This window comes from Nicotiana tabacum, chromosome 13, assembly GCF_000715075.1.
Source record: "Nicotiana tabacum cultivar K326 chromosome 13, ASM71507v2, whole genome shotgun sequence".
NCBI classification, from domain to species: domain Eukaryota; kingdom Viridiplantae; phylum Streptophyta; class Magnoliopsida; order Solanales; family Solanaceae; genus Nicotiana; species Nicotiana tabacum.
Genome location: NC_134092.1, coordinates 133349263 through 133421351, shown reverse-complemented (window position 1 = coordinate 133421351; position 72089 = coordinate 133349263). Strand labels below are relative to the sequence as shown.

Here is a 72089-nt window from a genome sequence, read left to right as displayed (position 1 = left end):
AACTTCTATATTAAACTAAACAAGAACATAAAACAACTGAAGAAATAATCAAAAATGATAAACAACGAACAAGGAAAGAATCAAACATATACACTGATTTCGGATCCGAGAATATCAAGCAAAATAAGGACAGAAATGAAACTTAAGCCAACTAACCGGAAATGAACAACGACGAACTCGAACGGCAATGGAAAAACTTGAACCAAGACTGTCAAACCTAACGGATCTCGACTCAACAGGAACGTTACACCAAATGGAACGATAAACTTGAAAGTCAGTCGACAAACTCAAACGAACTCTCCTCGAGCTTTAAACAAACTCCATTGATGAAACAAACTTCCGTCGCCATTTTTCGGTGGTGATGGAGTTCAGTCGACGAAGAAAAAGAAAGGGACAGTAGCAACGCTACTTGTCAATGAACTGGTGGAGCTGGCCGGAGCTCGACGAAGACGAAGGAAGGTGAAGCTGGCTGGACATAGCAGAAGAAGAAGCAACAGCAGCCATGAGAGCTTGAGGTGGAAGGGTCGTTTAGGAGATGGTTCGTTTGGGACCTATGGGGATGGGGTGTTATTGGCTGGACGTAGCAGACGAAGCAGTAGAAGGTGCAGCAGTCATGGAAGCTCGTCGAGGGCAGCAACAATGGTTGACGCAGCAGCGATGGTTGCTCGTCAATAGCGTACGGGGAGGGTCGTTGGTGGTTGAAGCTGGGGTGGTGACGACGAGAGGGCAGCCATGGTCAAAGTTGGACGAAGCAGCAGCAGCAACAACCATGGCGACTGTGTGTGTGTGTGTGTGTGTTCGTCGCTGCTGTTATAGCAGCTGGTGGAGACGGGCAGCAACACTGGTTTTTCCGGCGTGGCTGGGGGTCGTTTGGACGTGAGGTTGAGGAAGAAGAAAAAACAGCAGCGATGGTGGTTGTTGAGGTCGTTTATGGCTGCTAGACGAAGAAGAAGAAGCAGCGAGGGTGGTCGACGTCGTTCATGGTGGTTCGTTTCACGACGGAGAAGAAGACGAAGCAGCGGCAGTAGCTGGTCGTGAGGAGGAGGCTGGTGGACTGGAGGGTGGTCGACGGGCAGCCATGGGAGGGGAGCTTGGGGTGCTAGGGCTTGGAGAGGATGAAGAAGAGAGGGGGGGGGGGGGGTAGTTTTTTTAGGTTTAGGGTTTTGTTTTGTGAAATGAAAGATAGGGAGATAGGGGTGTTGGGTCTTTGGGGTTATGGACTGGGTCGACCCGGGTTGAAATGGACCGGGTCGTAGGGGAAGGTTGGGTATCTTTGGGCCTGTGGTTTAAAATTGAAGAAAATGCCCAATCCGGTCTTCTTCTATTTTTGTTCTTTTCTATTTATTCAATTTCCTAATTAATAAAGCTAAAAATGCTAAGATTAAATTATAAAACTCAAAATTATCTAAAAAAAACTAATTAACTCCTAACAACAATCATCGCACATTTAAATAGCAATTAACGATAAAATCACACAATTTGGACGATAAATGCTAAAAATGCAACGTACATTATTTTTTATGATTTTTTATTTTGTAAAACAAACTTAATTAAATATTAAATGCAAACACGACATATTTTTATATTTTTATTAATTTAAACAAATAAACATGCACATACAAAAATACAAATAATTATCCAAAATGCCACGAAAAATTTAAAAATTGCACACAAAGGAAAATTATTTTATTTGAATTTTTTGGGAGTAATTCTCATATAAGGCAAAAATCACGTGCTTACAGCAATGCGCTGAAGTTTTTTGGCCTGGATAAAATGCTGAATTTAGTTTATTTGTAAAAACTCCAGCACTAAAATAGCTGAAATTTTTTTGTCCTGGATTCATTAGTTTTGTCATAAAGCTTTTTCAAAAACTTCAGCAGAAGATGCTGAAGTTATTTAGTTCATTTGTAAAAACTTCAACACTAAATAAGCTGAAGTTTTTTTGTCCTGGATAAGCTTTTTCAAAAACTTCAACAGAAGATGCTGAAGTTATTTAGTTCATTTGTAAAAACTTCAGCACTATATAAGCTGAAGTTTTTAAAAAAGCTTTCTAACATACTAGATAAATAATCACCTTATTCTTTCATAGTGTATTACTACTATAAAATAATCAGATTGCCAACAGTATCTAAATCATAAATTTTGGAAACAATAAACGTGAAATGAACAGAATTACGTGGAAATATTTACAAATTATTGTCTACTAACTTATGTAATTATTTATAATTTATTTTTAAATAATCTGATAAATATACTTATGGCAATCATCCCATGAACTGATGTTTCATAGCAGCACCAACAACAACAGAAGAAAGAAGAAGAAGAAGAAGAAGAAGAAGAAGAAGAAGAAGAAGAAGAAGAAGAAGAAGAAGAAGAAGAAGAAGAAGAAGAAGAAGAAGAAGAAGAAGAAGAAAGGGGGCTGAAATTTTTTAAAAAGTGGGTACAAGTTAAAACTTATAAAAAACTGGGCATAAGTAGTGTAATTTTTACGAAAAATTTATTATAATATATGATACAATGTATTAAATAAGTGACTAGTGGGCTAATTGCACATTATAAATTAAGAATTTGAAATACGTAATTTTGATTAGTTAATTATAAATAATAAAGTGGGCCATGCCCACAATTTACTAGTTTATCAGGTGAGATTTGTCTAGGGTATATAGTTGAAACTTAAGTTTCCATTTATTAAAAGACAAAAAAAATATAAGAAGAAACCAAATAGTGCAGGTTGACGGCACATACGAGTATTCACTATTAGCATTGATTTTGAATGAGTTTTTGTGGAGAATATTTTGTGTAGGAATAAGGCTAAAATACTCACCAAGTAATTGCACAATTTCTCCCAAAGTGATAATTGTAACATAGAATTGGTATAGTAAATTTTTAATTTGTATCATTAATGACTTGCTAATGATGGGAAGAAAAAGATTTTAGTCTTTCTTTTCTAAACCAACTAAAAACGTGAAGTAATAATCAATTTCGTTGGTTTTTTTTAGAATTTATTTTAATGACAGAGTTAGCGGGAAAAAATTAATGTATTTAATTATCAACTTATATCAGGATCTGAAGGAAAAAGAAAAAGTAAAACTTTAGTGGTGCAGTTTCGGTGCTTCTGCTACTACATATTAAAGTGAAAGATTACATGATTCTAGTAATATAAAAAGATACTTTGGAGTTTGAATATTAAGATTCAGCTCTAAGATTCAAAGTTAGGGATATTAAGAGTTGATCACGACTAGCGTAAGTGACATCATTAATTAATATTTAGTATAGATTGAGGTTATTGTAGGTTGTTTCGTTGGCGTTCTAAACGTTGCAAGGTTTGAAAACTATCCGTTAGCGAGGTAAGTGAGACTTTAAGCTTTGGGTGCTTACTTTTCTAAAATCCATTTTGAAAGTATATTTTTTCTGCCTGGTCCATGTGTTGGAATAAGCGTACGCTTGGCAGAACCGGTGGTCTTTGGCCAACCGCAAATATATATTATTTTGTAAAAAAAAAATTTAAATTATTTAATAAGTGATTTGTAGTGTAGTGTGATGTGGCGTAGCCTTGTGCTATGACGTTGGGGCGTTTGAAATTATTTTTTTCAATGCCGTAATATATTTGGAGCATTGTGTATGCTGCCGTGATAGATGTGGGGCATTGTGTATGCCGTCGTGATAGATTTGGGGCATTGTGTATGCCGCCACTATACATTTGGGGCATTGTGTATGCCGCCGTGATAGATTTGGGGCATTGTGTATGCTGCCGCTATATATTTGGGGCATTGTGTATGCCGCCGTAATAGATTTGGGACATTGTGTATGTCGCCACGGTAGATTTGGGGCATTGTCTATGCTGTCGTGGACTCGTTGGGGTGTTTGGTTAATTTCCTACACTGCCGTTAATGACAAGTGCTTAGTGTAGATTGTGTTGAGATATATTTAGTATGATGTTGAATAATTGTTTGGACCTTATAAAGTAATTATATGGTGCAAGATTTACGTGCATATTATTTCTGTGCTCTTTGTGTGTTTGTATTTTCTAACACTTGTTCTAGAGGTATTCAGAGTGGCGGGTCGAGGATCTTACTGGGTTATATTTACGTATAACTCACTCCTTACCTGCATTGAAGACGGAGCTAGTAGCTGACAGGTTCGCTATAGTTGATTCAGTTATTGAGGTGAGCCGCCGCATTGTTCGTGGAGACTGCCAAAAATGTCTTTATTATTTATTCATATGATGTCTTTTGTAATTCTCTTAGATGCTCCATGGTCTAGTGTAGGATATGAGCTAGAGTTTCAGTATAATATTTCAAGATATTAATTGTTCGTAATTAATTATCAAATTATTTGGATACTCATTTGATTAATCAAATACTGCAAATTAATGAATAAGGTAAGAAAATATGGTTCGCCTGGCAGGTGGTGTTAGCTGAGTGTCAGTCACATCTAGGGGGCAGTTTGAGACGTGACATTTGATTATTTACAGCTTCAAAGTGTCACTACATTCATTACAAAAAACTGGAATTAGCTACCAACGTCGCTAATCTGCCGCTAAATCTCTTGTAACTAACAGAATAATTTCTTGATAATCTATCGCTAATCTGCCGCTAAATAGGCTTAGCGACAGATTTATTTGTTTAGCTACATAATTTATCCGTCGCTAGTTTCCGTTTTTTTAGTAGTAAAGGGCGACACAGTGCACAAAGCATCCCACGTTCAGGCAGGATTCGGGAAGGGCCACATCTCCTGGGGGTGTGATGTAGGCAGCCTACCTTTATGCAAGCATTCTACGGCTCGAATTCGTGACCTATAAGATACACGGAGAAAACTTAACTGTTGCTTCTAGAGCCGTCAATATGGGCTTGGCCCGTTGGGCCAGCCCCAGGGGCGTACGCAGAATTTTTTGTAAGCGGTATCGATATGTATAAAAAAGAATCAAAGAGTAAACACATTAGCGACATCATATTATATAAAAAAAAAAATTACAACTATGCTACAACTCCCCTCGACATGCTTATGGACGTTATTACGAATCATTGGCCCTTTCCCATGTTAGATGAATTTAAGATAACTTGGTTTACAAAATTCAGTGCTCTAGAGGAAATCTGTTCATTATGAAATTAATTTAAAATACAAATTAACATCAATCAGATAACCTCTAAATAATTCCATCAAATTCAACCCATAAAAATAATAATGCATGTTTTAAAAAAAATCCAACTCGAAAGACCAGAACAACTTACAAATGAAACTAAGCAATAAGCTATAGGCCAAGTCTTTCAGTAAATTATGCAATGCATAACATTGTCAAAATTATGGTTTGTAATAATTGAATCCCAATTTTATACTGTTTATTGTCTTTTTTCTATAAAAAAAAAAAAGTGAGTGTGGTTTAATTTATTATCAAGAAAAATGGTGGCATATCAACTACTACTTCATCAGTAAGGATTTAGTACTCAAAAAAGTTATTCCTATGGAAAACGATGCAAAGGTTCAAACCGCCGAACTCTGTTAAAGATATCAGGAGGCAGGAGTCTAACCAGCGAGCCAAGATGGAATTTGCAAAGAACTGTGTCATTTTATTTAGTTTATTCATTGTTTTATTTTGCATATATATATTTAACAACAAATTGTGTGTTATAGTCCATGCCATCGACAAGCATCCTCCACAGATGCGCTCCCGCTCATGCACTCATCGCACTGCACCTGCGGTCTACACACTCACCGGGATACGTCCGCTTATGCGACTCCGCACCTGCGCCAAATTTTCCGTAGGTGCGATGACGTCGTCCCATGCCAAAACCAACCTCAACCAATATAACTCAAAATGGTCTAAAACGCATCTGAAACTCACCCAAACCCCTCGGGACTTCGTCCGAAAGGCAAATGCTCAAAACAACCGGTCGGATCACTACACGGACGACCAGTCCCGAATCTCCTAAAATTTTGCGGGCCCATAAAAAGCGACCTAACTAATAATAGTCATTGCTCAGGCACGACCATTCCTCTTTTTTGGCATTTTAGAGCCGAAAAACAGGAATTCAAGATGATTCCCATATTTTGGTGTATATAGTCCATACCATCGGCATGTATCCGGGTGACCGGCTCCAAATTGCCTAAAATTTTGCAGGCCTATCAAAAACGACCTAACTACATAGTCATCTCTCTGGGCCAACTGTTCTTTATTTTTTGGCATATCAGTGCCAAAAGAAGGAATTCAAGACGATTTTCAGATTTTCATGTACTATAGTCCATACCACCGGTATGCATCCAGGCGACCGACCCCTAATGGCCTAAAGTTTTGTGGGCCTATAAAAAATTACCTAACAAACAATAATCATCGCTCCGGTAGTTCTTGATTTTTGGCATATTAGGACCAAAAAATGGAATTCAGGACGATTCCCAAATTTTTGTGTACTATAGTCCACGCTATCGGCATGCATCCGGGCGCCTGGCATCGAATCTCTTAAAATTTTGTTGGCCTTTCAAAAATGACCTAACAAACAGTAGTCATCGTTGCGGCACGATCATTCCTCGTTTTTTGGTGTTTTAGGACCAAAAAAAAAATCTAAATTCATGATGATTTCAGTTATTGGTGTGCTATAGCGCACAACATCAGCATGCATCCGGGCGACGACCCCGAATTGTTTAAAATTTTTTGGGCTCATCAAAAATGACCTAAAAACAATAGTCATCGTTGCGGCACGATCGTTCCTCGTTTTTTGGTGTTTTAGGGCCAAAAAAAATCTAAATTCATGATGATTCCAGCTATTTGTGTGCTATTGCCCACACCATCAGCATGCGTCCAGGCGACGGCCCCGAATCATCTAAAAATTTTGGGCCCATCAAAAATGTCCTAACAAACAATAGTCGTCGCTCCGGCGCGACTATTCCTCATTTTTTGGCATTTTAGGGACAAAGAATAAGAATTCAGGATGATTCCCAGATTCTCGTGTGTTATAGTCCATGCCATCGGCATGCATCCGGGTGACTGGCCCTGAATCGCATAAAATTTCGTAGGCGCATCAAAAATGACCTAACGAACATTAGTCATCGCTCCTGCACGACCGTGCCTCGTATTATAGCTAAAAAACAGGAATTCAGGACGATTCCCAAATTTTCATAAGATATAGTCCACACCATCGACATGCATCCGAGCGACATGCTCCGAATCGCCTAAAATTTTATGGGCCCATAAAAAACGACCTAACGAATAATCATTGCTCCGGTACGGCCGTTTCTCGTTTTTTGGCATTTTAGGACCAAAAAATTGAAATTTGCCTTAGTGGATGGTGAACTGAGCCGGCACTGTTATGAACAGCTTTTTACTAAACGGATATTACGATGGAAAGCAATTTTTGTGATGCTATAAGTACTCTTTTAGAGGGTTTGAAACCAATAACAAATTACACAAAAAGAGAAAATGAACTGTAAGACAATAACCAAAAAAAAAAAAAAAAAGGAAGAGAGATATTCTCTTGTAAATTAAGTTGGTTAAATTCATCTTCATGTTCTAAATAGTCATTCAATCTATATCAATAACATGGTTATACTTCTATTTTACCTTATACCTCCTATTCTAAAAATTATTTAGGATGTGATTTTATCATATGGTTATAATTCGTTTGGCATGTGATTTTCCTTTGGCCAAATACATAAACATCCTAATTTTTTTTGGGCAATAATCTGTGAATATTACCATAACAATCAAAAGTTTGTACATACTAAAAGCCACATACCATTGCTCTCAAATCCCTTAAATTTAACATAAGTTTTTATTTTAATACCTCAATTACGTCATTTACTTATTAGACACCTAACATAATTAAGCCTAAAATGGAACGTACTAGCTAGTAGAAAAAATTGAACGTGCGAATTTCGCATTCAATGATAAAAAAATTAACAAATAAAGTAAAGCCACCTGTCAATTTAGTCAAAACTAACCTAGATTTCATAATCCTTCTTCCTGTCAGCTTCATTTATTATTTACCATTGATCAGTTATTACCATTGTTCAATAAATTTTACCTTTAGTTGAGATGTCAAAATAATAATTGTGCAAATTTTAAAGAACTCATGTCTACGTATTTGGCCATTGTTTAAAGAACTAGCACGATTGAACATGCTGCTAATAAAGTTCGTAATCTAATGATTAACATGTTCTGATAGATGTGTTACGATAAAAAAACTCTTAGATATATAATTGAAATTAAAAATTATGTTCAACAATAATATTTGTGTTTTTTCGACTTGTGTATGCCATTTTTAATACCTAATTTGTTAGTTTCTCATGTGAAAAGTTTAAGTGCTCTTTACTGTTTGACCTAAAAATTAAAAGTGTCTCGTTTTCAATCCATTATTCAATTTTAGTGGTAAAATTATTTTAAAATATCTTTATTTTCTTGGGTTTTCTATTTTTCCATACATTGTTTTATAGATATTAGATATTGAATGATTTCAAGAAACACACTATGATAGATTTCAATAGAAGGCAAGATAACATCAAAAAATGATGTTGTAAATCTTGAAAATGAGCACTACAATGCCACTAGAATTTGAAGAAATCAATTATTAGAGTAAAATTACCCCTCCATAAAGAGCTACAAAATACTTTATTTTAAAATTGCTTGACTATTTTCCCCTTGCTATGATACAATATAGATGATAACACACAATCTCACAATGTGTTTTTAGGGCCAACTCCACTTAATTTTCACCATGTGTTTTCTTCAAATTACTGACAAGAGTTGACAGCTTTTCTAACTGCAAAAAAAAAAAAAAAAAAAAAAAGACATAAAGTCAATAGTATACAGTTAATCCTTTCTATAATATCCTTCCTCAATAACGATATTTTACTATAACGGTCAATTCTTTTTAATTAGAACTGATTCATATTATGGTCTATTATACGTTCTTTATAATATCACTTTGCTATAGCAACTAAAAAATATCCGAACAAACGACACTATATAAAAAGGTTTGACTGTATAAAAAATATCAAATGGGATAAAAGTTGACCTTAATTTTCAATTCAGCATTTTCCTTGCGCAATTTCTCACTACAAGTGGAGCAACTTGGATTCTTCAGTATGTCATTTAGCAATTTGTTCTCCCATTGAAGCATTTCATTTTCAAGCCTAAGCTTAATTTTGTCATTCTCCATCTCGCTAAGAATTGAAAGCATCATAAATACTTCGTGAAGACTGTAAATTAAATAACAAGAAAAAAGGAAATGTAAAAAAAAAAAAAAAAAAAAAAAAAAAACTCACTCATTAATTACTTCATTTGAACTCGAGCTTGAACCTTCAGAAGCCATTGGTGAGAAATTAGATTAAATTAAGAACGAATAAATTTGATTTATTTTAGCTTGCTATATCATTTGCTTCTTACAAGAGGGGAAAAGCCCTTTAAATAGATTATTTCCATTTTAAGTTCTTACCTAACATAATATGAAAATGCAAATTATTGTAATAGGCATTTGACACTTCTTAGATATATTAGTAATTGTTGAAAAATGGTAAGAAATTAATTTTGTTGCTCAATCTTATGAGAAAATTTTAACTTTACCAAAGGAGGGAAAGGATGAGATACTTGATCTAGAAATATAGCTAATCAAATTTTTTCAAATGCTTTATAGCAAAATTGTAATTTGATAACTAATTTTTAAAATGAGGATAACCAAATATTTTGACTGTCATGCTGAGTTGTTTGGAAATTCAAGTAAGATTTGGAATAAATTCCTATGAGTGTTATTATTAAAAGAATATTTTACGTTACCTTATTATTTTTAATGTTGTTGTCGTTGTCATCAAGAGTGAAGCTATGTGTAGTCAAAGGTGGTCAACTGAACATCCTTCGCCAAAAAATTATATTGTGTATAGAGTAAAATATTACTTTTTATCGATAAAATATAGACTTTGAATTTCATCTTCATCAATTACTGGAATTACCAGTTTTTATTAATATGAGATGAATTTCATAGTTGTTGACGTTGTTGTTATTATTGTTAATAGTTAATATATGTTATACTCTAAAAGTCCATTTTCTTTAACAAAAAATAATTTTATAATTTTTTTATTATAATGGATAAAATTCAGTAACATACATGAAATTAATACGTTCATTAATATGTGAAGTAGTAGTTTTTCAACTAAAGCAAGTCACAAAAACCTCCGATACAAAACTTAGGATTGATATAAGATGCTTTCCAAATATCAACCGTTGAACAAAAGTCAGAAACATTACAACACACTTTTCGGGATGGTAAAACTTATCTGCACTATGTTTATACAAACGTCTTAATGAATACATGACACATGTCTTTCATATACAATACTATCACTCAATTATAGTTTATTAATATACGCTCTTACTTTATCTTACTTATTACTTATCCGTAGTAAATTAGTATGATTTGATGTAAATATTAATTGCTAGTAACTTTTCACTGGTGAGGATAGAATTAAGAAAAACAACTTTGACAGTGTTGATGGAAGACACTCAGATTAAGCGGAGGTGACAGACGTACTTTCATAAGTTATTGAATGACGAAGGAGACAGAGACATTGTGCTAGGTGAATTGGAACACTCCGAGAGTCACCGTGATTTTAGCTACTGTAGGCGCATCAAGGTCGAGGGGATCGTGGGGGCTATGCGTAAGATGAGTAGAGGCAGAGCGACCGAACCACACGAAATTCTGGTAGGATTTTATAGGTATTGGGTATAGTAGGATTGGAATGGTTAACTGGGCTGTTTAATGTTATTTTCAGGATGAATGGAGGTGGAGTACAATGATTCCGCTATACAAGAATAAAGGCGATATCCAGAATTGTAAAAACTACAGGGGCATCAGGTTATTGAGTCATACCATGAAAGTGTGGGAGACGGTAGTGGAAGTGAGGGTGAGGAGGCTAGTGTTGATATCCAAAAACCAATTTGGGTTCATGCCTGGTTGTTCTACCACGAAAGTTATCCATCTTATTCGGAGGTTGGTTGAACTGTACAGAGATAGGAAGAAGAATTTGCATATGGTGTTTATTGACCTGGAAAAAGCATACGACAAGGTCTCTAGGGAAGTTCTTTAGAGATGCCTGGAGGTGAAAAGAGTTTCGGTGGCTTATATTAGGGTGATTAAGGACATGTATGATGGAGCTAAGACTCGGGTTAAGATAGTGAGTAATGGCTTGGAGCATTTTCCAGTTGTTATGAGGTTACACCAAGGATCTGCACTCAGCCCTTTCTCATTTGCCTGGAGATGGACGCGCTAACAAACCATATTCAAGGGGAGGTGCCATGGTGCATGTTATTCGCCGATGATATCGTTCTGATCGATGAGATGCAAGACGGTGTTAACGAGAGGTTGGAGGTTTGGAAACGGACCCTTGGGTCTAAAGGTTTCTAGCTGAGCAGGACTAAGACAGAATACGTGGAGTGCAAGTTCAACGGCATGTCGGGAGAAGCAGACATGGACGTGAGGCTTGCCTCTAAAGTCATCTCCAAGAAACGAAGTTTCAAGTACCTGGGGTCGATTATCCAGGGGGATGGGGAGATTAACGAGGATGTGTCACGCACCGTGGGTGGGATGGATGAAATTGAGGCTAGTGTCTGACATCTTGTGTGACAGGAAGGTGCCTCCAGAACTTAAAGGTAAGTTCTATACATCGGTGGTTAGGCTGGCCAAGTTGTATGGTGTAGAGTGTTGGCCAGTTAAGAACTCCCATATCCAGAAGATGAAAGTTACAGAAATGAGGATGCTGAGATGGATGTGCGGACACACTTGGTTGGATAAGATTACAAATGAAGATATCCAGATAAAGGTGGTTGTGGCTCTCATGGAAGAAAAGATGCGGGAAGCTAGGTTTAGATGGTTCGGGCATGCGCATAGGAGAAGCCTGGATGGCCCAGTTAAGAGGTGTGAATGGTTGACCTTGACGGGTATGAGGAGAGGTAGAAGACGACCTAAGAAATATTGGAGAGAGGTGATCAGGCAGGACATGGTGCAGCTGCAGATTTCCAAGGACATGATCGGGCACTCATGCCCCGACATTGTCATTCTATACTCCCGCGGATCGGAAGGCAACGGGGGAAGGAGGGGGACACTGGACGAAGGCCCTTGATAGGAAGTTGTGGAGGTCGAACATTAAGATTGTAGGTTAAGAGATAGGATACTAGTCTGATATTATTTTGTTTTAAGCTGCTAGTGGCTCCAGTTGTGTCCTTAGTACTTCATTAGAGTTGTAGGTTAGGTTGTAGGGGGCTAGTCTAGAAGTGTTTTGTTTTCGAATGTTAGGGGCTCTTGTTGTGTCCATATATTCCATTTCGTCTGTAGTACTGTGTCATTGTTACTGCTTAGTGTTATTACTTTAATTTTCTTTCCCTTTTTTGGTTATTATATTGCTGGTGTTATTTATTTTGATTCCTTTGCTGTTACTGCCACATCGTCACGTTTTCATTTTAGTGTGCCGAGGGTCTATCTAAAACAGCCTCTCTACTCCTCCGGAGTAGAGGTAAAGTCTGCATACACACTACTCTCCCCAGACCTCACTTGTGGGATTTCACTGGGATATTATTGTTGGTGTTGTGAGTATGGAAGAGAATAGTTTTCACTGATGAAGTAACAGAAGGCAAATTTTGAGGTTTCTTTGCTTGTGAGTAGTTTGTATTTCAATGGAATTGAGATAACATTATATTATTAGGAATTAGATATGATTCAGATTTGATATTTGTTAAATAATTCGTAGATTTTCACATAAAATCTATACCTCACATCAAAAAAATGTTGTGTTCCAAACTTCGAATGAACTCAATGCTGAAGAATTTTTCTCATTTCTATTTTTTCTACTAGTGTGTACTAGATATTACCGAATTTGTAAGTACTCTTACTGTTTGCCTAAAAATGAAAAGAAAAAAAAAAACTCAGACAATACTCTGCACGATAATAATTAGGTTTCGCCGAAGGTGCATGAGAATCAAATATGGAAAATTAATGTACTATTGGACGTGATAATTGACTATTTTGTTGAAACTAAGAGCTCAGAAAGTTGGTGCCCCAATTTTAAATCATCATTCATTTTATTTAGTAGTAAAATTATTGGCAAGGATTAATATCCTTGTTGAAGATCTAGTGGTGCTACCTGAAGACTTAAATGAATAGCTATCGTCGTTAAGAACAACCGAGATCCAATGAGAATTTGCGCGTAGCTTCTGGTCTTTGACATCAAAAAAGAAGGTTGTAATAACGAAAGGGACATGTGAGAATTTGGTCTTGTATCTGTTGATTTATTAAGCCTTAAGTTTCAAACGCAAGACATATATATTTTTTTTCTTCATAAAAGGACCATATTCGTTCCTTTACTATCGCAAATAAGTTATATCTATGCTCCGTTTCAGAAAATCATTGATGCACCAATTGATGTTTTTCTTTTTCTTTTTTTGGTTTCTCACCCGGTGTTTGGTATCCGCATTGGAGTCCGACTATATCCGAATTCCCGCCGTGTAGGGACCCATTCGGAGGGAAGCGTTCCCGACCAAGGATTTTTCCATACCTAGGGCTCGAACTCGAGACCTCTGGTTAAGGAAGGAACCGTCTCATCCACTGCACCATATCCTTTGGTGGTGCACCAACTCATGTTGTAATTATTACCAAAGCCACTCATTTGAGATTTTCAATCATGCTAACCTCCCGGAAGAGGGCAAGAGCAAATAAATTAGGGAAAAAGACACTACACTAGGCTTGCCAATTTACAGTTTAGCCGTGTGTTTACCCTAAAAAGGATAACAATTAAATTTGTAAGTGGTTTTAAGAATATGTGGATTAATTCAATACAAATAGCAAATATCGCTAGATTAAACAAATAAAAGATGTAATAAATTGTCAAATCACTCGAAAATAGGGGGAGGGGTTATTCTGGACGCGGCAACAACCTCAATGAGATATCCGTCCTCGATCCCAAACTTATGATAATGAAACACTGATCAACAAATGTTAGAACTTTGAATAACAGAAAAATACTAGTATATTGCTTTGATATGTGTGCTATAATGTTGTTAATAAATAATCAGATCCCCTTTATATAGTAGGAGAGTCCTACTCTAGGTACAATTGTATAAAAGATAAAAATCTCCCGTTTAACTAATCACCAGATTTTAGCCGGTACGTGCCAAGATCCACGCCGTGATACCCGACTAGTCACGGATATCACGACTTTCTGTTAATCGTGTTCGGCTGCCCGATAATGCTCTTTGAAGTCTGTTGGGATTTGGACCGATCTCGAGGTCTTGACCCCAATATTCTGGAGGGCGGGCGTCATGCCCCCGGAACCTATCTCGATGAGACCCTAGCCTCGTTTCCGGCTCCTTGTCATCACGTCTCTTGCTCGATTTACCTTATCAAAAACCGAGGCATCTCATAGGTCCGATTTCACCCATATACACCGTGATTTTATGATAACTGAAGCTCTAGGGAAAGAGCATTGATGCCATCTAACGTTGATAGCTTTCATTACCAAACGTTGTCCCCAACTTTCTCTAATCGCCAAAATGCCAAGGTTTTGCAATTCATGAGAAATCAGACATGCAACATTTTGAGTCTATGAGACTGGGGGATTTAATTTTTTATTTGATGTGGGCAGGTTATTTTAAGTGAATGAGGGCGTGCCACATGTTTTTTTTTCAAGTTAGAATGAAGGAATTAATGGATAAGCGACAAATTTGATCCAACAGCATATCGGTAGTGATATATATCTATACTTAGAAACATAAATGGAGGGTAGATATAGCTTATTTTCGATAGTAAATCGTTTTTTTTTTCTTTTGTATAATTTAATTTTCGGAAGGTACAAAAAACATAATAGCAAAAAAAATCTGAAAACGAGCATTGCAGTACCACTTTTTATTTTACCAAAAAAGATTACAATAGAGGGGGGACATTATTAACCTTATTGCAATAACACTAGAATTTTAAGATAATTAACTAACTTATAAGAGTAAAGTTGCTACTCTAGAGAGAGCTACAACTATTTTATTTCTGAATAAAAAAACAACAATTTTATTTTAGGAATATCCAACTTTCCCTCCCTTGCTTCTGACGCAATCTCGCTGAAAAATTTCAGTGCCAACTCTACTTTTTATCAAGTAATTTCTCCACAGCACTGATCAAACTTGACAGCTTTTCATACTGCATAAGAAAAAAAACATATAAAAATAATAATTTATATATATATATATATATATATATATATATATATTTGATTCAAATGAAAATTAAAGTTGAAAACTAACCTCATCTTCCAATTGGGCAATCTCCATTGTTTCAAGATGTTTCTTGTGTTCTTTACTACAAGTACATGGTGGAATGTTCTTCAAACTTTCATTCAACAATTTTTGTTCCAGAAGGAGCATTTCATGTTGGAGCTTAAGTACCTTATTTTCCAACTTTGCCCTAAGATTTGAAAGCACCATGAAAACTTTATGAAGATTGTAAATTAAATAACAACCAAAAAAAAAAATTGGAAATTGAAAAGAAACTCACCTGATAAGTTCTAGTTTTGAACTAGAACCCTGATTTCCAGAAGCCATTAGTTAGAAAATAAAGCAAATTAAGATAAACCTTTTTTTCTTGAATTTGCTATATGATAAGTTGCTTCTCATAAATAGAGGAGAAAGCCCTATAAATAGATAGTTTTCATAATGTTCTTACCAAATATAATTTGGAAAGTTCATATTATCATAATATGGATTAATGAATTCTGAATATTTAGAATATCTTGAGTAAATGGTAAGAAATTAATTTTGTTATTAGAATTGAATGTAACCTAAGAAGGCTTAGATTAGGACTCTAGATCTTGAAATATAGTTTTTTAGAAACAAATTTAAAATTCGAAAACTACTTTCCAAATGTGGGTACGTAACCAAATATTGTGAGTGTCAAATTTGAGTTCACGTCAGGATACCCCTTATATATATGAAAAACTCTAGGTACGCAACTAAAATTGGACATGTCCAACTCAAAACAAACTGCAAATATATGTAATATTGATCGATGAATTTACTGTCTACATATTGATTGAGAGGACTCTCCTGTTTAACATCTGATAAATACCCAAAATAAAATAAAACACAAAAATAACATCTGTGCAATTGTATACATATGTTATAACAAAAGTATTTTTAATTTATCTGATCATTCTATAATTTGGAACTCCGATGCTTTTCCATAAGCATTTTAACAGGAAATTTTCTAGAAACTTAGCCTATCATGTCAGGAGTAATATTAAAATTACAAACAAATATATCAAGTGGATAGAAACTGAATACACAAAGTAAATTAAATATTTTTTATGGTTATATTTAGCATAAATAGACTTTGAGCAGCTAGTGTGATCTCATGTGGTCATTAAAGTAGAAGAGAATCATAAACTTAAGTTCAAATCTCAGCAAAGGCAACAAAACATAGTATGATTTCTTTCGATGTGTCTAAGCTTTGATAGGTGTCATGACCCAAAATCCATAATAGGTCGCGATGGCACCTAATGCCGCCGTTAGGCAAGCCCACAAGTGAAACTACTACTAATTTACCCTTTTTTAACATTTAAAACAAAAGTATTCCTTTTAAAAGAACAAAATAAATAAGATCTCATGCAACCGTACATACTCTTTTCTTAACAAAATACCAGCATAATAACTACATCCACTGTAATGATAGAAATGATAAGTACAACAGTACATAATTGCTAAAAGTCCCAAAAACCCATCGCCACAAGTACATGAGCAATCTAGAGAATATACAAAACTAATACAACTATTGTCTGAAAGTAATAGAAAGAAATAATAAACAAGGTAGAGGGAGACTTCGGTGATGCAGATCGTAGCAAGGCAAACAACTCACCATTAAGTCTCTGCAGATGATCGGCTACGCGCCCGCGAGACAACTGATAGTATCTGTCTCAGTACCTGCACATTCAATGCAGAAGTATAGCGTGAGTATGGAAAACAACGCGTACCCAGTAAGTATCTAGTCTAACCTCGAAGAGGTAGTGACAAGGGATCGACTTGACACTTATACTAGAAGTTAAATAACAATATAAATACATAAAGCAGACATGGTGAGTGTATAAAAAGTATCAGCGAAGCAAATAAAAGTAACTACGGTAAATTCACTCGTGAGTCTATACCAGATCACTAAACATATCATAACCCGCCGTGAAGGTGCTAACTCAATTATTACCAAACCAAATCCAGTTTCGATTATTTAGTACTTAGTAGTGTTGAGGCGAACGGACCGATCCTATAAGAATAGTATTACCAACCTGCGAGGCGAATGACCCGATCCCCATAAGAGTAGTGTTACCATACTTCCGAGGCGAACAATCTGATCCCAAAAGAGTAATTTATTTCACTACCGAGGCAAACGGCCCAATCCCAAAAGAGTAATTTATTTCACTACCGAGGCGAATGGTCCGATCCCACAAGAATAAAGAAATTTACCAAGTGATGGGTGTGCTGGCGTGCACCATGAGAACTGTGACCTGGTCGATTCCATGGCATTGTATAGTGGTCCTATCTTGTTGATATACGTATTTTCACCATGTGATAAAGTAATTGAGCTGTTAATCATGCTAGAGATCATATTTAGGCTATATGCTGGTACTGTTGGGACCCACAGTGGTTGTTTCTTGCTGTTGACTTACTAATTTCATTGATATTTCGTACTCACTTATATTCATTCATTTCAAATCATATCTTAGTCTCTGTTGTTATTTAATGATACATCATATAATCATGTTCGGGCTATTTTCATGACATTTTGAGCCCTTGAGAGAGACTGGAGAGATTGATGACTGAGTGAGGCCGAGAGCCTGATTATGAGTGACATTTATGGGATCGAGCTGCACGCTGCAGCGGTTATACTAATTTATGATAGTGCTTGGGCTGAAGGAGCCCCTCTAGAGTCTGCACACACCCCTAGTGAGCGCGGTTGATTATATTGAGGGATGGATCTTCCCTGGATATGGATCTTGTCCGATGCATTATATACCTGGAGTTGGATCTTCTCTACGGGCTGGATTGGCCTTATTCAGTACTGGGTGACTGATGGTCAGTGATGTATATATTCCAGGATGGATCTTTTCTGGGATGTATGAGCCATATACAGTACTGAGTGATTGAGCATTTGAGAGTGTGAGCACATGAGGCTGTCAGCATGGTGTATCATATATAGCATGTGCATTGGCATGCAGAAGTAGAGGAGTTATATTCTTCATATCTTTCAGATTTGATATATTTATATTGTTTTGAGTTATCTATTGAACTTGAAAGAATGCCTACATTTCTGCACTGTTATTTCTATATTGAATTGTGTCGGCTGAGTTCGTCACTACTTTCAGTCCAAAGGTTGGATTTGTTGCTTATTGAGTTGGTTGTACTTAACTCACGATACACCTTGCACCTCATGTGCAGATCCAGGTGCTTCCAGTCATGGCGGCTGCTGAGTGAGGAGTCAGGATCTCGGGAGACTATCGAGGTAGCTGCATGGCGTTCGCAGACCTTGACTCTCCTTCATTATTTTTATTTGTATTTCAATTCTTATTCCTTAGACATTGCAGTAGATTGTATCCCGGTATAGATGCTCATGTACTCGTTAACACCTCGATTTTGGGAGAGAATTGTATGGAGTTGTGAACTCATTTCTGCTTTCAAAAGGTTTTCTTTAAATATTAATTGCTTCCGTATATATACTGTATTGAAATAGTTGAGTAGTGGTTTGCCTAGTTCCATGATATGTGCCAGCACGACGGTTGATTTTGGATCGTGACAGTTTGATAGCGTACCAATTGTCTGCAGAAATAGTTCATCGGGATATATGCAAGTTGGCCCAGATTTCACTGGAAAAAAACTTCTAGCACTTGATGGACTAAGTCTGATATATTTGATAATATGTCATCTTTGAACCAAAAGAAAAAAGAAACTATTACAATCGCTAAATTATAGTGAACTGTAACCTGAAAATTTCATTTCTTGTATTGATCGACTATATTCACTTATTTTTCATATTATTAGTATATTTTAACCTGTGAAGTTTCAGTCAAAAAGGTTGCGAATATGATCACCAAAATTTGATAAAAGATAAAGAAAACAAAGTGACATGCTTGCGAACATTAGAACAACCTAGTTTCTTACAGAGTCGCACACACATTAACACAAATTAAATAATTACTTCAAATTATAATTTTTTATAAACAATCATCATTCACAAATGCTCTACAGATTGCTCCAAAGTATAATGCCTTTACCTAAGTTATAATATTATTCCTACTTTAAACAGGAAAAAAGGACATAAATTTTAAAAAAAAAGTTAATTTTTAGAACGTAATATTAGGTGAAATAGATTGATAACCATTTTATTGATTTGGAAAATTAGAAAAAGATTTGACAACTAGAAAAATCTTCCTCTTATTTATCTTATTAATTATTTATTTACTTATCTACTAATTTGTTAATTTATTTATTTTCGTTGGTTCTTTTTCTTTTTCTTTTTTGGGTTTGCTTTTACTCTCTTAAAATCACTTATAAAAACTCTAAATTGGATTAATTCTTCACTTCTTTTTTTTTTTCACATTCATGGATTCTCCCATTGGGTCTAGTTCTGATGAACAAATTCAAAAGCTAGAAGAGTGAGTTTTATTGAATAATTTTAAGTCTCTCTCTTTTTTTGTTGGTCCAATTTTAATTTTCGGTGTTTTTATATTTACGATGTTGTTCAACTCTCCTTCTCTAACGTTCTCTCTCTCTAACGTACCACTCTAACGTTCACCTGCCAACGGTCCCTCATCTCCACCGCCGCCCAGTTGCCGGCGAGTCACAGTGGTAGCGGCGATTAGCTCCTTCTGGTTTTTGGATCGTGGTATTTTCTGTGTTTTCAGAAATTCTTGGAGTGTTGGAGACAAGTTGGGCGCACGAGCACTGGCTAAGGAGAGCAACCTGGGCGAGTGTCAGCAAGGGTGGTAGGAAGTGGGCGGGAGCATACAACTACATCGAGCACAGCAAATCAGCCACAGGTTTTGTTATCGGGAGTTGGTACCTCCCGTTTTACTGTTTCCCTTTTGGTGTTAGCTAAATTACTGTTACTTTACTTCGCAATAGTTAAACCTTTAAATTAGGATACTAGTTACCACGTGTTTCCTTCTAGTTTGATTTGTGTACGTTGTATACTAGCGAGTCCTCTCTAGATTGTTGTAGGTGTAGTGGCTACAGTCTGGGATGATAGAATAAGGGCATGTCCTCGGGTGGGGCGGAGTGTGGGGTGGGGTTCAGGGGGTGGGTCGGGTAGCAGGGGAGGTAGAGGGGGCAAGGGAGCCTATAGGTTGAGAATCGGGTCATGGAACATAGGTTCACTAACGAGTAAATCCATAGAGTTGGCGAAAATCCTGCAGAAGAGAAAGATTAATATAGCGTGTGTCCAGGAGACTAGGTGGGTCGGATCGAGGGCGAAAAATGTGGATGGGTATAAGTTGTGGTACTCTGGTGTCCTGAGGGGTAAGAATGGAGTGGATATCCTGGTAGATAGCCATCTTAGGGAGTGCGTGGTGGAGGTCAGACGGGTGAATGATAGGCTAATGACTATTAAGTTGGTGGTGGGTGAGGGTACTTTAAATGTCGTTAGCGCGTACACACCACAAGCAGGCTTGGATGAGGATATTAAAAGGCAATTTTGGGAGGGGTTGGATGAGATTGTTCGTAGTATACCGCCTTCTGAGAGGTTATTCATAGGAGGAGATTTCAATGGCCATATTGGGTTATCTGCAGGTGGGTACACTGAGGTGCATGGCGGATTTGGTTTCGGAGAGCGGAACGGAGGGGGCATTGCGCTGTTGGACTTTGCCAAGGCTTTCGATCTAGTCATTGCAAACTCGAGTTTTACGAAGCGGGATGAACATTTGGTTACTTGCCAAAGTTCGGTGGCGAAGACTCAGATTGACTATCTCCTCCTCAGGAGATGCGACAGAAGGTTGTGCGAGGACTGCAAGGTTATCCCAACTGAGACCCTCTCAACGCAGCATAGGCTTTTGGTGATGGACATTTGTATTAAGGTAAGGAGGAAGAAGAGGTCAGTACGAGGACGCCCCAGGATTAGGTGGGGCGCCTTAACTAAGGATAAGGCTAAAGAGTTGGAAGGAAGGTTATCGACAATGGAAGCTTGGAGAAGTAGTGGGGACGCAAACACAATGTGGTCGACGACGGCGGACTGTATAAGAAAGGCGGCGAGAGAGGTGTTAGGGATATCTACGGGCCACCATGGTGGACACAAAGGAGATTGGTGGTGGAATGCAGTGGTCCAAGGTAAAGTGGAAGCAAAGAAGGCGGCTTACCTAAGGTTAGTAGGGAGCACTGACGAGGAGGAGAAGAGAGAGAACAGTCATAGGTATAAGGTAGCTAGGAAGGAGGCGAAGATGGCAGTGACGGAGGCTAAGACGACAGCTTTTGTTCGTCTGTATGAGGAACTAAGGAACAAAGGTGGGGAGAAGAAGTTATTCCGACTCGCTAAGGCGAGAGAGAGGACAACGCGGTATCTGGACCAAGTGAGGTGCATAAAAGATGATGACGGCAAAGTTTTGATGGGAGATGACCAGATTAAAAGAAGGTGGCAAACCTATTTTCATAAACTTCTAAGTGATGAAGGGGATCAGGATACTATACTTGGGGAATCGAGGAATGCCGACAGTCACCATGAAGTAAGTAATTGTAGGGACATTGAGATCGATGAAGTCATGGAGGCAATGCGTAAGATGAGAAGGGGCAGAGCTACCGGGCCAGACGAAATTCCGGTTGAACTATGGAGGTGTGTGGGTAGAGCAGGCTTGGAATGGCTTACTGCATTGTTTAGTGTTATATTCAAGACTAATAGAATGCCTGAAGAGTGGAGGTGGAGTACAATGGTCCCGCTGTATAAGAACAAAGGTGATGTCCAGAGCTGTAACAACTATAGGGGCATCAAATTATTAAGTCATACCATGAAAGTTTGGGAGAGAGTGGTAGAAATGAGAGTACGAAGGACGGTGTCTATTTCAGACAACCAGTTCGGGTTCATGCCGGGACGATCTACCACAGAAGCTATCCCCCTTGTTAGGAGGATGGTGGAACAGTACAGAGATAAGAAGAAGGATCTCCACATGGTGTTTATTGATCTGGAGAAAGCATACGATAAGGTGCCTAGGAAGGTCTTGTGGAGCTGCTTAGAGGATAAAAGGGTCCCGAGTAACTATATTAGGGGGGATTAAAGACATGTATGAGGGAGCTAAGACTCGGGTTAGGACAATAGGAGGCGACTCTGGACACTTTCCAGTTGTTACGGGGTTGCATCAAGGGTCTGCGCTCAGCCCATTCCTATTTGCCCTGGTGATGGATGCACTGACTCATCATATTCAAGGGGAGGTTCCATGGTGCATGCTATTTGCTGATGACATTATCCTAATTGACGAGACAAGAGACGGCGTCAATGAGAGGCTAGAGATTTGGAGACATGCTCTTGAGTCTAAAGGTTTCAAGTTGAGTAGGACGAAGACGGAATACCTCGAGTGCAAATTTGGAGTTGAGCCGACAGAAGCGGGAGTTGAAGTGAGGCTTGACTCTCAAGTCATTCCCAAGAGAGGTAGTTTCAAGTACCTTGGATCGGTTATTCAGGGGATCGGGGAGATTGACGAGGATGTAACACACCGTATAGGGATGGGGTGGATGAAGTGGAGGTTAGCGTCGGGAGTCTTGTGTGACAAGAAAGTGCCACCGTCATTAAAAGGTAAGTTTTATAGAGCAGTGGTTAGTATGGAACTGAATGTTGGCCGGTAAAGAACTCACATATCCAGAAGATGAAAGTAGCAGAGATGAGGATGTTGAGGTGGATGTGCGGGCATACAAGGATGGATAAGATTAGGAATGAAGATATTCGAGAGAAGGTGGGTGTGGCCCCCATGGAGGACAAGATGCGGGAAGTAAGACTCAGATGGTTCGGGCATATTCAGAGGAGGAGCACTGATGCACCGGTGAGGAGGGGTGAGCGACTGGCTGTAGTGGGCACGCGGAGAGGTAGAGGAAGACCTAAGAAGTATTGGGGAGAGGTGATCAGACAGGACATGACGCGGCTTAGGATTACTGAGGACATGGCCCTTGATAGGGAATTATGGAGGTCGAGCATTAAGGTTGTAGGTTAGGGGAGGGTGTGAATATTTCTACAGCACAATAGAGGGAGACTATCCAGTTAGGGGTTAGACTAGGAATGTCATTGGTCGTCTATTGATGCAGGGCTTTCCCTCTAGTTGTACTTATACCAGCCACCTATTTCGTATTTCGTATTTTGTATCCTGTATTTCATATTCCATATCTCTTATATATTGTTGTTGTTATTGTTGTTATTTTTATTACGCATTTTTTATGGTACTAATATATCGTCTCCTATTGTTTTTTTGAGCCGAGGGTCTCCTGAAAACAGCCTCTCTATCCTTCGGGGTAGGGGTAAGGTCTGCGTACATATTACCCTCCCCAGACCCCACTTGTGGGATTATACTGGGTCGTTGTTGTTGTTGATGTTGTTCATTGAATAATGTTGTCTATTTTGGTCTATTTTTGTGGCTATAATAGCTTTCTCTCTACATCAATCTAAGGGTTTTAAGATACTATATGGTTTAACTCATGTTCTTTTAATATATTTTTTTTATGATTTTATTTTAGATTTGTTTTCTAATTTATGATGGATGTGACAATTCCCTTTTTCTTAAATGTATCTGATCTATTTGGTTTTTAGTTTTTTACATCTTCATCTTATTTTCTCCGTCCATTAATAGATTCACGTGTTTCACTTCATTAATTTTAAGAAAATAAAACAGAACTGTTGATGCAATTAAGTAAATCAAGAAGAAGAAGAATTTCTTACCTAGTTACGAATTTTAATCCATTCTCAACAAAAAATCAATTAACTTTTTTTCTTTTTTTTGGAAAAGAAGTTCGTTGATTACAAACCTGTGAAACTTCTCCTTTTGTTGATCTTAATATTTTCCTTTTAGTTGCATATTTTGGTTTTTCTTCATTGTAACGGATTTTGTTATTTTCTGACTAGGGTTTTTAGTCAGATGCCAAATCCAGAAAACGATGTGATAAAGAAACTGAGTGAGGACCTAGGGCTTGATACCAATCAAGTCAATATTTGGTTTGATAACAAAAGATGCTACATCCAGGTTCTTACAAAATATTAATAGTTTATTAAATAGCAAATAAATGTCATTAGTCGAGCTTCGTAAATTCTCTTTGTTCGAGAACAAAGCTAGTTCTAAAAATGTTATAGGTCTCGGATTTGACACCTATTTTTGTTGTATACTTATACATTTTAAATTTTGTTTTGGCATTTTCTTTAAAAAACTCCTGGATTGTCACTGATCATCGTATAATATAAATTCCTAAACTACTACTCTCATTGTTAACACAACAATCATCATTTCATCATAGGTATTTTTTTCAGGGACATGTTTTTGTTTTCTTTCTTTTTGTTTAGAAATGTAACGACTCTTACTTTAAATAGATAAATTATGATCCAAATTAACCCTAATTTCAGGCACAAAGGGATAAGGAAGAACGTGAAAATCTTCGTTTGGAAAACTCAAAATTACTTTCAGAGAAATTGGCAATGGATCTCGAGTTGAAGAATCGCCTTTGTGCTACTTGCAATCCTGAGAAACAAAGAAAAATACTACAAGACTTGCAAAATGAAAATGCTATATTACAAGCCGAGGTGAACTTTCCATTTAATTCCCATTATTGCTTCTGCATATATTATTATTCATATAAGTTTTGGTTTTTTTCCTGCAACTTACAATAATGTCCAATATGCATGACCATTTGAAGGAAAACCCTGAAAGATACTTGTTATTAAAACATCATCTGCGTCACTACGATAATCCAAGTGGACTAGACTTGAATCTTAAAGTGGAATGTGATCACAATTTTCCAAGATTGAATTGGAACTGACAGAAGGCTATTTGATGGTTGAGAAGTTCAATGATGGAAGTTTTTAGTGGCATTCCAAGTGTTTTTTTTTTTTTTTTGTATTTTCTCAAGTTTCATCTAGCAAATATTCGGAACAAACACTTGTTGCTAGGTTTCAATATTAGCGGTTGATGCAAATATTCTATTTAGTGACAGAATTTAACTATCCGTCGCTAATTCATGCTTTTTAGAGTTAAGTGGTTCTATAATTACTTTACCAAAAAAAAAAAAAAATTTACAGTTTAAGTGATTATAATCAATTTTGAGTTTAGAAACCTTCCCTTACTAAAGGTATTTATTATCCATGCTTACTTAAACATTTGTAGAGTTGATTTTCTCTTCTTGTCATCGTTCTAATTAGGGGTGTACATGGACTAGATTGGTTCGGTTTTTATCAAAATCAAATCAAACCAATTATATCGATTTGGATTGGTTCGGTTTTGTCAGATTTTCGGGTTTTTCGTGTTTTTTATTACTTAATTATTATTTCAATCTTACTTTGTTAAATTTTTTATAAGTAAATATATGTTTAGTAAAAATATAAAAAAATTGACAAATATTGTAACACCCCGTAAATTCGGCTCAGGTATGAATGACTTAAAGGAGTAGTAAGGTTATATTTTGGGCATGTAAAGTCCCATCGGGATGATTATGGGTGAAATAGTTATTTCAAAATCAAGATGGAAAGTGAGGTGCATAAGATTTGACAAAATCGACTAAGTTTGCAGAAGGTTCGTATTCCAGCAGGTTTTAGTGAAAATTAATAAGGAATTTGGGAAAACTCAGAGCATGAAAGTTGTAGGCCTTTGAAATATCTTTCCAACGATATATTATGGAGCCTGAACGGATCTCTGTGCAAAAACTTTTGCGCATTTTACAGAACAGTATGCGATATGCGCACCGGTAGCGCGCCCTTAGCGCGACAGCGCTAATTTTGAGGCAGTGTTACTGCCGTTTAGCACGGTCAGTAGCGCGGGCAGGCCTCCAGATGCGCGGGCGCGCTAGTGGAGGGTCGTTTAAAGCTATATTTCATCCCTCACTGCCCCAAAACATTAACACTTGCTCTAGAAAGGAGAACTCTCAAAAACCTAACTCCCTAAGGTCCTTCCACCACCCAAGGTAAGTTCTAATGGTGATTCTAAGTTAATTTCAATATCCCAATATCTTATTAACATGGGTAAACCCTCCATATTATTAGATATTTGTTTGGGGCATCACTGTTGAGAGAAGAAACCCTAGAACTCGAATTCAAGAAGATTGAACGTCAAAAAGGTAATATCTTCACCCTCTAATTGATTCTAGCATTGGATTAATAATTATTGACTCAAGTTCATGAGATATGAGTTGATGGGTTTGATAGAAAAGCATGAACAATTATAGGTTTGGCTTGTTGATTGTTGATTATTGGTTAAGGATGTTGTTTACCTTATGGATGATAAAGAATAATGTTAATTATAACTATTTGAGACTTTAGAATTTATCTAGGAGCAAGAGAATGGGTTATTAGGTGTAGAGACACCATTAATAATGACTATAAAGCTTTATGTCACCAAGTGTTTGAGAAAATACCTAAGTGACCAAAACATGAGTATTATTGCTAATACGGAATCCCTTTGACTTGTATTGATATAGATTGAAGTTGAAGGGGTTGGCGAATGTTGTATTATGCTCAAGAGAAGGAAGTTAAGGTATGTGAGGCTAACTTTCTATGTTTGGGAATATTAATGATTCTCCCTACACTATGTCTCTTTTACGACGTATCAATTGCCTCAAAAATATAGTTAAGCCTAGTTCCTTGAATAGTTGTAGAGCTTCTATTCTCTAGCTTCATAACTCGTTCATGACTTTCATTCTGAACGTCGTGAGCTCAGTGCGTATTCAATATAGACTTGGGTTTGATGCCCCCGAGTCTTAGTATAGATTACTCAGTATGCCATAAATAGTTGAAGTTTCAGTGTTCATAATCAGTTCAAGAATACATGTCTCAATCTAGTCCTATTCAGTATTCCAGTATTATGTAACTCAGTGTGATCCAGTATTCCAGTATGATGTAACTCAATGTGATTCAGTATTTCACTATCATATATTGCAGTATGATTCTCAGTTCCTGATTTTAAATCCCTGAATGTTGAACACTTGTATTTGGGCCTGAGGCCGCAGTTTATGCTTTATGCATTTTTGGGCCTGAGGTCGCAGTTTATGCTTTATGCATTTTGGACCTGAGGTCGCAATTATGTATACGTATACTTGGGCCCGAGGCCGCAGTTTGTGCACATATATATATTGGGCTTGAGGTCGCAGTTTAATATTCAGATAAACAGGTTGTTCATCATTCAGAAGAGGGAGTATTCATATCCTTACTTCCTTTCAGTTCAGTTATCAGTTATCATATCAGTTACCAGTTATCAGTTATCACTTCAGTTACCAGTTATCAGTCCAGTTATCATTTATTAGTTATCATTTAATTTATCAGTTATCATTTCAGTTTCAGTTTCAATAGTTATCATTTCAGTTATCAATTATCAATTCTCAGTTATCAGCTTAGTTTCAGTTTCAACATTTATAATTCTTTCTTTCAGTTGCCTTACATACCAGTACAATTCAAATGTACTGACGTCCCTTTTTGCCCGGGGCCTGCATCTCACAATGCAGGTAATGATTTACAGGTCGACGACGTAGAGCGCTAGGATTCTTGTACCAGTTATTTGGTGATCCCCAGTTCTTTCGAAGCATTATCATTACTTTACAGTCTTTCAGTATATACAGATAGTCAATGTTTTCAGTGCTTCATAGACTAGAGTAAGAGTTATACAAAGTCACGGGCTTTTCATATTAAGCTATGTTGGCTACAAATATGTTTCAAAATTGTATTAGTTTTTTTGCACTTTGATTTATATTATCCAGACTTTCAGTATATCAGCATGTGTTAGTTTATCTTCCGCATTTAGTATATTATGATATCACATGTTGATTCAGCCAGCCAGTTGGTTCGCTCGGTCACATGTAGTCAGGCACCGAGTGCCGTGTTACGTCCAGGCCGAGTTTCGGGGCGTGACAAATATATTATCTATTAAAATACTCTTATGAGAGAATTTTCTTAGTAACACATAATTGTTATTTTTTTAGTCGTCTCACAATAATGTTTCATTGATGTACACTTTCAAGGTTAACCGAATTTAGTAATTAAACATAAAAATTAATATGATACCTAAATAGTAATAATCACTTCACATTCGAAAAAAGATATGACAGTTTGGTAGATCTTAACATATGATATGAATATGGAAGAACAAAGAAATTGACGCATTTCAATAACACTTGATGAGAAAGTGATCGTATTACCATTTTTTAAGGTTAATAAATATGGAGCACTTCATATTCTATTAGATATTACATCCCATAAGAGAATCCCAAATATTTCTAGATATTTTTTTAAAGAAAATTCTATATAAAATCTTAAAAGTATATATAAAAATTATATATTTATATGTCGGTTTGGTTCGAGTTTTTTTACTCAATACCAAACCAAATCAAACCAAATCTAGTCGGATTTTTTAATCAGTTTGATTTGACTTTTCGGTTTGGTGCGATTTTTCGGTTAGGCTGTACACCCCTAGTTCTAGTCAATCTTATTTTATGCGGCTGATATGGAACACGAAGAACATGTTGAGGACAGTAGGGTTTCTACCTACTTATTTGGAAATGCACAAAAACATAGAAGGATCTCAAATTTATTTTTCATGGGATAAAGTCACGTAAAAATAGATAAATCATCCACAAAATAACATAATATTAATATCCAAAAAATTGATAATTAAATATAGGAGATTGACAAACATCATAATGATTAATGAATAATGACCCAACTAGAGCTACTATGATCAACTAAATTAAATAATAAACGATGTTCTTTCCTATGGATGAGAGCTACAATGATCAACTAATTTAAATTTGTCCAAAATTACTCGACCTCAACGAGGATACCTAACGTCACCAGAACGACGGACAACAACAAAACCTTGAGGAATAGATGACAAAGCTTGAGGAGTAGATGAAAATAAACCGCGAGGGAAAAGGGTAGACCTCGCCCCTACTAATGGTATCAGAGCATGCAGAGAGATCGTTCGAGCGTTTGATTGTATAGGAGAAAGTTCGAGAGAAGTAGCAGAAATATGAAACGGCAAAGGTTCTGTTGCCATTAGAATAACTGCAATAGAAACAAAAAGAGATAGTCTCCTTTATCTATATGTCAAAAGTAGTAGAAAGCAGAAGCAATTTAATGGAGTAGAAGTTTGCTCAATGTATTATAGAGCATGCGTTTTAGTTTTATTTATAATGAGAGTTACAAATTATGAGATAACTATATCATTTATTCTAAGATAAGAATGAGATTGCAGATATACATGAAATGCGTACAAGATAGATAGCGATGAGATAATGAGATAAATACTATGCTAAGAGTCCTAATACTTGCATGTATATTCAAATCATCAATACAATTATATTTGTTACGATATTTTTTGGCTGCGATAGTGAAGTGTTATTATAAAATATACATATTACTATATAACATAACATAAAAATCGATTCCGAAAAAAGTTTAATTTTTATAGTGAATGATTGTTATATAAGGATATTGTTCTAGAAAAGTCTAACCGTATAAGAAATAATTTACTTCATACATAAAAAGCCAATAAATGCCAACTTCACCTATATAAGCATGTATGAGAATGAAAATCCTCTGGTAATCCGTCGACTTTTTTTGCCAATTAAACTTGACATTGTGTAATATGGTTCGAGCTTTGTGGCGGTGAAGCATAAAAGAAGAAAGAAAATAAAAGAAAATGAAAATAATGAATTAATTGGGTTGGATTATGAGTTTAATGGGTTAGGCCGAGCTAATAATTTTGAGGCCCGGAAAAAAATTAAAAATAGACAGATTTACAACTGTTGCTTGAAAAATAACCATAATTTCAAAAGTAATCAAAATTTAGTCACCTTTTCATGTAAAGATAAAATCTGAACAACAACACCCTAAGAAACCCGAAAATATTCCAACATAATATGCTTGAGTTCGAATATTTTACATCTGAGCTTCCAACATGATGTGATGGAATTTCATAATGTGTTGGAGTTCAAACATAATATGCGGAAAGTTTATACGCAGACATAAAGTTAAACTTGCCAAAGTGTAACTTTGGATCTACAGCTTGGTGCAGGGATTGTGTACTGCGTAAATCTCCATGTTGGGCTTGATATTTGAAACATATGTTGCCATTTTCAAACTAAGGACACAGATTAATACTAATGTGCCTATAATACTAGAATAGGACTCACTGTTAGTGATACATATGTTACAGAGGAAGTCTAAATTACCTTAGAAGCCTCAGAAATCTGTAGATATTGTTCAGAAGAAATTCAACAGAAAGGAATTGAAATCAGCTATTGGTACTAACAAGTGAATTAAGGCTACAAATTTAGTCTCTAGGTTCGCGTCGCTTCTTCAAGTCCGGCCCATTCTTTAAAAAACAGCGCTAACAAGCAAGAAAATGGATGCACTAAGGCGAAACGACTTTGGTGTCCAAATTTTTTTTGGCAAGAGGTAGGACTCCCTATAGAAGCAGGAGGTCCATTGAGAATGGAAAGGACACAACCAGTAGTTGGGGCGGGATTTTTATCAAGGATATTCAACATCTACTGCATATACATAAAAACAAATTGATCTTGTATATAATATGATTTTCCGGCAACGGGAGTTTGGATGAATCCCTTTTCAATCCTCTAGCTCCGCCCCTGGATGCAACTGCCAACATTTAGAATTAGAGCAACTAAACATTCAGGACGGTAATTTGAGCAACCATGAGTTTGTAACTTGACAACCTCAATCAGGGGCGGATCTAGCCTTAAGCTTGTAGCTTTACCCAAACCTTGAATTTACATTAAAAATCCACTTAATATCTATAAATATTTGACTGTGAACTCACTAAATATTTTATATATCACTCGACGTACGTCGTTGTAACAACCCATAAACTTCAAATTCTGAGTCTAACTCTGACTTCAATTATATTCCAGAGGAAATTAAACTTCCACTCTTAATAAAAAAGATTGGAATGAACTAAATTTTCAAGAAAATGCACCAAAAATAACCAAAAAAAAAAAAGAGAGAAGATAAGTCTCAAAATTAGTCTATCAATATAAAAAAACAACAATAACATCTCAGTCTTGAGATTTCACAAGTCACATTGAAGGGAAAACACCATCCTTCAAATTTATTTTTATCTAAGTTTTAAAATCTCTTAGAAAATTCAAAAAAAAAAAACAAAAAAACAACATGAAATTAAACCAACATCATTATTTTTAATCAGTGCAATCCAATGCAACTTTGATCTTTTGAACTGTAGAGCTCAAAAGGGTATGAACAGTAGCCACTGCCTCCATATTTTGCTGCTTGGAAATTGAATTATTATTATTATTGGCAGAAACCAATATCTGAAAAGCCACTGTCAACAGCGAACCGGTTTGTGAAATTCCATTACTGTCCCTATCCGCGGCAAGGCGACCATCAGGACTTATGATGAAACCAGAGGGCAATATGGGAATTTGTGTGGTGTCTGCTCCATTGATAATTGAAGTAACTGCTGGTAAATCTATGGGTGCATAGATTATAAAAGCTCCCATTGGATCGATATTTGTCTCTTGAAGCAGTAACATGTTGTTCTCCTTTGACACATAAGGCTGCAGATATAACAAAGACAAGTTTAACTTTTACACAGTAACTAATGGTACATCAACAACAACGACGACGACGACGATCCAGTAAAATTCTACTAGTGGGGTCTGAGGAGGGTAGTATATGAAATTAACTAATAGTGTATGAAATTTTTTTTACACTAACGAATCACCAAAAAGATAACTATAAATAACGAGTAAATTTCATAAATGATCATATAATTATGATTTTTTTTCATCAAAGTCATATAACTTTATTTTCTCACACAAGAATCATTAAACAATCACTAACTCACATGAAAATCATAATGACCGAAAAATATAATTTTTCAATAGTATTTCTTTATTCCACATTTTTTTCGTTTTTTATTTTCCGGCTTAATAAATAATAATCCAAATAAAATAGGAGAAACATATATTTTTAGCCGTTTCAAAAATAATAGCCGATAAAATATATATTTTTATATATATATGTATTATATACATATAATATACATATTCTATATATTTTCTGGACTAGCGAATATAATTATTTTCGGCCAACCAGTCATGTTTGTATTTTTTTTTCTTAAAATAGGAATGACCTAACCCAACCCGAATTAAAGTATTACTTGGAAAAGCCAGATAACAAGCTGTAAAACTTAAATTATACTGATAGTATAAAATAATTGACTAAAGTGAAATTGGCTACAGAAAATGCCTTTTTATGTAATAATAAAATAATAACTAAATATTAAAAAGCCTAAAGGAAAAAGATACGAGTTAAATATTAATAATTTTAAGAAAAAACTTTGTAGTTAAGGTGCATACCTGAATTATTGAAATACAGTTTCCAGGAAAATATCCTGTTGGTATTCGGGCTAACTCGCCCACAGCATTCCCATTGGTTAAAACATCCCACTGCATCAACCAAATCAAACTTTAATTATTAAAATTTTGCATTAATTTGTATAGATAAACTGAAGTCATGTATAACAAGATATTAAGCAAAAAAAAAAAAAAAAATAGCCCGATGCACTAAGCTTCCGCTATATGCGGGGTCTGGGGAAGGACCAGACCGCAAGAGTCTATTATATGCAGTTATTTTTGCAAGAGGCTGTTTCCACGGCTTAAACACGTGACTTTCTAGTCACATAGCAGCAACTTTATCAGTCACGCCAAGGCTCCCCTTTAAGAAATCAAACAAACAAATCCACAATTAACTGATATGAAAATGTACTTTGGACCTAATTCAATCTTGAAAAATTGGCTTATGAGTTAAGGACTGTCCAATATTACGATAATAAGAAAATGAGATTTTGCACCATATATATTGTTAAATACCACTCTTTAAACTCTATTCCCGTTAGTTTGGTGGACTAAATTTCGCTTTTAAAAGTTGTTTGGACTTTTTTAAAGACAAATTTATTTATTTTACTGGACTAACAACAACAATAACAGTTCAGTGTAATTCTACTACTGGGGTTTGGGGAGGTTAGCATATACCTTAATCCTACTCGAAAAAGGTAGATGTTATTTTCGGAAGACCCTCAGCTCAGAAAAGATAGAGAGTAAAGAGTAACGGCAAGTAACAATTCCAGCAAACCAAACAGAAAACCGAAACAACAACTTTAACAATATATGCCTTTGATGTAACTCAATCTTTAAACCTAGCTTAAGATTAAGTTAGCTCATTTTCTTAACCAATGCTAGCTACATACCAAACTCAAACTGCAGTGGACTAATATCATTAAATCCACAACTGTCATTAAATCAAAAATTTTAAATATTAAAAAGAATATTAAAGGAAAGATAGAAACCTGAGTTCTTGTCTTGTCATCTTTGAAGAAATTAAAAACAGTATCAAATGAAAGAGGAAGCCATAGGGAAGTAGCAGCAGTAACAATCAAGCCTTTTGGTTGACTCATATCTTCATTTTTTCTAAATGAAACTCGAACTCCACTGTTTGTCATCTCTGATGAAGTAGGGAAATCTAATCTGTCTCCCATACTTAGAATTTCACAAAAACTCTTCACCATCCTTTGAGATATTTGCATAACATTTTGCTTTCCTTCTGGTGCACCTAGCACTAAAAGAAAAAGATAAAGTGATATAATAAAAAGTTTCATTTAAACACTTAAACGGTAACAGCTCAGCCACTAGTGATACTGTCCGCTTTGGACCTAAGCCCACACGACTTTAAAACGTGTCACTAGGGTCTGATGCATGTTTACTTATATACCCAACATCTCTCCCGTGGTTTGTTGATGTGGGATTTGTCTAGGGTATCGATCACATAATTTAACCAATATCTGACCTATTGAATGTTATGTGGGCAGTAGCGTACGCAGGATTTTTGGAGCGGTATCAATATTTGAAGAAATGAACGAATGAATAAATCACTATAATAACAAGCAATGTCATTTTTTTTTATATTTATAACTAGTTTTTTCATTTTGTATACGATCTATATATACATATTTAATAAAAAATTTGACAAAGCAGTGTCATATGGCACCACTTCTTCAAATATTCCATAAATCTAAATAAAGCAGGGACTTCAAAGCTTGACTAACGAGCGAAGAAGTTTACTTTGAGAAAGAAAAAGGTCCCCCTAGCTGCAATAAAAAAAACAGTGCTAATGAGCAAGAAAGCTTCCCTTACTTTAGATAGCGCTTTATTAATAACATATATAGGGCTGAACTTACGTAAAGCGCTTTACTAATAACATATATAGAGCTGGACTTATGTAAGGTGTATCTGCCTTGTATGTCAAGTGGTAGAGGAGGAATTAGAATTTGAAGCTTATCGGTCCCGCCACTATCAGGTAGCAGACATGCAACAACATATGGTATTCAATACACCTGTGTCAGACCCTTAGTTTAGGTGTCTTGAATAAAATTTGTGACAAATTAAAGGCAGCCCAATGTACATGGCATCGCGCATTCATGCAGGGTTCGGGGAAGAACCACACTCCCAAAGGTGTGATGGAGACAACCTACCCTAATGCAAGCATTAATGACGACTCGAACTCGTGACCGACAGGAAAAAGGAAAAGGAAAAGGAATAGGAATGGATTTAAACCTCCTCCAAAATCATGATTGTTTGCATTCATTGCAAAATTGTGCCTCTCAGACATCCTTTGAAGTGTAATTATCCATCTCTTAGCTCCAAATGTTTGACGACCACACACTAAATCTCTATAGAGACGATTAGTATGAGTTTTGTCATCCACATGAACATGCTCAAGCCAAGTAACCTACAAGAGAAAAATTGAAATTTAAGAATCTTAATCATAACCAAAAGGAGGGGATTAAAAGGGAAAAAGACAAAATAATAAGCGTAATTATAGAAGAATTAATCCAAATAGTTGTCCGCTTAATCTCTTAAACTAGAAATAGCCGGCGGATATATAATATAATTTATGTATAATATGTGTACTTGTGTATAATTAATATATAATTTATGTATACTAACTAGAAAAAGTAAACATTAAATACTAGTTGTGTAAGACGTAAACGGTAATTGGTAAGGTTAAAGACAGAAATTCTAATAAAGAGATTCAAAAAAAGAACAAGAATATTATGGATATGATTAAATTTAAAGTAATATGGCGATTTAACAATTTATATATATACTGAAAATATTTATTTTTACCCCTATTGCGCAATATAATTTTCTTACAAAAAGAATTCAATTGAACTCCTTTCGGATCCTATAGCTCCCTTTTTGCTAATTACATGATATTCAACCTATAGAAAAGCATATCGAAATACTACTACAGTTAAACTTATGTATTATAGTCTCGTTTATTCTGATATTTTTTAGATGTTATAGTGAAATATTGTTATAGAGGACGTATATTATAATATTAATAAAGAAATTAGTTCCGAGAAAAACTTGACTTTTATAGTAAATAATTGTTATGTAGGGATGTTGTTACATAGAGGTTTATACCTCAAAGGCTTATAGTTTGGTGGTATCGTGAAAAATTCTTACACAAAATAACATATGATAAATATCTTTGTAACATATCACATAACTTGTGTAATCATAGACAATATTCTTACCATACTTTTCCCATTGCCCAAATCTTGAATAACACAGCCAGAAGGAAACTTCCATGACTGAGAAGGTCCACCACTTTGAATTTCTCTTAAATTATCAAATGAAACATCAACCATTGTCCATGTTGTTGGATCAAGTTGTCGACAACAACGAATGAAGAAAAAATCTCTAGCTCCCACAAGAGGAGATAGAATATGTAACTTTTCATACATCTGTTCCAAAGAAGCAAATTAAAAAGTTAGGTATATCATTTTAATCTATGTTGCCCGGATTCTCTGAAAATATCATCAGGTACGTGTCGGATCCTTCAAAAGTAGTGAATTTTTAGGGTCTGACACGGATGCAATATCATTTGGAGAGTTCGTGCAACATAGTTTTTAATGCACCACGGTAGGTATATCATTTTAATCTATATTGCTCGGACTCTCTGAAAATATCATCGAGTCCATGTTGGATCCTCGGCACGGATGCGCCCGGCATTATTTTGGATAGTTCGCGCAACATAATTTTTAATGCAGCACAATTTTGATGTTTATTTTCCTAAAAGATAATAAAAGATGGGATTAAATTTTTTATACCAATTGTACAGAGCCTCCGAAATTCTCAGTATCAACAACTTCAATTGTCCTAGCTTTTGTGACAATAGTAGGAAACATGTTCATGTATCTGACCTGCATATACAAATTAAATTCAACATACTGAATATCCCAAGATTAAATAATAATAATAATAATAATAATAATAATAATAATAATAATAATAATAATAATAATAATAATAACAATAACTATTCATATCCCAAACAAGTTGGGGTCGATTATATGAATTTTCACTATCCATATCGCTCCACTTATACTCACGTTAGCCTAATATTATGCGGAATAAAATTAAAAAAATAAATAAACAAGTACTAGATATTATCTATATTTTTCTACTAGCATACAACTCTGACATGACTAATTAAATGGTACTCCTAGAAAGCAATGGAACTTAGTGGGCGTTTGGACATAAAAATTATAATTTTTGAAAGAAAAAAATAGTATTTGGAGTTAAGTTAAAAATTATATTTGGATGTACATTTCACTTGAAAAAATATTGTTCTTTTGTGAGTGAGGAAAAAAGTTTTTCTGAAAATTTTCAAAAAGTGATTTTTGAAAAATTTATTTTCGAAAATTTTTCAAAAAATTGCAAAATTTCATTGACAAACACATTTTTGAATTTTTTTTTTAAAAGGAAAAAAATTATATGGACAAATGGGGTCTTAATTTTTTTCTTCAATTGTACCCGATTTTTCAGTAAGTTTCAAAAATTCCAAAAAAATTATAAGTATCTGATTAAATTTCAAATATTTTTAAAATTTATTAAAATATTTTTGATTCTCAACTTTAACAAATATTTATCCAAAATGCATACTTACTGGATCAAGAAATATTTGAATCAGCTCAATTGCAGTCATTGTCACAACTCCAGATTCCTTTGATGATTCAATACGAGCAGCAGATTTATAAGCTTGATTTGGCTTTGGATAAATCTTTTCATAACTTTCACGATTAATAAAATATCTCCCATCAATTTGTGACTTAATCCAAATTGGTTCATTCATTTGGAAAAGCTCCACAATTTCATCTGTTGCAGTAATCACAGTCCCAAATATTATTGATTTTTCCCGGTCAACACGAATTTCTTCGTTTTCTTCAGTGGCGGCGGTGGTGGTGGTGGTGGTAGTAGTGGCGGTGGAATATTAGCTGTTGAATTTCCTCGAACATTATTTGGTTGATTTTCAATGGGAGAGTTAATTATATTTTGGCTAACCAAACTTTCATCAGATGAACTTGATAAAGATCCAACATTATTTTGTGGTGCTAATTGTGAAGTCATTGCAAAAGACCTTCCCACAAAATTGGAGATCAAATTAGATATTCTTTCATGCTGCAAAAATTAAAATATTTTTTTTAAATAAGTCCGTAAAAAGGATGAGAAATAAAATACGAAGAAAAATAATAACAACAACAATCCAATAAAATTTCATAAGTGGGGTCTGGGGAGGGTAGAGTGTACGCAGACCTTATCCCTACCCGGGAGGGGTAGAAAGGCTATTGCCGAAAGACCTTCGGCTCAAGAAGACGAAAATAAATAATAGATTAGTGACAACCCAGAAGCCAGAAAAATAATATCAATATCGTAAGAGACAAAAAACAGATGAAAAAATACTAAATTTTCTAACAATAATTTTTAAATTATGCAATGAAATATTAATGAAACCAAGCTAATTAAAAGTGTAAGGTCATAAATAGTGATAAGATGAGGATATATAGAAACTTCAATTGCCAACTTTTTCTTCTTCTTTTTTAAAAGCTAGTGTTAGACCAGCTTGTGCACACCTGAATCATAAGTTATGTTACTTACTATAATTGGTAATTATATATTATGATAAACATGGTCGGATAATATAAAAAATAAAGTAAATAACCTGCTATAAAAAGGTTAAGTTATTATGCAAAAATAACGTAAACCATTTTCGTTCAATTCATTGATTGCTCGATCAGGACGATCTCTCTTTTTAGGGGCATGTGCAATCAGTGACGGAACCAGAATTTTGTGCAAGCGGGTTAAATCTTAAAAGTACATAATTTTAATTGTAAAATAGTAGTTGTCAAGTGAGTTCAAATAAAGTATTTATACAAAATTTATACAGCTTTAATCGTAATTTATGCATGTACACACACAATATTATTTTTTGATGAAGCGGGTTCAGTTGAACCAGCTTGCCACATGTGCGTCCCGCCACTGTGTGCAACACATAAGCATTAGGTTCTTCCGAACCCAATACTTTTAAATTTAATATAAAGATATATGTAAAACCTGACTAATATTCCTACAAATATTAAATCAAACCCATAATTTCATATATACAATAAGTGGTGTGCAAAAATAAAGACCAAACTCATCAAGTTTAAAACATAAATCTGCCTCGGTCTCTTGTTATATATTCGTAAGTAATTCTTTTTCCTCAATCTAACTAAGATTGATGAAAAGGTAAATTCAAAACTTTTGTATATAATGCACAATAATGCTTACATATACTCTAATACTCATGAAAGATCTTTTTTGTAGTCAATAAAATTTAATTAAAAATTACCAAAAAAAAAGTTTAATTAAATAACAACAACAACAACAACAACAATGACGACGACCAAGTAAAATTTCACAAGTGGGGTCTGGTGAGGGTAGTGTATACACAAACCTTACCCCTACCCCGATGAAATAGAGAGGTTGTTTTCGAAAGACCCTCAGTTCAAGAAGACGAAAAAGACGAGAAGAGAAGAGACAATATAGCAGTTTTAATTAAATACAATAACAAATAAATAAATAAATAATTACCTCATCTCTCAAACGTTGATTTGCCATTTTCATTTTTTCTAAATTACGTTTCCTTTCTTCTTCTCCAGGGGGTGGACCATCACAGTGTGGGCAAATAATATTTTTCAGTGCCTCTCTCATTGCCATATTCTCACAATGAAATCTTTCATTTTCTGTTCGAAGAATATTGTTGTCTGCTCTCTCACTTAGTGCCTGTAATATTATATACAAATAATCATATAAATATATAGATAAATAAATCAGATTATTAGCTAATTAAATTTAATAAGAAAATGAAATTAGTAGTTCTTGGAAAGAATATTTTTAAATGTGTGAATATATCTATTTTTAATAAATTTTATTTGTTTTATGTGTTGAATATATATATATATTTAAAACTCCCGCTCGTTTAGATTGTTACACAAATAGCCCGTCAAATACAATATTTACTTTTTCTAGTTGGTATACATAGATTGTACATTGATTATACATATATATATATTATATTTGAATTGTGTATATATATTATACATCCACCGGCTATTTATAGTTTAATAGATTAGGTGATTGGCTACTTGGGTTAATGGGTTAATTCTTCCTTTTATTTTATTTTCAACTGAGCTAATAGATTTTTTGAGTTTTAATTGTTTTACTAGAATTAGTGATACTAACAAATTTTATTCTATTCTTTTTTTCATTCTTCATAACGTTATAAATAACTTATATGCCTAAAACAACAACAACAACAACAACAACAACAACCCAGTATAACTTATTTGCCTAAATAAAGTAAAAAAAGAAATAAGCATTTAAAAAAATCAATTGAAAATAGAAGAAGGAAAATGTCTATTATATAATTTAAGTTGGAAGGGAAGTTAGAAATTTTAGATAAAGTAGGAACGAGAAAAAAAAATCATTCACAGAATGGCACTAAAAAATGAAAAATAGAACTTTGGAGCCGAGTTTTAAAGTTTTTGAAGGATCCAAAATTAGTGGACAAAATATAAAATTTGTCGGTCGGTCGAGAGTAATTTTATTTACTAGCCAAAAAATTTATAAAATATATATACATACACAAAAATATACATTTTATCGGCTATTATTTGTGGGTGAGACTAAAAATATATATTTCTCAAAATTTGTCATAATGGGCTGGCATATCATGTCGGCCCAATCTGGGGAGTTCAAGTTAGCTGGGCTGATTTGGATTAAACATGTAGCCCAAATTACCTCAATAGAAAAAAATTGAAGAATTAATCCAAATAGCTGCTCACTCAACTGCTTAAACTAAAAATAGGCCGTTGAGGTATAATATATGCATAATTTATGTATTATAAATGTATAATCGTGTATAATTAATATACAATCTATGTATATGGCTAGAAAAGGTAAACAGTGAATATGGTCGGCTATTTGTGTAAAGATCACAAAAAAATTTGTCGAAAGTTTTTTTTAAAATTTTTCTTTTGTATGATATGTTAAAATATTTTCATAATAAAGAAAAAAAAAATTATTAGGAAGTTTCCCTAATTAAAAAATTTATTAGAAAAATTTAAAACTTAGAGTTTATCAAATTGGGCTATAATTCATTTTTAGCCCTCTAGATTTCTGTAATTCGTCAATGATTCCAGAAAGGAATAATCATTAGTCCCTAGCTGTAACACCAGATTTTTTGTGGCTTCAACTGGAAATTATGTAACTTCCCAAAAATCTAGCAAAAATAGAAAAAAAAATTCCATTACTTTGACCTGATTTTATTATAATACTATTTAATCAAGGGCGCGGAATGAAATTTGAGGCCTAAAATTAAGGGAGAAATTAAAAAATAGCCAAATTTACAACTGGTCGTTCAAAAATAACCCAATTTCAAAAGTAATCGAAATTTAGCCACTTTTCATGTAAAGATAAATCTGAGCGAAAACATTATTCAAAACCCGGAAAATACACCAGTATATTATACTGGAGTTCCAGCATAAGTATGCTTGAACTCCAGCATATTATACTGGAGTTCCAGGATAAGTATGCTGGAACTCCAGCATAATATGATGGAGTTCCAGCATAAGTACACTAGAACTCCAGCATAATATACTGGAGTTCCAGCAAGTATAATTGTCCAGTATAATATACTGGAGTTTGGAGCACCGGTGCTCCAGTCCCCAGTATATTATACTGGAGTCAGCAAGGTATACCGGTCCAGCATAATATGCAGGAGTTCATACACAGGTGCACCGAACTCCAGATTATTATTCTGGACCGGTCTCTGTTGCAGCAAAATAGTAGCTATTTTCATTGACTTCGTAAATGCTGACTATTTTTGAATGACCAGTCCGAAAACTGACTATATCGTGCTATTTTTACTAAAATTAAACTTTAATAATAGACCATAAAATTATTTTAATGGAAACTTTACTTTTTGGGCCGAACGTAAGGACTTTAATGGCCTCACCCTAGAGCCGGCCCTACTAATAATTAATCGGTTTTTTCAATTGTAATTCATATATATCTCTTATAAGTCGCTTTTTATTAGATTTTCACATACTTCAATTAATTTACTATCCATGATCAATAATCAAGGTGTCAATTAATTATAATTAATTATTTAATAATTAAATCAGTAATGCATATAAAAAATGGACTAAATTAAATTACCTTTGTTTGAGTTCTTTTGTTTTGAAACCAAAACTTGATCTGCTTAGGATCAAGCCCTATTTCCCTACTCAATTGACGTCGCTGGTTCTCATCTGGATGTGGACATTCCTTGAAAAATCTTCATTTTAATATTCAAAACAAATAAAAAAAATAAAAACATTATCAGTATTCAGTGGCGAAGTCAAAAATATTTCTTAAGAGTATTCAAGACTTAGTATACATGTATAAAAGTAATTTTTGACCTATATATACACAGTATAATTTTTCGACTAATGGTGTTCAACTAACCAAGTATTCACCAACTTTTTTCCAATAAACCTAAAAAAAGAAGAAGGAAAAATAACATTGTATAGCCGCTCTCAAAATAATAACCGAAAAAATACATATTTTTTTGTATATAGTTGTTGTTGTTGTTGTGTGTGTGTGTGTGTGTATATATATATATTGTATGTTATATACAAATTTTATACAATTTTTCAGCTACTGAATATAAATAGTTTCTGGCACTAGCTAAAAGTGAAAAAAGCCCGTTGCATGAGAATTTTCTAATGTAACGAGAAGAGATCAGAAGAAAATCACACCCTTATGTAAAAGTTAATGTATAAACCAAGAACAACCTGTTTTTCATGTATAAAAGAGGATTTATATGGTAGATCATCATCCAAATAAACTCTTTTTGAACCATTTTAGCAAGTAAATCAAAATATTAAATACAAAAATCAATTTTATTGATCTTTTTACTAAATTTTAATGGGCTTATAAGGAAAAAAGGACCAAAAAAGACATGAAATGAATAAGAAATAATATAAATGCACAAAAAAAAAACATATAGAAAAAGAAAGTATTTAATTTTATAGTTAATCAATTTTGTTTTAACACTCATTTCTATCTACTACATTTTCCTTATACCAATTTATTTTTTTTGTAAATAAAAAAAATTGGCCATATATGAAGGTGCAATTTTTTTTATTTTTTTTTAAAAAAAAATCTTTCAAATAATTAAAATCTTACGTTTCAAGCTGCTGAATTTGTTCCACAGAATGTCTGTTGCACAGCTTCTGCCTCCTTGATCTTTTTCTAGAGCTTGAGGATTCTCCAATTTGTTCATTCCCAGAATCATCCATTTTCCTTTGCTTTTCTATTCAAAACAAAATTTAAAAAATTAAAAGAAAAAAACACAAAAAAAGTGTTTGTTTAATTTATTTTTAACACAATCCACTTATATATGAAATAATAATAATAATTGAACAAAGAGAAAAGAGATAAAAGAGATTTCTACATACCTGTGATATGTTAAAAGGATTGAGACTAAAAGAAAGAAATATTATATATGGTCTATTTTATAGTAGAAAACAAGTTGACTACACATGTAATAGACATAGAATCTGATATAGCAAAATATTCGGGGGTTAAGATTTTATAATGTGTAAACACAAGATAAGAATTGTGATAAGCTTCTCTGTTTATTTCACCAAATTTTGGTTTGAGATTAGTAGAAATTGTATGGTATTTATATATTGTATGTATAATTAGGCGAGAGTGAGATACGTATAAACACAAGATAAAAATTACGATACGCTTCTTTGTTTTTTTCACCAAATTTTGGTTTGAGATTAGTATAAATTGTATGGTATTTATATATTGTATGTATAATTAGGCGAGAGTGAGATACGTATAAACACAAGATAAAAATTACGATACGCTTCTTTGTTTTTTTCACCAAATTTTGGTTTGAGATTAGTAGAAATTGTTTGCTATTTATATATTGTATGTATAATTAAGCAGGAGTGAGATACGTATAAATACAAAATAAGAATTGTGATACGTCTCTATGTTTCACTAAATTTTGGTTGATTAGTATAAATAGTCTACTATTTATGCATTGTATGCATGTATAAACAGTCGGGAGTAAAATTTTACGTGTAAACACAACATAAGAATTATAATACGATTCTCTATTTCTTCACTAAAATTTTGGTTTAAGAATATATTAGTATAAACGATATGGTTTTCTTTACAGTATCTAAGCAAAATGCACGTGCATTATTATTGTTGTCATGTACGTGTCATGATAAAATAAAAAGTCGAGAGTGAGATTTTATGTACGCTGTGTAAACGAGATACGAATTGTGTCCAAATATATTAGCAAATATATATACTCCATATGTTATGATAAAATGAGAAGTTGGGATGAGTTATTAGAATGCATAAGCAAAAGATAATAATTGTTTTATGCTTCTTGATTTCTTTGCGACAATTTGGTCGGAAATTTGCATAAATAGGTTGTTATCGGTGTATTATTTATGAAAATAGTCGAGATTCGAGAGTGGGATTTTACATGTAAACCAAGATACGAATCGCGATATGCTTCATTATTTCTTGACCAAATTTGGGTATGAAAATATTAGCATAAAGGCCCGCTTCTTATACATTATCTATATAAATTACACGCGCATTATCATGATTATATACAAGTCATGATAAAATGAGAAGTTGGGATTAGTTCTTAGAATGCATAAGCAAAAGCTAATAATTGTTTTATGCTTCTTAATTTCTTTGCTACAATTTGGTCGGGAATTTGCATCAGTAGTCTGTTATCTGTGTGTTATTTATGAAAATAATTGAGACTCGAGAGTGAGATTTTACATATAAACCAAGATACGGATTGCGATATGCTTCGTTGTTTCTTGACCAAATTTGGGTATGAGAATATTAGTATAAACGATCTGCTTCTTATGCATTATCTACGTAAATTACACACGCATTATCATGATTATATGCATGTCATGATAAAATGAGAAGTTTGAGATGAGTTCTTAAAATGCATAAGCAAAAGATAATAATTGTTATATGCTTCTTGATTTCTTTGCTACAATTTGGTCGGAAATTCGCATAAGTAGTCTGTTAACTGTGTATTATTTATGAAAATAGTCGAGATTCGAGAGTTAGATTTTACATGTAAACCAAGATGCGAATCGCGATATGCTTCGTTGTTTCTTGACCAAAATTTGGTATGAGAATATTAGCATAAACGGCATGCTTCTTATACATTATCTATTAAATTACACGCGCATTATCATGGTTATATACAAGTCATGATAAAATGAGAAGTTGGGATGAGTTCTTAGAATGCATAAGCAAAAGCTAATAATTGTTTTATGCTTCTTAATTTCTTTGCTACAATTTGGTCGGAAATTTGCATCAGTAGTCTGTTATCTGTGTGTTATTTATGAAAATAGTTGAGACTCGAGAGTGAGATTTTACATATAAACCAAGATACGGATTGCGATATGCTTCGTTGTTTCTTGACCAAATTTGGGTATGAGAATATTAGTATAAACGATCTGCTTCTTATGCATTATCTACGTAAATTACACGCGCATTATCATGATTATATGCATGTCATGATAAAATGAGAAGTTTGAGATGAGTTCTTAAAATGCATAAGCAAAAGATAATAATTGTTATATGCTTCTTGATTTCTTTGCTACAATTTGGTCGGAAATTCGCATAAGTAGTCTGTTAACTGTGTATTATTTATGAAAATAGTCGAGATTCGAGAGTTAGATTTTACATGTAAACCAAGATGCGGATCGCGATATGCTTCATTGTTTCTTGACCAAAATTTGGTATGAGAATATTAGCATAAACGGCCTGCTTCTTATACATTATCTATAAAATTACACGCGCATTATCATGGTTATATACAAGTCATGATAAAATGAGAAGTTGGGATGAGTTCTTAGAATGCATAAGCAAAAGCTAATAATTGTTTTATGCTTCTTGATTTCTTTTTGCTACAATTTGGTCGGAAATTTGCATAAATAGTCTGTTATCTGTGTATTATTTATGAAAATATATAGCCGAGACTCGAGAGTGAGATTTTACATATAAACCAAGATACGGACCGCAATATCCTTCGTTGTTTTTTGACCATAGTTGGGTATGAGAATATTAGCATAAACAATCTGCTTCTTATACATTATCTACGTAAATTACACGCGCATTATCATGGCTATATACATGTCATGATAAAATAAAAGGCCGAGAGTAATATTTTACATACAATGTATAAACACAAGATACGAATTATGATTTACTATTTACAAAATATATGCGTAAATAGTTTGGAGTTAGATTCTATTACATATAACAGAAGATAAGAATTATGGTATGCTTCTATTTCTTCACCAAAAAAATTTTGGTTTAAGAATATTAGCATATTAAGTAGTCTGCTCTTTATACGTTTACGTAAATTGCACGCGCGTAATTATTATGATGTCATATATATGTCATGATAAAATAAATCGAAGGAAATGAGATTTTATAATGTATACACACAATAAATTTTGTACAACTATGTGAGTCAGTCAATTCGCCAATAGTAATTCAACTATCAATCAACCATCAATAAATGAAAATGCCTCCAATTTTTATTTTTATTTTTATTTTTATGTATATATATATATATATATATATATATATATATATATATATATATATATATATATATATTTGCAACAAATAATAAAAATATTAAACACTATTTTGTTTAATCAGATAGAGATATTGGGATATTAATAATTGGATTACAGGACATGGCCCCTATAACAAAATAAATCATCTCCTTATCTAAAAGAGCAAATAATTAAAATAACGTCGGATTTACGACAATTTGACTTCGAATTATATTCTAAACATCTACCTTCTTTTGCTATGGATATAAATTTTAATGATCTTATAGGGTCGAAGTACACTAGACGTATCACAATTAATATTAAGGAGTAATATTTAGTGTGTAAAAGACTCCGTTACGAAAAAAATAGAGATATTTCATTAAAAAGAATATATTATGATTATTAGAGATAAAGATATTCAATAAATGGTTATAGTTGTTACAATTGTAATATTACTAGGATTAAGTAAATTTCAAATTATATTTTGAAATACGTAACAAAATTGATGAGAACACGTCAGCCTATAGCATCTGAAAAATTAGAATTAATTTCTTCTTGATTATAGTAATATAATTATATCTAATATTGATTTTGGCAAATTTAGTAAGTAAAGTTCTTCATAGGAAAAGAATTCAATAGTTTCTTTTAAAGTTTTATTAGCTAATGCACTTGATTTTCTTTCTTTTCTATTTGCTTCTAAATACGTAGTATTAACAAATAAAGTTAGTTCGTTGATATTTTATATTTTGATAAATTTTGAAGCGTTACTTAAGTAGGGATGATAAATGAGACGAGACAAAGCAGGGAGGGGCATGTAAAATTTTTGCCCGCCAAAATTTTGACTTGCCCCGCCCCGCCCTGCTTATTTAATTTATTTAAAAATTATAATGCAATGTTTTTATGCACTAAATTGTGATAGGTTTATTGCTTTATACTTGACAAAGTTGGTCTAATGAGTCTACTCGTTGACGGAAGTAACCATAACTAGTTCAACTCATTCTGTTCTTATATTGACCAAATTAGTTGAGTTTTGACTAACATATATTTTTTTCGATCAATCAATTACATAATGTAATTTTACATCATTTACATATATATATATAATAGTCGTTTTAATTATTTTTCTTATATTTAAGAATAATTAGTTAATTATTTTCCTAATATTTAAGACTTCAAAATTAACTAAATTTTATGTATTAACGTTTTCTTATTTAAATTGTATAAAATATTTATAATTCAATCAATCGTTAATATCTGGGATTACTATTCCCAATAAGCCAAACCATATTAACTTGCATACAACTAACACAAATACTACTTTTATAATTATAACTTAAAGAGGCTTAATCTCCGGAACCAAAATAGGAAATATATTATAGAGGCGGATTCAGAATTTAAAGATTATGAGTTTATACTGCAATCACAAGTTAAACAATATACTTGGATTCACAATCAAATATTTATAAACATTTCGTGAATTTCTTAATACAAATATATAGTCGACGCAAAAAGGTTCCTGTGAATCCATAAACTATACTCTCTATTTTATAACTCAAACATGACTATCAATATAATATTAACTCCCTCTGATCCACAATAAGTAATTTTTTACTGTTTTCACACAGAATAAAAAATTCACCTTTTAAAAAACTTTATTAAAAAAGCCGTATTCATTGAGATGGCCACACGCGCAATGCGCATACCAAAGGATTAGTAATTTAAAAAATGTATATCTATCACGTGTGACACGTTCAATATTCTTTGGGTTGATTTAGTAAGAGGAATTTTACGAAAAGCAATTTTTTTGTAGTTTTTTAAAATTTTTAAAAAATTTAAAATTTATTTTTAAGTAAAGATTAAAAATTTATGGCCAAATACTAATTTCGAAAAAAAATAAAAAAAGTTAAAAAATTCTTATATCCCTCTAGTATTGCATTCTGAGTAAGGGTGTTAAGACCAATAATTGAATATTCATTGTGCTGTAGCTACAAAAATGTCCTCTTTTTTTGTTTTTATGTCAATTTCGCACTTACCTTCAAAACTTCGACCTTTCCAAAGTACACTGTCTACTCAAATTCCTAACTACAATTCAAACTTTTTTGGCCGACGAAGCTTTCTTTACCAAATTCCATTACACTTTATACCCTTTTATTTCCATACTTATCATATATCACCAGAATTTCCAGTTCTTAATCTCAATTCTTTACAAGAAATGGCTTTTCAAAAGATTAAAGTGGTTAATCCCATAGTTGAAATGGACGGTTAGATCTTTATGCTTCTTTTCATTTGATTATCTGATCTTCTCTTTGTATGCTACTTTATTAAAATTGCTTTAAATTTATTTGTACGAAGGGTATTTGACGTAATTGGTAAAGTTGTTTAGGTCACGTGTTCAAACCGTAGAAACAGACTCTATTAGACCTTGTGGTCTAGCCCTTCCTGGACCCGCGCATAGCGGGAGTTTAGTGAACGGGGATGCCCTTAAATTTATGTGTACAAAAAGCTGCTTCAGTCTCATTAAGCTGTGATATTCTAATTATGTACTGATTTTAGTTCAAGACTTGATTTTTATGCTGTTTCTTGTTTCTAAATATCTTAATTATGTACTAATTTTAGTTCAAGACTTGTTTTTTATGCTGTTTCTTGTTTTTAAATATCTTAATTATGTACTAATTTTAGTTCAAGAATTGATTTTTATGCTGTTTCTTGTTTCTAGATATCTTAATTATGTACTAATTTTAGTTCAAGAATTGATTTTTATGCTGTTTCTTGTTTCTAAATATCTTAATTATGTACTAATTTTAGTTCAAGAATTGATTTTTATGCTGTTTCTTATTTCTGAGGAAAATGGTTTCTTCTTAAGTACTAGAAAAGAATATCTCAGGAATCCTTTTTGCATTTTTATTCACCATACTCATTAATTTTTAGAGGTTGTGATTTTATAATATTATGTACTGGTTCTTGTTCAAGAATTGATTTTTGTGTTATTTCTTGTCTGGGTGGAACGGGTGTAACAATTCAGTCCACTAGTGAGATTGTCTGTTTTGAGCGCAAAGTCTGAACGGCTTTAAAATATGTCAATAGGGGTAGAAGCTACTTGACTAAGAGTAAGGAAATTCAATTGGCTGGAGAAGTAATACTATAATACAACTGAATGCAAAAATAATGAAGAAAGGTAGAAGGGGATGGGAATACAAAGGAAGATGAGGAAGTAAATATCTCACCAAATGTATGTCTGTCGCACTACTCCTAGCCACTGTTTCTTTACTAACCATCATCTACAAATCGAATCACGCCTCCCAGGCTCCTGATCGCCACCCCATTTGTAATCAGCAAACTTTGTAGAGGGTTGTTGGATACACACACTTGTTCTAACTGCTCGAGATTGACATTCATTTAGCTTCCATCATGTCCTTCGTCGTGGCAGTCTGGTCCCTTTGGTTTACATCACTAGGGTCTAAGACCTGTTTCTTTATATATCAACATCTCTCTGTGTTTTGTTAATGTGGGATTGGCCCAAGGGGTTACATACACCTCGCGTTAGGCTCTCGCTAAGGTTTACCCCACCACTGCTTAAGGTTGCATGCGGAGTCCTTCTGATACCATATGTGACAGCCTAGTTCACTATATTGCCCATTTTGGGCCTATGCCCACACAACTATTAAACGCGTCACTAGGGTCTAAGGCTTGCTTCTGTATATACCAGTATCTCTGTTTTATCAATGTGGTATTTGCTTAGGGTGTAACAGAGGGTCTCTATATTAAGTTTTGGAAAAAATATATCAGGAATCTTTCTGCATTTTTTATACACTATTCCGCTATTATCTGGTGGGGATTTTCGACCTTGTTGTTGCTCATGTGCATACTGATTGTCTAGAAGAATACAAGTGCTCTAATTCCTTATGAAAAAATGTTTAACTTCTGAACGCTTGTTAGTAATAATCCATCAAATCTGGTTTCTCATGGTAAATTTTGTAAGTGAAGACTTACAAAAGTGTGAATTCTTAAGTTAGAAAACTTTAAGTTCATCTCCAATGGGGCTGAAAATTTTGAGTATTGTCGTAGTAAAGGAGCATGGTGAAATGATGATCTACCTACAAAGTATGATGAAAGTAGAAAAAAAAATAAGAGTTCACATTGCGTTATATCTCATAAATTAGTTTGGTCCACCACATTACTCATTGGTTCTTCTTAACTCTCAAGAAATGTATATTTTCATTTTCTTATGTTTCTCCTCCTGGCTATGTGATGCAGGAGATGAAATGACCCGTGTCATTTGGAAATTAATTAAGGATAAGGTAACAAGTGGTTCTGGCTTATGTATATGTCCGAACAATATTCGTGTCTATCCCGTCGTGTTCATTTCACAGTTGCTGATGTATGAATTCTCTTTTATGCTTTAGCTCATCTTTCCCTTTGTGGAGTTGGATATAAAATACTTCGATCTTGGTCTTCCTCACCGGGATGCCACAGATGATAAGGTTACAGTTGAAAGTGCTGAGGCTACTTTGAAGTATGTATTCATTTCGTTCTTTCTTTTAATTTCTACTTAATGAAAGAATGTCCGTTTTAAGAGCAAACTCATATACTGACTTTTCCTAATCTTTCCATGGATTACTGAATGTTTACTCTTTATATATCCAGCCTTATTATTTTTTAACTAATAAAAATTGCAGGTATAATGTGGCAATTAAGTGTGCGACCATCACTCCAGGTGCTTACTTTTTGCCTGTGGTTTATTTCATGTTACAAATGGTATTCTGAGTACAAGGGTTAAACCATCTATTACAGTGTGATATCAGACATCTATTCTTTAATCTTTAAACTAAATTTTACGTGTTGTAGAAAATCATAGTTCACTTGATACTGTCTGAGGGCATATAAAAGTTTGAGAAAATCATTTGTTCTTTGCAGACGAGGGCCGAATGAAGGAGTTTAACTTGAAGCATATGTGGAAGAGCCCAAACGGAACAATTAGGAACATTCTGAATGGTAAATCTCCAACTTCACTTGCCAATTTTTGTAGGTGATATCATTGTATGTTAGAATTGAAGGTAGCGATGCTTATTGGTTTTTGTTGCAGGTACCGTGTTCAGGGAACCAATCCTTTGCAAAAACGTTCCCCGACTTGTCCCAGGTATATTATACTTCCTGCAGTCATATATTTGTTATTTGTTCACTTGATACTGTCTTCGACTTACATAGACTAAGCTGACATCAGGTTGGTCAAAACCAATATGCATTGGCAGACATGCTTTTGGTGATCAATATCGAGCTACTGATACAGTAATTCAAGGACCTGGAAAACTAAAACTAGTATTTGGTAAAGTTTTTGCTCATCTCTGTAGTTGCATAAACCTGTATGATTTCGGAGATTTGCTAGATATTTGTTTGTTCTACTCTAGTTTGGCTACAAGTAAATTGGTTCAAGTTCGTTTACAACTTTCGGTGATTCTGTTAGAAAATGTTGCTGAGATATTGTACTGAACCTGATTGTAGTACCAGAAGGGAAGGATGAAAAGACCGAGTTCGAGGTTTACAACTTCACTGGTGCTGGTGGAGTAGCTCTGTCCATGTACAACACAGATGAGGTTTGTTTTTAGCGAAACTTTTGAGTGTACCTAAAATAGTAAGTAGATTATGCTGGAGTTACTCATCTTGTGCTGCTTTTTCTTTATGTGAAGTCTATTAGCTCTTTTGCTGAAGCTTCTATGAACATGGCATACCAAAAGAAATGGCCGCTCTATCTTAGCACAAAGAATACCATCCTTAAGAAATATGATGGAAGGTACGGCTAGCCGTTTCTCTGATTCTATTTATTTGTACATTCACCATTTAAATAGATTCTTGCGGTCCGGCCCTTTCCCGGACCCCGCGCATAACGGGAGCTTAGTGCATCGGACTGCCTTTTGAAGGAGAGCTTTGATGTAACTGGTAAAATTGCTGCTATGTGACCAGGAGGTCACAGGTTCGAGCCGTGGAAACAGCCTCTTGCAAAAATGCAGGGTAAGGCTGCGTACGACAAATCCTTATGGTCCGGCCCTTCCCCGGACCCTGCGCATAGCGGGAGCTTAGTGCACCGGGTTGCCCTTATTTACCATTTAAATAGGATTTTTCTTTCCCCACCCCTCCCTTTTTATTTTGGTTTCTCTTCTTAATTTATGGTCTTTTCTGAAGATTCAAGGACATATTCCAGGAAGTTTATGAGTCAAATTGGAAATTAAAGTTTGAGGAAGCTGGAATCTGGTAAGCACCCAACTTTTCATTTCCAACAACTGGTTCTTGTTAATGGTTGTAAATGACAGAGGTGGTTAAATGCTTGAATTCGTAAAAATAGGTATGAACATCGCCTCATCGATGATATGGTTGCTTATGCTTTAAAAAGTGATGGTGGTTATGTATGGGCGTGCAAAAACTATGATGGGGATGTACAGAGTGATTTCTTAGCACAAGGTATGCTTGGCCAGCTTGCTAAAGGTTTATCTATCTAGTACGCATTTGGAGTTTCAATATGGAAAAGGCGTGGAAAAAAATACTTTTTTAATTTTCCCTTTTGCTTCCTACTTTTGTGCTCGTATGAGCTTGTAATTATTCTTAAATTGTTTATTACTTGAACAGGATTCGGATCCCTTGGATTGATGACATCGATTCTGGTATGTTCTCTATCTGCTTCCACTTTTCCCTTCAGCCAGTTCCTTTGATTTTTAATGCTTTTTTACCTGTTGTCACTGCTAATGTGCGACCTTATTTTGGATTCTAATTTGGTTGGAGTATTTGGTTCAGATATGTCCAGATGGAAAGACCATAGAGTCAGAAGCAGCCCATGGAACTGTGACACGACACTACAGGGTTCATCAAAAAGGAGGTGAAACCAGCACGAACAGCATTGCCTCGATTTTTGCTTGGACTCGTGGACTTGCACATAGGTAGGGACATGAGGTGGACTGGTGATTAATCTGCTCCACGGAGATTTTTAATGATAGCAACAACAACAATTACGCATCAACTCAAAACAAGTTGTGGCCAGCTATATGAATCCTCACTAACCATGTCGCTTCATCTAAGCTCATCTCGTGGCAATATTATACAAAAATAAAAAATGAAGTACCAGAAGTTCTCTATCATATAAATCTTTGACAGGACTAAAAGACTTCTAGAAAGCATAGGACCTAAAATCAAACATAGTATGATGACTAGAATATACTCAACTAATTAGTATTAGTACACTGAACAAATGGTCATGTATTTCGAACAGGGCAAAGTTGGACAACAATGCTGCACTCTTGGATTTCAGCAAGAAACTAGAAGCAGCTTGCATCGGTGCAGTGGAGAACGGGAAAATGACCAAAGATCTAGCACTTATCGTCCATGGATCCAAGTGAGCTCATTTACTCTTTCTTATTCATAGTATTTTTCTGATCCGAAGTAACCCTTTTTGCTGTCATTGCTATAATTTTCTCTATTGAAACCGTATAGAGTTGCTAGACATCAATATGTGAACACTGAAGAGTTCATCGACGCTGTGGCTGATGAGCTGAAAGCTAGACTTCTGAAAGCAAAGATTTAAGTGTATGTTTTTCTGATCTTAAAACTTATCTTTTCTCTTACAGTGATTTAGTCGCGACTCCGTTGGATATAATCTAAGATGTTTTTCTTGAAGAACTAATTTCTTGAGTTTTTTTGTCTTGAATTGTTAAAAATACCCTATAGCACCAAAAATCCTTCTTGGCACCACTTCTTCTCACCGATCTTCACTCTTTACTAAGAAAAAGGGCAGCCTGGTGCACTAAGCTCCCGCTATGCGCGGGATCCGGGGAAGGGTCTAACCACAAAGGTCTATCATACGCAGTCTTACACTGCATTTCTGCAAGAGACTGTTTCCATGGCTCGAACCCGTGACCTCCTGGTCACATGGCAACAACTTTACCAGTTACGCCAAGGCTCCACTTCGATCTTCACTCTTTACTACTCATGATTATTACCATATCTCATGCTCGCACCCCAACGTTTTGGAACCTGATTTTCACCCCCCTTGCCTTTGGTCTGTATCCCCCTACAACCATCTAATTATCCCCTTCAATTATTAAAGTTTTTATATCGATATGTTGCTTTTGTAATCGTCATTGTTCTTTCTTTTACTCTTCTTTTGTTTTCCTGATAGTTCTGCATGTAGACGAGGAAATTGCGCCAGAACTTTGTGGATTGATAAATAAGATGCCATTCCATTGGCAGAGTTATACCATTTTACCTGTGAAATTTACTCAGGAACCGGATTAGGAGGACTATAACTATTTTATCCTCTCTTTTATTCGATTTTTTCTGCCTGGAATTTAACTCCGGCTGCCAGTAGAAAATATAAAGAACGACTAGTTCTTTTTTGTTATTATTGATTGTTATTAACTTATGTAATATTACACTGGTGGCGATTCAATAGCTGATCGTAACTTGCTTGGGATTAAGGCATAATTGTTGTTGTTTTACTTAGTCCATGACTGATTCTATATTCAGTTGATTCTAAAAATCTTTTAAAATCTATACATACGAAAATTAGGATAATGTTTCACATTTCCATTTCATCTTACCTGTTTTCTAAGTCACTGAATTTTCTTGAACTCTGTTGAACTCGACATAACTTACGCGGGGGTTTAATTAGTATCTCAAGTCTTAAGAAATAATCATTATTGCTGATCCAACATCATACATGTAACATATTAATAAAAAGAATTGCTATTTATTTGCGGAATAGACGGGTAGATTATCATGACTATGCTTAACAAAAAAAACACTGTGAAAAGTCCATATGGCGCAAACTTTTTATTATTATTGGAAAAAGAATAAGTCCTTGAAAATCAAAATAATTTTATTTTTATTGTTATTTTACAAATAATTTTTGTGAAAATTTTCTATCAAGGCTTGACTAATATGAATGTGCATTCGCCCCCGTTACAATATTATTGTTTCATTATTAGTTGTTGTGGCGACTAAGTTTGCCACAAATAATAAAATGCGTTAAATAATGCTAAAAGTTATGGTTAACAAATTTAGACAATGAACTAAGCTTATATATTGATTTGTTTTTCGTAAGTATTAATTATTATAAACTGTCGAGATGTCAAATATGCTAGAATTCTCTCATGTAACTCCTATAATGGAGTATCATTTTACAACAAGCTGTATCTTGAAATTGTTCAAAAAACCTGTATATTCATGATTACATTTATCAGTGATTAGTCGCCAAAGAAATGTATATATAGTCGTCATTCCTCATGACATATATAGCAGTAACTTTTGTATAAATCGTCACGAAAGTTGTCACTAAACACTTTGGTCGCCACTACATAAGGACGATATATTAGTTGTGCTTTTACTGGCGACAAAAGAGTCGCCAAAAATGGTCGTCACTAAAACTTTGGTCGCCACTATAAAGGGCGCCAAAAATAGTCGTCACTAAATCTTTGGTCGCCACGACAAAGGGTGACATATATAGCAGTACTTTTGTTGGCGACAAAACGGTCGCCAAAAATAGTCGTCACTAAAACTTTTGTCGCCACTACAAGGGGCGACATGTGGTGGCGACCAAAGAGTCGTCCCTAAAACTTTGCTCGCCTTTATAGGGGTGACATATATAGCAATTTTTTTGGTGGCGACTAATGTGTCGCGATAAGAAGCCGTCACTAAAAATGTGGTTGCAATTACAAAAAATGCGTCATATGTAGTAATACATTTGCTGGCGACTATAGTGGTCGCCACCAAAAGTCGTCCCTAAACTTTATTAGATCGCTAACTAGCATGACTTTTAGTGGCGACTATTAGCAATCGCTATGGAAAACTTTATTCACATAGTGCTTTAACAACAACAAATATGAAAGTGAGTGTTATGAGCTATACCTGTAGGGGTATTAGCCTAAGGGCATATTAGTCTTTTCACTATAACAAGTATCTGATAGTTGGTTATAGTTGTTGAAGTCGTTAGGACTCAACTTGTTAATCAGTTAGCACTCGTTAGAGAAGGGGATAAAAGGTTAAATACAGGAAGTGGGCATTTAATGTAATTACCTCTGGGAAATTGTGTATTCTATCAATAAATCATATTCTTCTTCTTCAATTCTTATTCCTCAGTTCGATTGTGCACATCTGTTCAAGGATTGTTCATTATCCCAATCCTTTAGGACTTCACTAATTGTGTTCTTCAGTGAGCACGTAACATTGGTATCAGAGCGAGACGATTCTTGGCCGGAAATCATGCTAGAAGCTAACACCAGAAAAGTAGAGGTGAGGCGCTTGATGGAGGAGTTACGCAAATAAGTGCGTATTCAATATGATGCGTTTGGGGAAATTAAACAGATATTAATTGCTATGACAACTAACAACGGAGCTCCGACAGTCCAAGCAGCTCCAAAAGTAGCTGAAAATGGGGAAAATCACGTTCGAGGTCAAAACCCTAATCCCGCGGGTCGATATCAAAGGTTCGATTTTCCCAAACTTAATGGGGAAGATATTAATGATTGGTTGTATAAGGAAGAGCAATTTTTTGATTATGAGCATATTTTGGAGGAAAATAAGGTTCAAATGTTTCTATTAACATGGAAGGCAATGCCTTTTAATGGCACAATATGTATATGAAGCCCAGAATGAGGAGATTCCCAAATTGGGAAGATTATGTTAGGGCAGTGTATTTGAGATTTGGTTGAACATGCAGATCCTATGGCTGACTTGGTGGCCTTCAAACAGAATGGGAGCGTTCAAGAATTTCTTGATAAATTCGATGAATTACTGAACCAAGTAAAACTACGGAAGAGCACTCCATCAGCATTTTTTTAGCCAATTTAAAACCTGAGATCGAGGTCCACGTAAGGATGTTGAGACCAAGAACATTAATGAAAGCTTATAGCCAAACAAGATTGGCAGAATAATCTTTAAAATTACAACATGGTCACATCCAAGCATTGGTGAGAAATTCAAGATCAATACTGACTACACCTAGCAGTACGTGGGGGTCAAGTTCTAGAAGGCCCAATTTTAATCAAAGGCGTGAAGGCAGCATGACTTCAGGGCCTAGAAAATTCAATAAGATTGACAGTAAACCAGTATTTCAAGGATCAAAGAGGTTGTCGACTAAGGAGATGGATGATAAGAGAGCAAATGGCCTTTGTTACTGGTGCGATGAAAAGTATACACCAGAGCACAAGTGTAGTCGAAGGAAGCAATTGTTTCTCTTAGAATTGGATGAGGAAATAGAGGAGTCTCTTTGGGAAGATGAGTTAGAGGATAATGAGAACTCTGAGAAATCAACCTTAAATCCTCAAGTTTCTGTTCATGCCCGTGGCGGAACTAGTGAGTACAGGACAATGAGAGTAAAGGGGGTTGTTAAAAGGAAAATGGTTCATGTTCTAATCGATTCAGGGTCCACACATAATTTCATGGACCTAGCAGTAGCCAAGAAGTTGGGTTGTAGGCTCCAACCCTTCCCTCCTTCTCTGTATCTATAGCAGATGGCAGCAAGGTTCACAATTTTGTGATGACTGCAAGGGTCATTTGGAAGATGCAAGGAGTGAATTTCAAAGCTGATATGTTGGTTATTCCCTTGGGAGGAGCTGATGTGGTATTATCTCATCACTTTAGAAGATATAAGGTAGAACTTCAAGCAGTTGAAAATGGAGTTCCAGATTGGAGGAAGGAAAGTTCCTTGAGAGGTAGTCAACCTGGGGCTTTCAAAGTAGTAGCTGATGTTCGAATGCCAAAAGTACTTAACAAGCCTAATCAAATTCACATGATGTAGATGGTGTTTATTCAACCCTCTCAAGAAGTAAATTCAGTGCAAGAAACAAAGGTAACATCAAATTCTCAAAAAGTGCAGAGTTCAGAGGATCTGCAGAAGCTGCTCCAATAGTATGCACCCCTTTTTGGGACCCCAATAGTCGTACCACCCTATCTATCTCATGACCGCAATATTATTTTGAAGGAAGGAGTCTCACTCACCAATGTGAGGCCATACAGATACCCTGCCAGTCAAAAGGATGAAACTGAGAAGATGATTGCTGAGATGCTGGAATCTGGTGTCATCAGACCTAGTGTAAGCACATTCTTTTCTCATATTATCATAGTTAAAAAGAAAGATAGTACATGGAGGCTTTGAATTGATTATAGAAAGCTAAATTGTTGCATAGTGAAAGATATATTCCCTATTCCAGTGATAGAAGAACTGCTAGATGAATTAGGGGAACCAAAATATTTTTCAAAATTGAATCTTAGATCAGGCTATCATGAAATTAGGATGGATGATAGGGATATTGAGAAGACAACTTTTAGATCCCATAATGGCTATTATGAGTTTGTAGTAATGCCATTTGGCCTCACTAATGCTCCCTCAACCTTTCAAAGCCTCATGAATAAGATTTTTTAGCCCTATCTAAAGAAATTCATCTTAGTATTCTTTGATGATGTTCTCATTTATAGTCCCTCATGGTCTGAACACTTAGTTCATCTACAAAAAGTCTTTGATGTCCTATTAGAATACAACCTATTTGTGAAGCTCAGTAAGTGTTCTTTTGGAAAACCTGAGGTGGAGTATTTGGGTCACATTAATAGCAGGGAGTGACTATTGATCCTGACAAGGTACAAGTAATGAGGGACTGTCCTACTCCACAAAACCTTAAGGAACTCAGGGGTTCTTAGGGCTAACTGGTTGTTATAGGAGGTTTGTCAAGAGCGATGGAATATTGGTCAGGCCTAAAGAAAGATAAGTTTGGTTGGTCAGAAGAAGTTGCTAAAGCTTTCTAGAAATTAAAACAAGCTATGAGCAATGCCCTTGTACTAGCATTGCCAGATTTCTCTCTTGAGTTTGCGATTGAGACTGATGCATGTGGTGTGGGTATTGGGGTAGTGTTAACGCAGGCTAAACATCCCTTGGCTTACATGGGCAAAGATTTGAGTCCAAAACATCAACAATTGCCAGTTTATGAAAAGGAGATACTGGTCATTGTAACTGCTATTGACAAATAGAGGACTTACCTAATTGGGAGGCATTTTGTCATCAAGACAGACCATCAGAGCCTCAAATACTTATTAGAACAAAGGATTTCAACTCCTAGCCAACATAAATGATTGGCCAAGCTAATGCAGTATGACTACACTATACTTTATAAAAAGGAGAAGGACAACATAGCAAATGATGCCTTATCAAGGTGCCCTACTGCACAAGTTCATCTGCAGATTCTAACTACTATTGTCACGACCCATTTTCTGAATAAGCCGGGACCGGCACTCGATCACTAAACATGACCGAGCGAACCATCTTTATTTATTCAATCTATTATAACTCCAAACTTTATATGCACAAGGTAATACTCTAACCAAATACTTTTGATTAATTTAAATATTTAAACAAATCAACTCCAAAACTTTATTCGTAGTAACTACTGAATTACTGCTAAGTTATTATCAAAAACATCTGAATCTTAACCAAACGACTATGTTTATGAAGCCTCTACTGATAAACTGACGCACTGCTCAGGACATGAGATTTCCTGGCCAGTTCTCTAAGTAAACAAAGAAATAACTAAATAAAGATGACTCAAAGGAACACTCCACGAACAAAAGCGGAGCTCACCAATAACACTGGAAGAGAAGGAAGTCCTAACCCGTAGCCTGCTCGCCTGTAAAACCGGTTTCTACGTTGTACCATAGACCAACGTAGGTTCCCAAAAGAGAACGTCAGTACCATCCATTGTACTCAGTGAATCTCAACTACAGGGGGCGAAACTTTAATAACATTTACATTACGCGCAAAGGTTCTAAATGCATGTAAAACATAAAGCTTATAAGAATAATTCTAAAATAATTGTAAAATAGCAGTTTATGAATATTATAAAAGAAATTCTTTTCTTTTTCTTTCTTATAAAAAATACTTCACTTTATACTTTGGGAGTTCCAACTATCCTGACTTAATTCTGTCTCAGTCACCGTTCGATCCCAACTTGATCGAATAGGCCCAATCCACGAGGTGTCACTCGCTTCATGGTTCTCAGCACACATGTATCATACCTTAGCATGGCTAAGTAAATGCTCAGCAACGAGACCCTCGGCTCATGCGCTCCCTACTTTGGCACAAGTAGTTTCAGGAAGTCAACGTCTTGGTCAGGACCCTCGGCCTGGACGATGACCCCTTCTCAGAATAAATGATACTCCCAAAAATCTTTTCTTTCTACAACTTCTTCTTGTGACTTTTCAAGTCTAAATCTTTTCTTTATAGAGCCTCATATACATGCTCATGCTGGTATCTTTAAATGTAAAGCATTAACATAAGAATGAAATAAACATGTAAAAGTATTTCTAAGATTCTTGTTTCTTCATAAATTTTCAATTTGAAAATAGCATATAAGAATCACACAAAGATCTGAAAATTTATGCACATATATCATAATAAATCATCTAAACTTTTGCTAGAACAATTCTAAGTTAATAGGTACTCACTACTCCAATTAAGTATATATTAACTCTTTTATGCAATTCATCAAACACCTTCTTTGCGTGCTTTTATGAGTTAAACCACTTTAGTAAAGGGTTATATCAACTCACCTCAATACTCCTTGAGCTAATACGTAGAACCCAGTCCAATTTATACCCGTCAAACAATTGATTCTACAAACCAGTGCATTTTAATTAATTTCAAAGTTTTACACCTAAACATGAAATTTATTGTTGATATAGAGGAATAAGGGAATTAACTATTCAATTCTTACCTATTACTACTGTAGGGTAATTGACCATATGGAATTTTTACATACCTGAGTTCAAGAATTAGTGATTTGTAAAGAACCTTAGAACTTTGGGTGCAATTTCGTGGCTTCCTCTGCGTTAGTAACAGAACGTGAAGTGTTCTGTTTTGAGAATCTCCTTTTGTTTAAACCTTTTCACAGCCCTTGTCTTTTGGCTAAGGCTTTCACGCCTTTACTGCCAAGAGCCCTTTATGGGCTTAAGGCTCACATTTTTTTTACAATTATTTATTTTCCCTTTTTTGACTTAACTAGTATTTAATGATACCCCCTTTTAATAATTAACAATATTAAAACTATTAATATTTTCCTAATTGTACATCCAATTATATATATATATTTCACTATAGGCAAGATAAAAATAATAAAATAGTAATAATTTAGTTCTATAGTTAGCGTGTCTCGAAACTTTTATAAATTTGAGGAGTGTTACAATATTTCCTCCTTAAAAACATCCGTCCTCGAATGTTGCTAGGGCCTTATTCTTAAGCTAACAATCATCACTTAGGTCCTTGAACTTCTTAAGTTTTCTTAGCACTACTCATTCTTCCAAGGGACTCAAAATTTTGGCTAACTCCCTAAATTTTCAAAAATTTCGGCAGAGTTTCCCTTGTAAATTGGACTATCCAAAAAAATATCCCTGTCACAAATACCACAACTACATCAACAACAACCAAATATACCATAACATGCCATTCATAGGCACCATACGCAGCTCATAAATTAATTACTCACACTCCAGCAAGGAGGTACCACAATAACTAACAAGAATCTAAAGAACAATAACTTTAGCACAAGTAAATTACTTCAATAAATTAAATATACTACGGCATAAACTAAATTACTACAAACTAAGTATAATCTAGGAAGGACAGAAACACTTGCTAACTTGTATTTAATAAATGAAGTATAAATGTCAACCCAAACTAAGGTTCACATACCTTTTTCCTCAAATAAATATGGATATTTCTTTCTCATATCTTCCTCGACCTCCCACGTAGCTTTTTTTGAATCATGATTACTCCACAAAACTTTTACCGATGCTATATCTTTTGTTCTCAACTTTCTTACTTGTCTATCGAGAATTTCTATAGGTACCTCTTCATAAGTCAAACCTTCTTTAATTTCTGTGGTATCAGCAGGTATTATATGCGACTCATCATAAATGTACTTTCTAAGCATAGACACATGAAAGACAGGATGAACAGAGGACAACTCAACGGGCAACACTAGCTTATAAGCCACGTTTCCTTTCTTTTCTAGAATATCATAAGGTCCGATAAATCTAGGGCTAAGTTTCCCTTTCTTACCAAACCTCATAACTCCTTTCATTGGTGAAACTTTCAAAAACACCTTATCACCAACCATGAACTCTAACTCACGATGCCTCTTGTCAAAATAAGACTTTTGACAACTCTGAGCCGCTTTAAGTCTTTCTCTAATTAGCTGAATTTTTTCCAAGGCCTCACAAACAAACTCTGGACCAATCAACGGCACCTCTGCTTGTTCAAACCAACCCACTGGAGACCTACATCTCCGCCCATACAACGCTTCATAAGGAACCATACCAATGCTAGCCTGATAGTTGTTGTTGTAATCAAATTCTATAAGTGGCAAGTGAGCATCCCAATTACCTCCAAAATCTATAACACACGCACGCAACATATCTTCGAGAGTCTGAATGGTCCTTTCTGCCTGGCCATCGATCTGTGGACGAAAAGCGGTGCTTAAATTGACCTTGGTACCTAATCTTTTCTGAAATGCCTGCCAAAAATACGTCGTGAACTGAGGGCCTCTGTCAGATATGATTGAAACTGGAGTATCATGCAATCGGCTATTTCTTTGTTGTACAACTGTGCATACTACTCTGCGGAATCTGTCGTCTTTACTGGTAGGAAATGCGCAGACTTTGTCAGTCAGTCTACAATAACCCAAATTGAATCATGTTTACGGTACATGCGAGGTAGACCTACTATGAAATTCATATTAATAATCTCCCACTTCCATTGTGGTATCTCTATATCTTGAGCTAGGCCACCAGACCTCCGATGCTCAGCTTTGACTTGCTGGCAATTTAAATATTTAGCCATATGATCTGCTGCTTGTTTCTTCATGCCTTTCCACCAATATAACTCTTTCAAATCTAGGTACATTTTGGTAGCACCTGGGTGGATATAGTACCTCGAACTATGAGCTTCCTCCATTATGGCCTTCCTAAGACCATCTACATCAGGCACACATAACCGATCATTCAACTTCAAAACTCTGTCACTTCCTAGAGTGAAAGCAGTGATTTCTTTGCTTCTGACTCCTTCTTTTAATTTCACTAAGTATGGATCTTCGTTTTGTTTAGCCTTAACATGTGCAACCAGGGAGGATTGCGCTAAGGCATAAGATCCTTCTTCGGTCTAATCCAATCTAATTCCATCATTTGCTAGTTTTTGAATTTTTTGACCCAAAGATCACCTTTGTACTGCAAGATGGGCCAAGACACCCATTGACTTCCTACTAAGTGCATCTGCTACCACATTAGCTTTGCCGGGATGATAAAGGATATTGATGTCATAATCTTTCAATAGCTCGAGCCACCTTCTCTTTCTCAAATTTAGTTCTTTTTGCTTGAAAATGTACTGGAGACTTTTGTGATCGGTAAACACTTCAGAATGCTCGCCATAAAGGTAGTGTTGCCATATTTTTAATGCAAACACCACTGCTGCAAGCTCGAAGTCGTATGTGGGGTAGTTCTTTTCATGATTATTTAACTGCCTGAAAGCATAAGCAATAACTTTTCCATTTTGCATAAGAACACAACCAAGGCCCACTCTGGAGGCATCACAATACACTGTGAACCCACCCGAATCTGTCGGCAAGGTTAACACATGTGCAGTGGTCCTCTTCTTTAACTCTTGAAAACTCTGCTCACAAGTGTCTGACCACTAGAACTTAACTGCTTTCCGAGTCAACTTAGTTAATGGATTTGCAAGTGAGGAAAACCTCTCTACAAACCTTCTATAGTATCCAGCTAACCCCAATAAACTCCTGATTTTGGTTGGGGTTGTCGGCCTAGGCCAGTTTTTGACTGCTTCTGTCTTCTGAGGGTCTACTTTTATTCCTTCACTAGATACCACGTGACCTAAGAATGCCACTGACTACAACCAGAACTCACATTTTGAAAACTTGGCATAAAGCTCATTCTCCTTCAAAGTCTGCAAGGCTATTCTGAGGTGTTCTGCATGATCTTCCTTGCTCTTAGAGTACACCAAAATATAGTCTATAAACACAATAATAAAGGTATCCAGGAATGGCTTGAAAACTTTGTTCATGAGGTCCTTGAATGCAGCTGGAGCATTTGTCAACCTAAAGGACATCACTAGAAATTCATAGTGCCCGTAGCGAGTTCTAAAGGCTGTTTTAGATATATCCTCTTTTCTGATTCTCAAATGATGGTACACCGACCTCAATTCTATTTTTGAAAAGTACTTTGCACCCTGAAGTTGATCAAATAAATCATCAATTCTTGACAGTGGGTACTTGTTCATAATGGTAACTTTATTCAACTGCCGATAGTTGACACACATTCTGAGAGACCCATCTTTCTTCTAGACAAACAGGATTGGAGCACCCCACGGTGAAACACTCGGTCTGATGAAGCCCTTGTCAAGAAGGTCTTTCAATTGTTCTCTCAACTTATTAAGTTCTGCCGGAGCCATCCTATAAGGAGGTATAGATATGGGCTGAGTGCCTGACATGAGATCAATGCCAAAGTCTATGATTCTTTCGGGAGGAAGTCCGGGAAGGTTATCTGGGAAAACTTCTGGAAATTCTCTAACAATTGGCACTGACTAAAGAGTTGGTGGTTCTGATTCTGGATTAATGATATGAGCCAAATAGGCGAGACACCCCTTACCGATCATTCGTTGTGACTTAAGGTAAGAAATAAACTTACCTACAAGCAATGTTGAACTACCCTTCCACTCTAAGACTTCTTCATTTGGAAATTGGAACCTGACTATCTTGGCATGACAATCTAACATGGCATAGCAGGAAGACAACCAATCCATATCCATGATCACATCAAAATCCACCATTTCTAACTCTATGAGATAGGCTTTGGTGTTGCGACCTTGGACTGAAACTATACAACCTACATAGACTCTGGTGACTTTCACTGACTCGCCAACTGGAGTAGATACTAGGAATGACTCACTAAGTTGTTCAGGTTCTAGTTCGAGGTTAATTACAAAGTATGGATTCACATATGAAAACGTTGAACCTGGATCCATTATGGCATAAGCATTATGTGAGCAGACTAAAAGTATACCTGTAATAACTTCTGCAGATGCATCTGCACTCTGACGATCAAGTGTAGCAAACAAACGGGGTTGTCCCCCTCCCTGAGTAACTCGGTCTGCACCTCTACCTATTCCATGTCCGGTCTGATTATGAGAACCATGAGCCTGAGGTGGTGCAACTGCAGTAGCTGAGGAACTAGAAGGACGAGTTGATCTACCACTGATATTACGTTGCAATTTTGGGCAGTTAGCCTTTATATGACCAATGTCTCCACAATGATAGCAACCATAAAACCTGAGCTTGCACTAACTTGAATGTTGCCACTTATATGTTGCACAAAGACCTTGTTGGTGTGAATGTTGCTCAGCATGACACTGGCTATGTGAGAATGATGTCCTAAAATTCTGATTCTGGCGAGACTGATTTCCATAACTCTAAGTACATCTAAAGAAAGACCCAACACCTGACTGATGACTGGGCTGAGCTGGTGCTAATGACTCCTTATTAGAGGAATCCCTTCCACCTCCGCTGGATGTACCATTAAACCTACCCGCTATCCGGGCTTTCTTGTTATGCTCTTTTTCTTCTCTCCTTTATTGTCTGTCTTTTTCTAAGTGCTTGGCAAATCCACAACAGAGGAGAAGGCTGACATTCCTACTGCTGCAGCTGATGTCGTATCCTTAATGTGGTAAGCTAAACCGCCAACAAACCTGTGAATCTTTGCTTTTTCTGTCTTAACCATGTGAGGAGCATGCTTAGCTAACCTTATGAATTCCATGTAGTACTCTTGCACACTTTTATTCCCTTGCTTGAGCTGTTCGAACTCTGTAGCCTTAGCTTCCCTATCCTCTTCTGGGATAAAGTTAGCCATGAAGGCCTCTTCAAATTCTTCCCAAGTAGGCGGACCATCATCTTCATCTCTTTCCTTTTCCCACATCTCAAACCAAGCGCCGACCACGTCTCTAAGCTGGTAAGCAGCTAGCTCCACAGCTCCATCATCAAATGTTTTCATCACTCGGAGGGCTTTCTTGACACCCCTCCAGCCACAACATCGGATCTTTATCAACTATAGAACCATGGAACACTGGAGGACTCAACTTCAAAAATTCATTCACTCTTGAGGACTCAAAATTGTTCTGTCTATTTGATTGAGGTGGAATCTCATCTCTTCTCTCGTTCTAGTTGGCCATAAAGGCTTTAAACATCTCCATAGCACTGTTGACAACATTAAACATCTGACCTACCTCGAGAGATATAGTTGCCTGAGCCGGAGTTGCTGTTGGGGGAGGTACTGGATCATCATGCTCCACCCCTTATTCTTGTTCAACCCGGGGTGCTTGGACTCCTTTTTTGGATTTTTCCCTCCTTTTTTGAGTCGAACCCTTCTTAGTTCTACCTTGAGCCACAATAGTAGTGATAGTTTCTTGAGCAACATCCTGAGTGTCGGTGTCAGAGTTGCGAGTACGAGCCATTTCTGCAAGTTTTGGAGAAACGAATAAATTAGATAATTTCTTAGAGGTAGACTCTACTGCACGATCTAAAGTATGAAAAAAAAAAGACTTTTCCTAAATGCTTGTAGCCTCCTGTTTAAAAGTATGACGCACTTCATACACATAAACAAGACTCTACTAACATGGCTTCATAGACCCCTAGGACTCCATAAACCTGAGACTCTGATACCAAGTTTGTCACGACCTATTTTCTGAACAAGCCGGGACTGGCACTCGATCACTAAACATGACCGAGCGAACAATCATTGCTTATCCAATCTATTATGTGAGCACGTGATTTTTGCTTCACGGAAACTACTCCAAAAGAAATCGAAAAATAAAACAAGTTACCTTCGGGTACAATTTGGAGAATTTGCGTGACATTTTGATAATTGTTCTGTCTGTAAATGCTCACCTTGCTATAGTTAAAAATACAAAAATACATGTTGCATGCATTTAGGAATTAATGGTATATTTAGGAACTAATTAACCATAATTTGGTTAAAAGAAAATCACAAAAATATGCATGCGTGTTTCTTGTCATTGTGAGATTCTATTTAATGTTTAATTTGTGTGTTAATTATTATAGGTGTTCAATAATATGTGTGTAATTTTATTTTTGATTTTACAATTTATTTAGGATTCTTGTTTAATTTTGGTAATTAAAGAAAGGACGAAAATGGGTGAAGTATCAAGGAAACTTGGATTGAGCCAGGTGAAACCAAAATTCAGGCCCAAACCAATTACATTGACCCAGTCCAAACCACGTCTTCCAGAGATGCCCCCCTCAAACGATGCCGTTTAGGCATGTTTAATCAGAGCCGTTCATTTCATTTAATCCAACGGTCTCAAGCACGCCCCTATACCCGACCCATTCATGAATGAAACCGACCCAATCATCCCTTAACCAAATGGCACCGTTCCGCATTAAGTGAAAGATCCTGGCCATCGATCTCACTTCATCCAACGGCCAGGATCAAACCACCCCTTACCTATATAAAGCCCATCTCTCACCCCATGCCCCTGAACCAAACCCCCCCTTTATCTCTTGTTCATCATCGTCTCAGAGATGAACCCTTTAAACCCTAGCCGCCTTAGGACTCCCTCGCCTGAAACCCGGCGGCAACAACGCCGCCGGCCACCATCTTAACACCATAAGACCATCTGACCACCCTCTTTCTGGATCCGGTAACCGTTTGGCTCGAATCATCTCCTATCTTCTCGAATATTCATTTGAAGATTCGAGCCAAACGGAAACCTATCCCAATCCACCCCAAATTCATACCACAACACCTCCTGACCTCCCTCACACCCTAAACGCTATTGGTTCCGGTCGAATCTGACTAAAACCCTTCGATCCCTAATCTGAGCCCCAAGAACCTTAGAAATCAAAAAAAAAAACAGGAACTCGTCCAAATTAGCAGAGGATTTGTGGTCTAATAAACCTTAGTCGAAGTATTCTTAGTCGAGAACACTTGATTAAGGTCCATTCGACCTAAAAATGGACGAGTTCGAGTTCGAGCCTGGGTTAGTTTGATTTCGAGTCCCTGAGGTAGCTTTTCCTTTTCTTTTGTTCTTCTATGATTTTTATCTGTTTTCATGTTTAGTTTAGTTTAGTTTATTTTTGATTTTTCTGTCAAGTCTGTGGACCTCCAGACCTTTTATTTTGTCGAAACTTTCTTCTGTTTGTTTGAATGTTCTTTAAACTATACAATCAATACGAACAAGTTTGTCGATTTGTTAGTTTCGTATAAAGTCCCGGTTGTGTCCAAAGCCGTTGGAATCACCTGTTAGTTTGTGTGTTTTATTGATTGTTTGTTATCTGTTATAGCTTGTATAGTCGGTTAAATAAGTGTCGTCAATTAATTTGTTTAAAAAGTAGAGAAAACATGATAGTAGTTCATTGATGTTCTCCATGTATGTTTACCAGTTCTACATCTGCTATGCTAAACTTGTAATGAACCTGTTTGATATGTTCAGTTTTGTCTTTGAACTAGACTGCTCGTTCATTCAGTAATCCCATGTTTTTTCATAGTTTGCCATAGAAGCCTGATTGTTACTGCTTCATCGTTTGCTCCCTGTTGATTGTTTGATTTGAGTTGATCAGGATTGGTTCCCAATTTGATCAACTTATTTCATCTGATTGACACCCCTTGTGATCTGATTTTAAGTTGAACTTAAGCTGAGAATTGGATATAGCTGTAGAAATCTAGCAGATCAATCAGAAATCAGTGTTAAGTTTAAGCTTATATAGTTGGTAAGTTCAGACAAGTAAGGCATAGGGTAATACAGTAATATGCGAGGGTTAAGGGGTAATTTTGGGAGTTTAATAGGATTTTAGTAGGTTGTAAGCTTAAGTTCGCCTAGTGGTCATTTGTTAACCTTAGTTTAATTGTCAGCGGGGTGCATAACATGAGAGCATGAGTTTATTTGAATACTATAACCCCTCCCATAACTCTTTATTAAAACAAATAGGGACAATGCATGCTAGCATGGGGAACCAAATAGTTTACATCAAGAAAAGACACTTAGGCATGGGAAGTTAAGGGGCAGACTTAGGATCTGTTTTGTTCGAGGCAGACCTTAGAGGTCTCTTGTGGGTTATAAATAGGCTCATTTAGAACAAAAAAAGGGGCTGGACATGAAGATTTCAGAGTTTGAAAAGGCAAAAACAGTGCTGGCTTTTAATCTTCATAAGTCAGAGTATATCGAGTGTGAGATAGACTTTTTTTTAATCTGAAAAGTTCAGTACTAAGAGAAAAACTGGCAGGTTTTGATTCTCAAAGCCAGAGAAAAACAAGGGTTTTCAAGGCTAAGCTTTACATCAAAGAGCTTCAGCTTGTCTTTTCTTTGAGTGTTTGACAAATCAAAAACTATTGTTTCTTGCATCTGTCTGTGTTTTGGTACTGTGGGATTTCAGCTTGATATTTCCTAGTTTTCTATTGGTTGAGCATTGTTCCATTGGGTTACTGCTTGGTTTTAAAAATCTGTCATTGGTTTTTGTTGCTGTTGACTGCTGGTTTCTGTTGTTGTTGTTGCTGTGAATGCTACTGCTACACTGATCATCCCTTTTCTTCTTTTGGCTTTCCCAATACTAGGTACACAACTGATACACTGTCAATGTAAGCTGAAAGTTGAAACATGAATATAGAAATGAAGAGCTGAAGTTGCCTCTTTCAAATTTGCTTTGGTTGTATATTGAACATTAAGTTGTATATATAATAGTTCATGTCTTCTATTAGGATAATGAAGGTAGTTATCATGTATAACTAGACATCCACATATGGCAACTTAATGGCTCATTATCTATGTATGCCGGTAGCTAGAAAAGAAGTGATGGTGTAGTAAGCAATATCCTGATTATTTCAGTTGGGTATGTTGAGTAGCATATCTTCCAAACGTACGTTAGGCACTAAACTATTCATTGCTAGATAATCTCGCCTCATTTAGCAGGCTGCCTCGTTATAACTTGCAACAATACCGTTAGAGTAGATAGCAGAAGTTTACATTTCAGCCTTATAAATGTCGAGCTTGAGTCGAATGAACTAACCAGGCCCCTATTGGAAGAGAAGTGGCCTAGGTCCAGTCAATACTGTGTGCGTTGGACCTGGGCCCATAATATCCAAACGACTGCCCATATACGCGTTCATGTTTCGGATTTTGCGAATCATATTCGGAACCCAACTATAACTAACTCGTAAGCATGTAAATAAAGTTGGACCCTTTTCTTCTTTCATTTTTAGAGACGAACTTAATAGAAAATATAGCCATTATAGGACGACCTTTAAAATAAAATGAGGCGCGCCTCGCCAAATAAATTACAAATCGCGGGGGCCCTCAATAAACACATATAACCATTGGTTAGACTTTGGAGTTGGCCGTTTAGTGAATTTTCACGGCCTTTTTCTAAAATAACAATACGTTAGTCTCTTTAGGACGCGTCTTAATTAATCTTACCTTCTTAAATACGGGTGTGCATTTATGTAACCCAAATCCAAATCCCAACGGAGTCGAGATGTGTCAACAGCCACGGGTGCATTGATGTGACGTGGTTCGAGATGTGTTTTCACGATGTTGCAATTCTCGTTAATAATAATAATAATAATAATAATAATAATAATAATAATAATAATAATAATAATAATAATAATAATAATAATAATAATAATAATAATAATAATAAAAGCGGTAAAAAGTTTAAATTTTCACATAGGTTCAATATGAATTAAAATCAGATAAATAAGCCGAATATGACAGTTGAGCGACCGTGCTAGAACCACGGAACTTGGGAATGCCTAACACCTTCTCCCAGGTTAACAGAATTCCTTATCCAGATTTCTGGTTCGCGGACTGTTAACAGAGTCATTCTTTTCCTTGATTCGGGATTAAACTGGTGACTTGGGACACCCTAAATCTCCCAAGTGGCGACTCTGAAATAAATAAACAAATCCCGTTTCGACTGTCCTTTAATTGGAAAAACTCATTCACCCCTCGCGGGCGGCGGAAAAAGGAGGTGTGACAGCTCTGGCGACTCTGCTGGGGATGTAACCCAGAACCACGGGTTCAGGGTTAGAAATTCGAGCTTAGATAAATTGTTATATTTGGTTTTATCTGATTTTGTTACATGTTTGGGCTCAATGTGCTAAATGATGCTTTTACCGCTTTGATATTATCTAAAATGTATATAAACTGTGTCGAAACCCTTCTCTTCTTACCTCCGGGGAGGAGCTCGCTGGTCGAGACTCCCTATTCTGTTAGTGTCAATACCTGAAATAAGAAAGAGGCCGGACAAGTTACAAAGCCGGACGATCTCGCGGGTCCCTGGTACGTAGCCCCCTCCTCGACTCGAGTTGTTCGCTCGGGTACACAGTCTAGAACAAATACCCAGGTTATGAACCTAGAATATATTTCCCTAGTAGGAACGTTTGTTTGCATCACGTGCATTTGACTTTGGAGGCTCAACACAGGGGTTGGGTCTGTCTAGGACAGGTGTACCAAAAAAATAAAAATGACCATCCTGATGTATCTTACTTGCTTCTACTTGTGTATTTATTTGATTCGGACTTGTGTGTTGACCGGCTTTTGAATATTTTGAAGAAAGAGAGATAGAGGTACGAGGGTTAAAAACGTTAAAATTGCCTGTTTTGAAAACTAGTGTCCAAATAGTGTCGAAACTCTGCCGAATTTTTGAGAAAATGAAAAAAAAAGAGAAAAAAAAAAGAAAAAAAAGGGATTTTTGTTTATGAAAAATAGTTTTATTTGCCAATAAAAAAAA

The 72089-nt window shown here is 35.4% G+C and overlaps 3 protein-coding genes and 1 long non-coding RNA gene across 5 annotated transcripts; 2 read left to right on the top strand and 2 right to left on the bottom strand.

Annotated features, from left to right (window-relative positions):
- Nucleotides 1-26116: 26116 nt before the first annotated feature.
- Nucleotides 26117-27779, top strand: LOC142168425 (uncharacterized). Its single transcript, XR_012698301.1, has 3 exons — nucleotides 26117-26284; nucleotides 26645-26700; nucleotides 27665-27779. It is a non-coding gene; the product is annotated as an uncharacterized LOC142168425 (long non-coding RNA).
- Nucleotides 27780-31257: 3478 nt separating this feature from the next.
- On the bottom strand, nucleotides 31258-37482 carry LOC107812505 (homeobox-leucine zipper protein ROC8-like). Its single transcript, XM_075229053.1, has 7 exons — nucleotides 37209-37482; nucleotides 36370-36462; nucleotides 35794-36003; nucleotides 34808-34982; nucleotides 33544-33842; nucleotides 32555-32644; nucleotides 31258-31750 (listed from the first exon to the last, which is right to left on the bottom strand). The coding sequence occupies exons 1-7, from the start codon at nucleotides 37392-37394 to the stop codon at nucleotides 31373-31375; spliced, it is 1431 nt and encodes a 476-aa protein (XP_075085154.1). The 5' UTR covers nucleotides 37395-37482; the 3' UTR covers nucleotides 31258-31372.
- Nucleotides 37483-48199: 10717 nt separating this feature from the next.
- Nucleotides 48200-54723, top strand: LOC107812507 (isocitrate dehydrogenase [NADP]-like). 2 transcript variants are annotated; one of them, XM_016637630.2, is made up of 16 exons: nucleotides 48200-48518; nucleotides 50512-50555; nucleotides 50661-50770; nucleotides 50934-50971; nucleotides 51172-51249; nucleotides 51341-51394; nucleotides 51479-51580; nucleotides 51757-51848; nucleotides 51942-52045; nucleotides 52435-52503; nucleotides 52595-52710; nucleotides 52876-52910; nucleotides 53041-53183; nucleotides 53513-53635; nucleotides 53734-53826; nucleotides 54419-54723. In XM_016637630.2, exons 1-15 carry the CDS (start codon nucleotides 48251-48253, stop codon nucleotides 53822-53824), a joined length of 1467 nt encoding a protein of 488 aa, XP_016493116.1. In that variant the 5' UTR covers nucleotides 48200-48250; the 3' UTR covers nucleotides 53825-53826; nucleotides 54419-54723. The 2 variants fall into 2 exon arrangements, with proteins under 2 accessions (XP_016493116.1, XP_016493117.1); XM_016637631.2 differs by having other exon boundaries at nucleotides 48203-48518; nucleotides 51763-51848.
- Nucleotides 54724-62947: 8224 nt separating this feature from the next.
- Nucleotides 62948-66102, bottom strand: LOC142168372 (uncharacterized). The gene is made up of 6 exons (XM_075229052.1): nucleotides 65975-66102; nucleotides 65353-65618; nucleotides 65180-65304; nucleotides 64641-64873; nucleotides 63740-63797; nucleotides 62948-63439 (listed from the first exon to the last, which is right to left on the bottom strand). Exons 1-6 carry the CDS (start codon nucleotides 66100-66102, stop codon nucleotides 62948-62950), a joined length of 1302 nt encoding a protein of 433 aa, XP_075085153.1.
- Between the last annotated feature and the right edge of the window lie 5987 nt (nucleotides 66103-72089).

Excerpts from the sequence above, each read along its gene's own strand:
- LOC107812505 (XM_075229053.1), bottom strand. The coding sequence starts at position 37,394 with ATGAATGAACCAATTTGGATTAAGTCACAAATTGATGGGAGATATTTT. Across the intron at positions 36,004-36,369 it reads TCGGAGGCTCTGTACAATTG|ATGTATGAAAAGTTACATAT; the intron begins GTATAAAAAATT and ends TCTTTGGAACAG. Across the intron at positions 33,843-34,807 it reads CAATCATGATTTTGGAGGAG|TTATTATATCACTTTATCTT; the intron begins GTTTAAATCCAT and ends AAATGAAACTTT.
- LOC142168372 (XM_075229052.1), bottom strand. The coding sequence starts at position 66,102 with ATGGAATTCATAAGGTTAGCTAAGCATGCTCCTCACATGGTTAAGACA. Across the intron at positions 64,874-65,179 it reads TGAAAGTCACCAGAGTCTAT|TCAGTGCCAATTGTTAGAGA; the intron begins GTAGGTTGTATA and ends CCAACTCTTTAG. Across the intron at positions 63,440-63,739 it reads ACTTCGAGCTTGCAGCAGTG|ACCGAAGAAGGATCTTATGC; the intron begins GTGTTTGCATTA and ends AGATTGGATTAG.
- LOC107812507 (XM_016637630.2), top strand. The coding sequence starts at position 48,251 with ATGTCCTCTTTTTTTGTTTTTATGTCAATTTCGCACTTACCTTCAAAA. Across the intron at positions 52,711-52,875 it reads GAGTGATTTCTTAGCACAAG|GATTCGGATCCCTTGGATTG; the intron begins GTATGCTTGGCC and ends TTACTTGAACAG. Across the intron at positions 53,636-53,733 it reads CTTATCGTCCATGGATCCAA|AGTTGCTAGACATCAATATG; the intron begins GTGAGCTCATTT and ends GAAACCGTATAG.